Source organism: Muntiacus reevesi, chromosome 4 (genome assembly GCF_963930625.1).
Source record: "Muntiacus reevesi chromosome 4, mMunRee1.1, whole genome shotgun sequence".
In the NCBI taxonomy this organism is placed as follows: Eukaryota; Metazoa; Chordata; class Mammalia; order Artiodactyla; family Cervidae; genus Muntiacus; species Muntiacus reevesi.
In genome coordinates, this window is record NC_089252.1 from 122712069 (window position 1) to 122770997 (window position 58929).

Genomic DNA, 58929 nt, shown 5'->3' on the forward strand with positions numbered 1-58929 from the left:
CCGTTATAACGAAACAAATTTCAGAGTAAATTCTGCCACATGTACAGACGCTTATTAATGAACACATCTTGGCAAGGAGGCACAGATAGATTGCACAGCCTCTTCTGTCAGCTCAGTGGAATTCCAGCAGCCTGCCCCTCTGGGAACCCCAGTCAATGCTACACCCGAAAGGCTCGCCAGAGGAAGCTGCAGCCACACTCCAGGGAAGGGATCTGGTGGCTGGATCTGTAACAACCGGTCAGTCCAAAGTCGTCGTGATCCCCAGGTGGACACAGGACCATTTAGGACTCTCACAAGACTGCAGTCATCATCCGCAGTGAATTTGGAGCCCAAGAAAATAAAGTCTTTCGAGGTTTCCATCGTTTCCCCATCTATTCCCCCATTAACAGCTGCTGTTACTAAATCTCACAAGTATCCTGTCAAGAGATTTTGATTTAACACCTACCACAGGTCAGACACTGTGCTAGACACCAGGGTCATAATGCGATCTTACAAACTAGTGGGAGAGACACAAGCAAAGTTATCACTATAGTATAAAGTGATAAATGCCGGATTAAAGGCACACCCAGGGGGCCAACGGGATCCCAGAGAAGAGCAGCCGCATCAGACTCAAAAGTTTGGCTGTGTAGCTTCTACAAGAGACGGTTCTTGAGGTAATATTAGAACACAACTGTGAGCTGATTTAGATGCACCGAGTGGAAGGAATAATTTTGGACAAGAGTATTATAGCAGAGCAGGAAAGAAGAGAAGTTTGAAATCTCACAGCCCATTTTAAAACTGTACGTAGCTCAGAATGGCTGGAGGGTCATGGAGAGTGAGCAGAGCGGAAAGAGAGGCGCTCAGGGGACAAGGTCGGTGAGGTTTACATGTCAAGGTAAGGAGCCTGAACTTTCCTGAAAGATACGGAGTCAGGGGAGGATTTTAGTCATGTATATTTTGGAAAGATCATTCCAATAGTAATGCGTAGGATGGATGGAAGTAGGATTGGGAAGGGACAGTTGATGAGGGGGCTTGTGGTAAAAGTTTGAGCAAAGGCATAAGCCACTGAGAATAGTGAAAGGGGCAGATTCAAAAGAAGGAAACCAGAGGACTTGAGACTGAGTGGATATAAAGTGTGAGAAAAACTTAGACTATCTCTGCCTCGGGCAATTGTATGGATGGTGTTACACAGCAGGTGTTAAATGACTGAATGACGAAATGATTAGATGAACAGTGACTCCAATAGGAAGCATTTATTCTTTACTTTAGGACGACATCCAGGGCTTCCCACATGGCACCAGTGGTAAAGAACCCGCCTGCCAATGCAGGAGACATAAGAGATGTGGGTTCAATCCCTCGGTCAGGAAGATCCCCTGGAGGAGGGCATGGCAACCCACTCCAGTATTCTTGCCTGGAGAATCCCATGGACAGAGGAGCCTGGTGGGCTACAGTCCATGGGGCCTCAAAGATTCGGACACAACTGAAGCAACTTGGCATGGTGAATGAAGACACCCAATAAATAAGTTGTCCTTAGGAGTTCTAGAAACATCAAAGTGGGAGGCAATGACGAGAGCTTTCTGTCTTATCAGTTACTAATACAATCCACTGGATTCTCCTTCTCTTGCATGGCTTCTGGTTTTATAGGCTCAGGTCCTTCTACTTCTTTAAGCACTTTCACTGTCGATGTTTATTCTTGCTGGTCAGCCTAGTAATGATTATAACTTATCACAGTATATATTTTATTTTGCAAGCACTGTAATCTCATAAATACATGTTAAATAATCTGTAGTTAGCATAGCTTACTTTACACAGTTCTCTCTTGAAGTAATGGACAGCTTAGATTTAGAAATTGAAAGTAATTAATAAACTAAGATGTGTTTTACAGTTGCATCAATATTATGAATTATTCTAAGTGACTCTCCCTGGGCAGAATCACTGGTCCATTAAGCACATATATTCATATATTTAAAATAGGAGCATATACTTTCATCGATAGTATACTATACTATATAGCATATACTTTCATCAAATACTCGAGTTGCTCTATCATACAAATGCATATTCTTTCCTAACTAAATAGAGCTAAAATTCCTAAATAATACCTCTTCTTTAATAAAATGTAAATTTTCCCTGAAAATTCTATAAAACTTTAAGAATAGAAACAGTAAGACCAAGATATAGAATTCAATAAATAGTATGGTTAACTGGAAAAGCAATTCTATACCATAAACAAGTAACTAACCTTTTAAAGATCTTGAGAACAGTGAAATACATTTAACTATAAACTTCATGTAAAATCATTACAACATATAACAATATTTTAAAGCTTATCAAGACATTTTTTAGAATATGAAGCTTATATTTTTAAATATAATGTCAGAAGTCAGTTATTATGCTATGGATGTTTGAAAATGTAATTTCTATTAAATGCTTTTCTATGAAATTGAATACTGAATAATAGATTTTACTATACCAAAGCCAAAGAAGAATATAGACAATGGGACAAAAGCAGAATGATTTATTGTGCCACCAATTATAATATAACAAAATATGCCAAATAACATATTGAATATGTATTTTATAGCTTTATATGGAAATAACAGTGTAAAATAATAAGAAATTAACTATAAAAAAGTTGCATCCATTAAATATAGAGAATCACAAATATTCAGAGAATCACATGCATATTTATATTAAGAGGTTGGAGGTTTATTTAAGAATAGGCTGTTTTATTAATATGTTAAACTCTAGAAGAATCCCAAATTATAGGGTTTTAAATGACTACAGTTGGAGAAATTTTTCCAAGATAAAGCATGTGACTCAGAAATAGTGTTACAGACTTATTTCTGTCAAAACATCTTCCAGCATATTGTTTTAATTGAAATAATCTAATTGAAAAAAATTCCAAGGAATAAAGAATTTAGCTAGTGAAAATAGCACTGAAATACTTATGCATACTTTGTTTCTGATTATTCAGTAGAAAGTTTTAGTACCTCCTCGAATCTTGAAAAAGTACTACTTTAAATTTATGGTGTTCACACACATCACACTTCTGATAATGTTGCCAAGGGTATAGATGAATGTAGTTATTTGCCAAAGTTTATTTTTTATAAAGCATGTATTTTCATTTTGAACCACTTATTTTGCTTGACACTGTTTTTTTTTCCTAATCTGTTATCTTAATATATAAAATTTTAAATTATTAACTTGAAAACAACTCTATAAAGTTATTCTTCTCTCTGTATATCCAAGAAGTAACAAACATAGAAGAATTTAGAAAAAATGATTGCATCTAACTTTTAAATATTTATTTAGGGAAAAAAAAAGTTTTGGTTGTTTAGTATACCAAAAAGAGGTACTATTTAGAATAGCATACATACATTTTAGGACACAAATGAACTTTTTACAATTTGGTTAAGGATTATTAAATTATCCTTCAGTCCATATAAGTGATAATACACTTTTTAAAATCTTTATTTGATATTCTAAGAAAGTATTTCTCTTCCCACTTTGTATTGCTTCTAGTTAAATAACAACTGTATGCCGATAATAAGAATTGCACAGATTAAAAACTGCACAGTTAAAAAAGAATAAAAGAACAGATAGAACTGGTCACTAGAATAATTACATTGTGCTCTATTGAACAAACAGTAGCACATGATTTGGAAGACAAGAAATCATAAGACAAGTCAGTGCTTAAATAAGCATTTTTTGAGGTAAACCTCCATCATTCTAAATATTCATGTTACAGAAAATATCTATAATCACACTGCATGGAAAATTTCTTTTGCATATCCTTTAATTCATTTAACATTTTCAGATGTTTGAAGCAAGCAGAACTATTTCAGTCTCATAGGCTTTGGGCCCAAGTCCAGTTCATCAAATTGAGAATGGTGTCAATTACATTTTGGGGCATAGGTAGCAAAAAAATCAACAGGCAAGAAACTTGGTTTCACATAGCTGCTCTCCTGTTGTTTGATACAGATGTTACTTTCCTAAGAAAGCTAATAAAAATGACCTCTAAAATATATTCAAGATAAGTAATAAATCAAAAAGACAGATCGTTATAAACTTATAAACAGGTGAGCACAGGCGTGCATGTGTGTGACTATACATATACCCTTCCATCTATCTTTCTGAATGCTTCTCTTTCCAGGCTCAGCTTTTTTAAGAGCACAAAAAACAAACAGAATGAAGAGAATCATAGAGATATACATTCTGGTTTTGATACTTCACATTCATCTCTCCACACTTAGTGCTGGTGACATGTTCATTAAAAAAAAAAAAGAAGAAAAACTAAATCCCCCATGGAGTACATATGATATTAACAAAGTCTTCATCATTTACTATCCCTATACTTAGACCTTCATAGTAATCTTCAAATTCACCATATGACACCTCATCAGACTTGCTACAGGCATCTTTCAATGTCTCTAGAAAAGATGATTTGATTTCTTCCTCTGTGGAGTGTCCTGTAAAAGAGTACTGACTATGAAACCATGTCCTTAAAAGTCCAGTAAAATGGCTGACAGTAAAGAAATACAATGTATGGCAAAAACCACTACAATATTGTAAAGTAATTAGCCTCCAACTAATAAAAATAAATGGGGAAAAAAAAGAAAAAAAAAAGAAATACTTAAGTCACCTGATGAAATCTTTTCAGCAATTTGAAATCTTATGTCAAACTACCCATCAATTTATTTAAACATTTACTTGCATGAACTAGAATTTAATGATGGGGACTTAACTATACATTTGAGGCATCTTTTAAAAAAGTCTGACAGGGTGTATCCTATATATGTATGGGCAAAATAACAGCTACTACTGTAGATATTTTTGTATTTGTTAATGTTTTAGAGAACTCAGTTTCACTCCCATTAGAAGTGAGGAAAGAAGAAAACAATTTCACTGATATATAGGCTGTTAACACAGTAATGCAATGTGTGAAAGGCATTAGTTACTTTATGAAGCAGTTACTCATAACTGCAACTAGAAAATATTACTAAGATTCAGGATTCAGAGGCCTATGAAAATCTTTGCTGGATGAACTTCCAGTTGATTAAATCATTCTAATTTAATCTCTGACATTAAGTAGGCTATTTCTACTGGTGGGTTATATTGAAAATGTTTAATTTTAAACTATAGGAAGATGCTATTGAGAATTACATCTGTAAAAAAATTGTAATTCTTTAGTTTGCTATTTAAAGTGAGAACATAAAACACCTAAGTCATCCTTTTTAAAAATTAATTTGATTTTTTAGCTTAGAACAATAAGCTATTGAAATAAGTATCTCTGATTGTATTATGACTGGTTAAAGAGGAGTGATTTCAGCTTAAATACCTTTTTCTTTAAGTAATTTTTGTATTTTTAACTTTTGATAGACATATATATGTTTATTCCCTTATTCTGTCTTAAATCTTCAAGCATAAGCAGACAATAAAACTCAGAGGACTTGCTCCTCAATTATAAACGTAAATGAAAAAAATAAGTACAAATAATAGACTTATGAATTTTTAAATGAAGAAGCTCTCACATCTCTGGTTTAAAAAATTAACTATTTCCTCTCTTAATGGCCTCAAGTCCATGCTATAAATTATATATAAATTATAGATACTATAATTATACCATGCTATATAAATATAGATACACCATTAACTATATATATGGTATATATATATATACCATGCTATATAAATTATAGATACACTATTAACTCACATTTTTGAAATCTAATGCATTTTTTTTCTTTTTTTAAACTTATTTATTTTAATTGGAGGCTAATTACATTAAAATATTATGGTGGTTTTTGTCATAAATTGACATGAATTAGTCACAGGTGTACATGCGTCCCCCATGCTGAACGCCCCTCCCACTCCCTCCCATCCCATCCCTCTGGGTCATCCCAGTGCCCCAGCTTTGAGTACCCTGTTTCATGCATCGAACTTAGACTGGTGATCTGTTTCACATATGACAATATACATGTTTCAAAGCTATTCTCTCAAATCATCCCACCCTCGCCTTCTCCCAGAGTCCAAAATTCTATCCTTTATATCTGTTTAGTGCATTTTGACTTGTAGTAGTTACCTGAAATTACTTGAGGATGCTTCTTTGCACAATAACATTTTCTTATGTCTATAATAGACACACTGCCCATTTTGTTAAAATCCAGTTTCATAAAGGCCTAAATAAAGAGAAAAATGTTATTTTTTTCCTATGAAATCATTAGAACCTAATTTTCCATTCTGTAGTAGGCTATTTTTGAGCTCCAAACAAAGCAGTTTAAAGTACTAAACTGGAATATGCAGGGAGCATCATTAATACAGGGGGAAAGATACTGGAGCAAGATATTAGGTGACCTGCACTTAAGCGTTAGTTCTACCACTTTCTAGCACCCTGACCTTGAGAAAGTAACTTAACCTCTGTTACCCTGGCTTTCCTCTTTTTAACACTGAGGAGTTGAGTAAAAACCTCACAGTAAAGAATCTGCCTGCAGTGCAGGAGATGAGGGTTTGATCCCTGGGTCCAGAATATCTCCTAGAGAAGGGAAGGCCAACCCATTCCAGTATTCTTGCCTGGAGAATCCCTTAGACAGAGGAGACTGGCGGGCTACAGTCCATGAAGATGCAGAGTCCATGCTAGTGACTTAAGCATGCCCACATGCTAGGAGACACATGAAGTTGATAAATGGCTGGGACTATTTTGATTCAAAAAGTAAACTTGAAACATTCTATCACTAAAATCAATGAGAAAATGAAATGATTTTTAAATGGATTTTGTTACTCTATTTCCTGAAACTTAACACTACCTTTTGAAATGCTAGTTGCTTTACTGCTCCTTTAACTCAATGCAATCCTGTGAATCATAAAATGTATTTTATTGAGAAAAGGAGTGGATCCATAGAAACACACAACAGACCCAAAGCAACATCCCACATTTGCAGATGAGTCAAAACTAGAATGAAGTTTGTTTATTTACAATAATGTCACATATATATGGTACCTCTTGCAGGCTGAATTGCATCCTCTCCAAAATTCATTTGCTGAAGCCCTAACTCCAAGTACTTCAGAGTGTGACTGTAGAAGATAGAGTCTTTAAATAGGTGACTAAGTGAAAAAGAAATCATTAGAGTGGACCCTAATCCAGTATTACTGGCATCCTCGTAAGAAGAGGAGTTAGGACACAGACAGCACAGACTGTGGGACCGACCCCGAGAACACACAGTGAGAAGACAGCCAATTGGTTACAAGCCTCGGAAGAGAACAACTGCTGACACCTCCATCTTGGACTTCTAGTCTCCAGAACTGTGAGACAATAATTTTCTGCTATATAAGTCATCCAGTGTATGGTATTTGTTGTGGTACCCCTAGCAAACTAAGGCTTTTGCTTATTCCCTGAATTTAGAAAAGGCAGAAAACCACTGATCAAACTGCCAGCATCACTGGATCACTGACAAAGCAAGAGAGTTCCAGGAAAACGTCTGCCTTTGCTTTATTGACTACAACAAAGCCTTTGACTGTGTGGATCACAACAAACTGTTGAAAATTCTTCAAGAGATGGGAATACCAGACCACTTGACCTGCCTCCTGAGAAGTCTGTATGCAGGTCAAGAAGCAACAGTTAGAACTGAACATGGAAGAACAGGCAGGTCCCAAATTGGGAAAGGAGTACATCAAGGCTGTATATTGTCACCCTGCTTATTTAACTTATATGCAGAGTACATCATGAGAAATGCAGGCTGAATGAAGCAAGCTAGAATCAAGATTGCCAGGAGAAGTATCAATAACTTCAGATATGCAGACGACACCACCCTTATGGCAGAAAGTGAGGAAGAACTAAAGAGCCTCTTGATGAAAGTGAAAGAGCAGAGTGAAAAAGTTGGCTTAAAACTCACCATTCAGAAAACTAAGATTGTGGCATCTGGTCCCATCACTTCATGGCAAATAGATGGGAAAACAATGGAAACAGTGAGAGACCTCATTTTGGGGGGCTCTAAAATCACTGCAGATGGTGACTGCAGCCATGAAATTAAAAGATGCTTACTCCTTGGAAGGAAAGTTATGACCAACCTAGACAGCATATTAAAAAGCAGAGACATTACTTTGCCAACAAAGGTCCATCTAGTCAAGGCTATGGTTTTTCCAGTGGTCATGTACAGATGTGAGAGTTGGAATATAAAGAAAGCTGAGCGCTGAAGAATTGATGATTTTGAACTGTGGTGTTGGAGAAGACTCTTGAGAGTCCCTTGGACTGCAAGGAGATCCAACCAGTCCATCCTAAAGGCGATCAGTCCTGGGTGTTCATTGGAAGGACTGATGTTGAAGCTGAAACTCCAATACTTTGGCCACCTGATGTGAAGAACTGACTGCTTAGAAAAGGCCCTGATGCTGGTAAAGATTGAAGGCAGGAGGAGAAGAGGACAACAGAGGATGAGATGGTTGGATGGCATCACCGACTCAATGGACATGGGTTTGAGTAGGCTCTGGGATTTGGTGATGGACAGGGAAGTCTGGCGTGCTGCAGTTCATGGGGTCACAAAGAATCGGACACGACTGAGTGACTGAACTGAACTGATTCCCGGGACCGAGACTTGCGAAGGAGACAGCCCTTCAGTTTCTGTTCTAGACACTCACACCCATCACCAGGACATGTAAAGTAAAAATGAATGCAAATTTATAAGCATTATGTGGTGAATTTAACATAAGGTTTTGATCTTGCCTTTTGACCAATAAAGATAAAGATTTTTATAGTTTCCATTTGTGCCCAATGTAATTGTTCAGACTACTCTATACACAATATCTCTGTTCCAATATGGGATATATATACATTTCATATTAGATACACATACAAAAGAAAAACTTCATTTTCAACAGTATGCTTTAAATATGGCTACTAGAACCAAAGTTATATGCTTTCTCCTACAAAACTCAGGGCTCTTTTTTTAAATTATTGTTTAACATGGTCATTTTAATCTTCATTTTAACATTTAGCAAGCATATTTTAAAAGTAGAGAAACATCTTTAACTCATCATCCTAAGATAATATGCATTGAGCTTGGACACTTGGACAGCTATGATGCTAATAATTTTACATGTATTATCTTAGACCAGTGCTGTGAGATAAGAAACTGAGGCTTGGGGAAATATTTAATAATTGATATAGACATATAGCTTATATGGAGCCAGCAATTTATGGAATTAACAATTTGAAAACTGAAATTTAATTTCAGATTTTATTTTCTTTTTACGGTATTTTCCTTAAACATAGGTTATTTTGCGGTAGAATGGGTAGATTTGTACACGTATGTGTGTTTTTGTGCTTTACTAAACCCACAGTACACTGCAGGGAAAGGGATTTAAAACTTTTCCCATGGTAATTCATTGACGATTTAAGAATGAACCTAACCATCTAGTAAAAGTAACTGTTTGAAAGGTTACTTTACAAAGTTACCTTTCGAACAAATGATTTCCTGTATTCATTCATTTCCCCGATTATGGCACGTTTGAATTCTCCGTAATCAGCCCTGCCATTGCCGCTGCTATTTAGAATTAGCCACAAAGACTCAAAATCCTAGAAATAATCACAGAGAGACTATTGTTACAACTTTAAGTTACATATGGCTATGACTATAATCATCATAGTATTTTGTTATATCTTTTGTTTAGGGCTATACCTAGCCCTAGACAAGGTAGTAGATTTAAGGACATTCCAAAAAGTTGCACATAAATCCAATCAAAAGTACTAAGAAAACTTATTTAGAGGAACTCTGCAATGGAGATAGTTCCATAAAGCAGAAACATTTAAGAGTGGTAATAAATCAAGTATATCATTTTAAATTCATTCCTTTCAATAAATATGCTGCCATTTACTTGAATTTGACCATTTAATTATTTGTAATGTATTATATCTGTGACAATTAAGAAGTCACTTCACTTACTGGAATGACTCCAATAGGATGAGGACCACTAATAATAAGAGAATCTATATGAAGTGGCATAAAGAAAACATTCACACTTCGGGTAAATGGTATAGAAAGGATCAGGGTTGGGACGGGATGCGCCTTTAGGTGGAGGTGTCAGTGAAGTGCTCTGAGTAGAGAAAACCTGAGTGATGAGAAAATCCAGCCCGCAGACGCAGAGGTCTGCTGGACCTCCACTCACAGTGGAGGGAACCGTGGGTGTAAAGGCTTTGGGGCGATTCCTGGAATGGTCACACCGCCTCTCCTCTTGAAGCCTTCCCATATGCTTCTCCCTCTCCTCAAGTAGCCACTGTCCATGCTCCTCCTCCCCTCTTGTTTGCCTAATTCCTCCTCATCCTTCAAAACTCAGTTCTGATACATGCCCACTCCAGAAATCCCATGCACTTCCTTCTCCTTCTCCATAACCTGGCTTGCAATTTATCTCACATGTTCCAAAAGCATTCTCTCTTTAACACTTCGCATGCTTTTTCTGTTATCATTTATATATTTCTTTCTTTTGATTATAAAGACCTTAAGAGTACAAAGTATGTCTTCTCAGTGTTAGAACAATGCCTGCTTATTAGGTTCTTAATAAGCATATGAAGGAGGGATGAAGGTTGACATTTAAAAAATCAACAGGATTTTTCTGACAGCTTAATACTGATAATGAGGCATAAAGGAGACAAATGAACTACAAAAACTTCAGTAAAAAAGAGAATAAGGCCACTTAAGAATAATAGTCACTCACTGCGGAGAATTATCTGTGGTACCTACATTTTCAGACACTTCTAAGCGAAATAATTTTAGAGCTTGCTTAAAATCTGCCTTATCTAAAAGTCCACTTCCTTCTTTGTCCAGTTGTTGAAGGTATTTTCCCAATCCAGTCAAAATACGAACACCTCTTTTATGTAGTTGTTCTCTCAGCATGTCTGTTTAGGAAGAAGAGTGATGGAAACTAATTATCCCTATGCATAAATGAATCAAATTGCAATTGTCTCTCTGGTAAGAAAAAAAGTCGATATATCTGATAAAAGGGATGTGAATATGCAACCAGATCATATGTATGACTGTCAAAAGGCTTTGAAAAATAGAATGCTTTTAGTCAAGTGGGTTATACACAAAATCACACGTGAAATATATCAGAGCTATAGCACCACTGTGTGGTGAGAGTGTTATATTTTAAATATAGGAAAATAATGGTTCACTTTATCAGCATGAAAATAACCTCAGCATCACAAATAAAATCTTCATTTAAAAAAAATTTTCCAGGCTTCCACTTCACCTGATGAGTCTATATTTTTAGTATTTTTCCTCTTTCTTTGTAATTACCAACTGAATTACAAATTTTTGAGTGAAGTACCTGACAGTTTATCAGTTCAAAATTTCTAAAATCATTTGAAATCTTCAAATTGTAGCATATATTTAATAACATCAAGGTTTTAGAATGCTATCCTATACTTTTACACTTACAGTAACCCTTTTTGCTAGGAATTTATAAGAAGTTATATCCCTAGGCCCATTCTCTTTGTGGGACAGATTTCATTTGATGCAGTTTGTACCATCTTCACTTAAGAAAATACAGGTAACTTTACCAAAGCAGTTATTAAATATACTGCTTAGAGGGACAAAAAAATGTCACTAGATACAAGGGTGACAAATCATACTGATCATGATAGAATAAACTCTATTAACAATAGCATCAAGAATATTTCAGAGATCAAATACCAATCCTAGACAACTTTAAAAACTGCTTTTAGCCTTGTTCCTCCCATATCATCTTTATATGATAAATCAGGACTTATCAAAATTTATAAATTATTGTTGACTTCTGTGATTACTGGTTTAATGTCTTCCTGCCTTCTTGATTTTGAGAGTCAACAAAGGACTTGTCTATTTGAACCTCATAAACTGTACTAATTACAAGAGTAGACTCTAGAAACAAATCTTTAAAATATTTTAGTGTACAAACCTACATATATTTCACATATTATCTACAACAACTCTGAAAGTTAATGAGGTTATTATACCCATTTTAGACATAAAGAAAGAGGTACAAGAGATACACACAAAGTCACACGTCTACTGAATGGAGAGTCCAAACAGGGCTTCCAGTCTAGTATTTTTTTTCTACACTAGGCCACCACAAATCTTTTTATGATACCACAATATAAAATAAGTACTATATTGTAAAAATCACATATCCATTTCATAGATAAAAACCACACTATCTAGTGCTTTCTAAAATTTTTAAGTTCATAAATGATATAATACTAGTTATTCAGTTAGACTCATTGAAGTAGGAGAAATCCTAAAAATATTTTTAAACATGTATTCGTGTCTAAAATAAAAAGATAGGAAGCAAATAGGCAATATAAATGAAGTGTCATAAAACTAAGTAATATCTGGAAAATACTGCTTTACTCCTTACAAAGAAAATGGTTGAAAATTAAAACTATTTGAGAGTATAGTAGTGATTAATGATACACACCTTGAATGGCCTTGAAAATCATCCTATCATTAGCTTCTTCATTGGTTACATCATCATGTTCCACAGAATCAGTTCTGCAATTGACATGTTCGCCATAATACACTGTTTTGCAGTCTTAGTATAGGAACTCTAAGATTTTCCTGCTTCAGACTCAAAAAATTCTCAGAGAAAGATAGAAGAGTACTTAGAGATTAATCAAGTCTCCCACCTTTGCTTGCTGCTTTAATGCTTGCTGACTTAATCCTGAATATGCTAAATCAAGACTAAAATCCTTACATCTCCCAAGAACTACCTTAAAGCATTATATTCAGTTTTATAATTATTTCAATCTTCTTTTTAAAAACTTAATTAAAATTATTATTTAAAAGCAGTTTTACCTTTAAATGTAAATACACTATTTTAAAAAGCAAAAAAAAAAAAAAAAAAATGCAATCATATTGAACAATACAGTAAAAGATAAGCACAGACTTCCTTATAGCCAGTTTATGGCTATAAGGCCATAATGACCTCTAATGCACTGATGGTACACCAATTACTGTAATCTTGACCAAAAAAGCACTCCACAAGAATAGCATAAATATTTTCAGCAATTTAAAAAAAAAACAAAAAAAACTCAAATTCATTTAAAGCTTTTGACTCATAGCATTATTTTTTCACTATGTATATTATCAATCAATGAATACCATAAGCATGTGGGACCCAAGATTTTTTTAGTGCTTAGAAGAAGAAGCACTCTTAAAAACATGGGAAAAGTTATTATAATATACTGTATCTCATTTTTTAAAATGTATTACTTTGTAGCATTTACTAAAATTAAAATGTTATAGTATAGGCAGATTAATAAAGTACTTTAACTAACTTAAAATGGGACATCTTAAATCTCCATTTGATTGTAACTGTTCCCACACATGGAGTGTATTTGAGTATAAGATATAGCACATAAAATAGACATGTATAGTTATGTATTATTTTTTTAAATGTAAATCTTAACTAAAATAAAAACACTTTGATATAGAATCTAATCTTAATATAATAAAAAATAAAATACCTCTAAAATCACAAATGCATGTGTGACTTACTTGAGAGAATCCAAAGCTCTCCAGTCAATATCTGTGATTCGAAGTGTAAGCACTGTGTTTTCTTTTACACTTTCTGGAAGTCTGGGATGATCAGAGCTCAAAAACGTCAAGTTTGCGCCCTAAGGAAGTTAACATAAGAATTATTTCAACTATGAAGTATATAAGAAGTAAAATACAACTAATTTTAAATATTCAATTTTGATTACATCTAATGTAGTATACTTTTTTTTATACTAATAAATAAGTATACTGAGAGAATATTTAGAAACCACACAGGCTTCAGCTAATAATATAGGAAAATAGAACTAATTTCACAATCTCCCAATTTGAACAATCTTAGATGTAACAATTGACATGAAAAAAAATAAGAAGAATTTCAGTTTTTTGTTTTCTTTTTTAAGAATCAGAGGAAAAAAGAACAAATAATCTCCGTGGAAATTATGACACTCCAAAATATAGAAATAGAGCTAATGATCTACGGAAAGATGTGCCGCCCACTGCTGAACTATGACAGATGCATTAGCCTCTTTCACCCGGTATTTTGAACACAATCGTATGTATGAGTTTACTGGTGCGGGGCCTCCGTTGCTTTGTGCAGGCCTTCTCCAGCTGCAGAGAGTGGGGCCTCCTCTGCTGCAGTGTGAGGCTCCTCTCTGCGGAGCGCAGACTCTATCACGCGGGCTTCAGCAGCTGTGGCCTGCGGGCCCTACAGTGCAGGCTCAGGAGCTGTGGTGCAAGGGCTTAGGTGCTCCATGGCGTGTGGCATCTTCCCAGATCAGGGATCCAACCCATGGCCCCTACACTGGCAGCTGGATTCTTATCCACTGCTCCACCAGGGAAGTCCTCTTTCACCTGGTATTTTGATAACAAATATTACATAAATGTAAAACTAAGCTTTGAAAAGACCCTGATGCTGGGAAAGATTGAGGGCAGGAGGAGTAGGGGACGACAGAGGATGAGATGGCTGGATGGCATCACCAACTTGATGGACATGGGTTTGGGTGGACTCCAGGAGCTGGTGATGGACAGGGACGCCTGGCGTGCTGCGGTTCATGGGGTCGCAAAGAGTTGCACACGACTGAGCGGTTGAACTGAACTGAACTGAAAACTAAGCTTAACCTGTTTAGAGAATCAAGGTTTGGTGAAAAACTTCCCCTCGAAAATCCTTCATTCAAACTTAGAGAATTGTTGTTATTTTAATTTCTGAGTTTCTCAAATATCAGTCAGTTCAGTTCAGTTTAATTGCTCAGTTGTGTCCGACTCCTTGCAACCCCATGAATCACAGCACATCAGGCCTCCCTGTCCATCACAAACTCCTGAAGTTTACTCAAACACACCTCCATCGAGTCGGTGATGCCATCCAGCCATCTCATCCTCTGTCGTCCCCTTCTCCTCCTGCCCCCAATCCCTCTCAGCATCACGGTCTTTTCCAGTGAGTCAACACTTGGCATGAGGTGGCCAAAGTATTGGAGTTTCAGCTTCAGCATCAGTCCTTCCAATGAACACCCAGGACTGATCGCCTTTAGGATGGACTGATTGGATCTCCTTGCAGTCCAAGGGACTCTCAAGAGTCTTCAACACCACAGTTCAAAAGCATCAATTCTTTGACGCTCAGCTCTCTTCAGAGTCCAACTCTCACATCCATACATGACCACTGGAAAAACCATAGCCTTGACTAGATGGACCTTTGTTGGCAAAGTAATGTCTCTGCTTTTTAATATGCTGTCTAGGTTGGTCATAGCTTTCCTTCCAAGGAGTAAGCGTCTTAATTTCATGGCTGCAGTCACCATCTGCAGTGATTTTGGAGCCCCCAAAAATAAAGTCTGACACTGTTTCCACTGTCTCCCCATCTATTTGCCATGAAGTGATGGGACCAGATGCCATGATCTTAGTTTTCTGAATGTTGAGCTTTAAGCCAATTTTTTCACTTTGCTCTTTCACTTTCATCAAGAGGCTTTTTAGTTCCTCTTCACTTTCTGCCATAAGGGTGGTGTCATCTGCATATCTGAGATTATTGATATTTCTCCCGGCAATATAGTCAAATATAAATAAACACAAATTTAAAATAATATGCTTAACTATGTCTTTTGAAAATAAGGGAAGAGATTTCTTTCCTTTTTCCTAGAGCATTTACTTTAGAAAACTATAAGTACTTTCTCCATTCTTTGAAATGTATATAAGTTCTCTTGAAATTATTAGACAATAGAGACTACTTGATATGTATAATGTAATTTAATGCAATCTGGTCCTTTGTACTAGTTTTCAATCCATTCCCCAGACTGCAACCAGAGAAATCTGTCTAAATCACAAACCTATTGATGTTACCTCCTTTCATTCCATCCACCTTCTTACCTTTCAGTGACTCCCCAAGACATTTTAGATAAGTCTTTAACAAAAGGCCACTCTTAGTAAGTTCTCATTTGCCTCTTTCTGATCCCCACCTTGAAGTCGAGTTCAGTAGGACTGAACTCCTTTCAGTTCTCAAAAAAAGCCATGTCTTTCGAGCTTTTGTTCTTTGTATAACCTGTCTTCTCACCTGAAAGCCTTGCCTCCCCTCTTCCATCTACATATCCTGGCCTGCGTACGTCCAGGTTGGATGGCACTCCCTGAAGAAGCCTCCTTTGACTCTGCAAAATTGAGTCACTTCCCTGCCTATCTGGCCCTTTGGTCTCTTTCCCGTTAGAATATAATTCCCACAAAAGCAAGGATTCTTTCCAAGTTATTTACAGTTCTATTTCCAATGCTTAGCCTATGAGTATATGTTTTATATGAATGATCTTTGTGGGTAGTGAGATAACATGAATGTGATCATTTCAATTTCAGAGCAGTGTACAACTTCCAACATTACCTATGATCAATTCACACTGAGGAATCCTTGTGACATGCCACACACCAGGACTTGTGCCAAGCAGGCAAATCGCAAGGAAGGTGAGCTAACCAGGAGATCTATGACAGCTCCAGAAGCCAAGCACCCCTCTGTGCGGAGAAAAATGTACGTCCCCAGAAGATAAGCCTACATTAGGCGGAGAATCACTCCTGGTACTACTGAAGTAACCACTGACCCAGTGGTACAACCTTTAAAAGCAGCAAAATACCAGCTCACTGGGCTTCCATTGCAGGGTAGGTTGTGGGGAGCGGGTTGCTGAGTAGGGTCACAAGGAATAAACGCTATGCTCAACCATTGGCCAACATAAATGCCCCTGCCCAGGAAAGAGGGAAAAGAATAAACTGGGAACGAGAAACCCTGCTCCCCGAGCCCCACAGGATCCCTCAAAATCCAACATCAGGTAGTAAAACACTGAACTTACAATATAAAGATCACCAAGTCGGTACTGCTTTCCTTTTCTTCGTCCACGCTGATGACAATAAATGTTTTTTTCAATAAAAGGAAGCACATTTGTTCTAGAAGTTAAATGACAAAAATGTGAAATTATTCAGCTTCTCTGGGAAATAGTCATCTTGAGAGCTGTAACGATGTTTAACGGCATACCTGTTTTTCCCAAATTGCCGATACTCATAAATTGTAAGGGACTGGTCATGAGTGAAAAAGAATCCGACCAGCTCTCTGCAAGCATCACGTCCATTTCTAGAAAAAGAAAATGGTATCAAAGATTTTCAAGTGGGATACTTTTCATATTTAATGATAGATGGATTCTATGTGTCAAACAGAGATAGCAGGATTTGCTCAAATGCATGGTTATGGGAAACCACAAGGAAAAAATGACAGAGCTTGCCAAAGTGTCAACTTAATTCTGATTTGGATGGAGAAAAAAGCTTTATCTTATACTATTATGAAGATGAATATATTACAATGTAGATTACTAATTTGGCTTAGACTTTTAAGATAGTGAAAGACCTTAAAAAAATGTTGAGCTTGTAAGAAGCCACAAGATAGATATACATTTATTACCTTTTGTCATGGAAATTTTAAAATCACTGAACAAATATGCTTATTTCTAAAAAGCCACCTTACCTTTAATATTCATGAAGAACATCAAGTAGCATTATGTGTTACTGGCAGTTTGCAAGACTAGATAACAGATTTAAGAACCACCTTCCTTGTCACTTTACTACATCTACCAATGTCACTTTACTACATCTACTGTTACTTTAAGCCATTAAAGTGAAGTTAAATAAATTACATAAAGGTTAATATTTAAGTAGTTTAGAATCTTCTAGTAGTAACATGTATCTTTAAAAATTCACTTTTGCTTCTTTTTGAGAGACATTTTAAAATCACATTTTAAATAATTTCTAATTAAAATGTTTTTCTTTTAGACTCATATTCCTCATAATTGTTGTAAGAGATTAAATATATATTACCTAAAAATGGTTGTGGTAAATTCACTTAAATGTAAAAAATTTAACTAATTTCATTATTGCTATCACTATTTGAAAAGAAAATACCTTTTAATAATCATAGGATTAAAAAATGTAATAAAGTCACAATTACCTTGACAAGATCCTACCATCAAACTGCACTTTATGAGAAAGGATATTTTCAGTTAATGTAGACTGGGTTCTTATCCTGGTAAGAAATACAATTGTTAATCACTATTTTTAAAATATCTACATTAGATAAGAAAAGTACCCAAGAGTTATGTAGGTATTTTCAAATGCACATTTTGGATAAAGATGAGGTGTAAACCTCTTTTTATTCCAGACTGCTATTGCTATGGCAGACACAGAAGAAAGAACCCTGAGCTGTGGTATATAATGGGCTTCCCTGGTGGCTCAGTGGTAGAGAATCCACCTGCCAATGCAGAAGACGTAGGTTTGATTCCCGGATCAGGCAGATACCCTGGAGCAGGAAATGGCAACCCGCTCCAGTATCCTTCAGCGGAACATTCCATGAACAGAGGAGCCTGGTGGGCTACAGTCCATGAGGTCGCAAAAGAGCCGGACATGACTTAGCAACTAAGCAAAAACAACAAGTTGTATATAATACATGAATAACTTCTCTGCCGGAACGTATCATATCAAAGTGCTAGGACAGCCAGTGTGAAGCAGAGGTCGCATGTTTGTGCCTGGCATTGTGGCGAAGCTAACCAGCAGCCATGTCTAGGCCTCTTCTTTGCCTCTCTCCCATCACAGGATTTGCATTCTCAGCCTCTTACGACTAGAAGTGACTAAGGGACCCAGCTCTTCCAGTAGACTTCCAGGAAAGACTTTCTTTTGTCCTTTGGAGAGACCGGCCCGGAAAGAGTCCCTGCCTGTGAACACGGCAGGGATACGATGCTGGCAGCCACAGTAGCCATCGGGCAACCGGAAAGATCTCAGGGAAGCCAGCCCAGAGCTGTGCCTCACTGAGCCACTGAACTAAAGCCAATAGCTGGCCACCTCCAAGCAGCCGGTTGTATAAGGAAAATAAATCCTGATTCGTTTAGGCCACAGTCAGTCAGGTCTTCAGTTATGGTAGCTGAAAATATCCCTTGCCAAAACAGGGTAGAGACAAAGAGTGCTGGATGAGGCCATAGTTCTAGCTGTGAGACCTCAAATCAGTTATTTAGTCTTTATGGCTTTTAGATGGCACTGAATGATCTCACAAAGACTGCCAGTCCTAAAATTCTGTTTAATAATATGAAGCAAAACCCAAAGACACACACTTTGACACCTTACTACCAATATTCTCCTCTGAAGATTCAGTGATGTCTCTTTACGTCCCTTCCTAAGTAGTTTTATGATATTCCCATAAAACTGCAGCTATAATGAAATTGCAATACTGTAAACAGTAAGTGTGTAGCTCAGTGAGATCTTGAAATGTCATACCTCTATAAAAATCTAGGTCTCAATGAAAGGTAAGCAACATACAGCAAATAAGAACCTGTAAATCAAATGAGAGTTCTGAACACAGAGTGGAGCCATGAAAGTTTGGCCATCTCAATTCACTTTAATCCATTAGTAATAACATGTTCATTGAACACCCACTATGTGCCTGAAACTATTCTAAATGCTGAGAAAATAAAAGCAATAACAATAATAGCTACTATTTATTAAGAACTTCCCAGACACTAGTCTGTGTTAAAATCTTTTTAATGTGTATTGGTTCATTTAATGCTTGTAGTAACTCAATGAATTAAGTGTTATTATCCCCATTCTAAAAATAACGTTTATACAGTTAAACAGTTAGCATTTGGCATAGCCAAAAAAAAAAAAATTGTTCATAACCATTACATTATATTGCTTCTCAAAGGTAAACAGAACTCAGTTTAACAGTGATAGATTGAAATAACAGCTTCAAGGATTCTAGAGTCTTCTTGAAAAGACAAAAAAAAAAAAGGCATTTATACTATAAAATGGGAAGTTCCATGTTGGAGATTTTGGTATCCAATACATAGCACCAATACTTCTCCAAGTTCTTAACCGATGGAGAAATAAGAATCAGGTAGATGAAGGCTCACATATAAATTTTCTTATTGCTAAAGCAGTTGGAAATCATGGTTTAGAAATGGAGCAACAACAAGCTAAGTCCTTAACAGTAGACTTAGACAGACTAGACCACTCATTCCCACTGGGGAGGCGACCTGTAAAGCTCGGTGCACGGGACAGAGTGTGTACTTCTGCAGACAGCTGGGTCAAGGAACAAGAGCAGAGGAAGGCCTGCACTACACGTGCCTACGCCTGCTTCCTGCTCTATGGAGCAGGATCTTCTCCTCCTCTTCCTCTGGGAATAATGACTAAGGGCAGTGAAGTCCATCAATTCAAAAATTCTAAGCAAACTCCCACAGGATTTTTTGTATTACTAGACTAGCTAAATTTAAAACTTATATCGAAGAGGAAGGAGCCAAAGTGTGCCAAGATAATACTAAAGCTAAACAAGCTTTAAGTATTTAATATATAACAGTACTAATTAAGACAGGATAATTCTGGTGCAGGGAGGCATAACAGGTAGATGAGACTGGAAAAAAAAAAAAATAACAACAACCGCCACCTAGAAACCAACCATACATTTATAACAACTTCATTTATGACATAAGTGGCATTACAAGTCAGAGAGAGAACGAGTTAGTGGTAAGGAGAGATTTTGTAAAGATACAAAGGACACTAACAATAAATGGATAGATTGGTAAACTGGTCTACAATAAATTTAGCAACTCTTGTTCATCAAAAGACATGATCAAGAGAATGAAAACGGGACCAGAGGATAGGAAAATACACTTCCAACAAATATAGCTGAAAAAGGACTTATAACTAGAATATAAGAGTAAGTTCCACAAATCAATATAGAAAAGATAACCCAATAGACTTGGAGGGACTATATAGGATATCCTATAAGAGGATACCCAGATGACTGACAAACATATGCAGAAGTGCTCAACATCATTAGTCTTCAGTGAAATGTAAGTGAAAATCACCAATATATACCCATAAAATCACCAATATATACCTATGTTCAAACTACCACACAACTGCACTCATCTCACAAGCTAGCAAAGTAATGCTCAAAATTCTCCAAGCCAGGCTTCAATGGTACATGAACCATGGGCTTCCAGATGTTCAAGCTAAATTTAGACAAGACAGAAGATTCAGAGATCAAATTGCCAACATCCATTGGATCATCAAAAAAGCAAGAGAATGCCATAAAAACATCTACTTCTGCTATATTGACTATGCCAAACCCTTTGACTGTGTGGATCACAACAAAGTGTGGAAAATTCTTAAAGAGATGGGGATACCAGACCACCTGACCTGCCTCCTGAGAAATCTGTACACAGGTCAAGAAGCAGTTAGAACCGGACATGGAACAACAGACTGGTTCCAAACTGGAAAAGGAGTATGTCAAGTCTTAACTTATATGCAGAGTACATCATGACAAATGCTGGGCTGGATGAAGTATAAGCAGGAATCAAAATTGCCAGGAGCAATATCAACAACTTCAGATACACAGATGACACCACCTTTTGGCAGAAAGTGAAGAACTAGATTCTCTTGATGAAAGTGAAAGAGGAGAGTGAAAAAACTGGCTTAAAACCCAACATTCAAAACATGAAGATTATGGCATATGGCGCCATCACTTCATAGCAAACAGATGGGGAAACAATGGAAACTAACAGAATTTACTTTGGGGGCTCCAAAATCACTGCAGATGGTGACCACAGCCATGAAATTAAAAGAAGCTTGCTCTTTGGAAGAAAAGTTATGACCAACCTAGTCAGCATATTAAAAAACAGAGACATTCCTTTGCCAACAAAGGTCCATCTAGTCAAAGCTGTGGTTTTTCCAGTAGTCACGTATGGATGTGAGAGTTGGACTGTAAAAAAAGCTGAGTGCCAAATAATTGACGCTTTTGAACTGTGGTGTTGAAGACTCTTGAGAGTCCCTTGGACTGCAAAGAGATCCAACCAGTTAATCCTAAAGGAAATCAGTCCTGAATATTCACTGAAAGGACTGATGCTGAAACTGAAACTCTGATCCTTTGGCCACCTGATGTGAAGAACTGACAGTTTAGGAAAGATACTGATGCTGGTAAAGATCGAAGGCAGGAGGAGAAGGGGACGACGAAGGATGAGATGGTTGGATGGCATCACCAATCTGATAAGCATGAGTTTGAGCAAGCTCCACGAGTTGGTGATAGACAGGGAAGCCTGATGTGCTGCAGTCCATGGGGTCACAAAGAGTCAGACAGGACTGAGTGACTGAACTGACTGATACACATGTGAGGAACTAAAATGAAAAATATAGATAATTACCAGTACTTGTAAAGATACGGTGCCACTAGCACCTTCTTACTGCTACCAGTGGAAATTTTAATTGCAGCAACCACTTTGGAAGACTATTTGGCAGTATTCTTTAAAGCTGAACATATGCATAGTAAACGGGCCAGCAATTCCACTTCTAAGTGAGTACTGAGCAGAGATGAGTACATATGTTCACCAAAAGGCATACACTAAAGTTCATGGCAGCAGTATTCATAAACTGCCAAATGTCCACCAACAGCTGTGAATAAACAAACTGTGGTATATTCATACAAGAAAATACTGTACAGTAATGAGGATAGAGGACAACTACAAATGACACAGATTAAACTCACAAACATAACATTAAGCAAAAGAATTCAGACTCACAGTCCAAGCTTTGTGAGTTCATGTAAATTTATAAGCAGACAGTAACAATCTACAATGTTAGGATGGAGACGTTACCCTGGGGTGGCAGAGGAGCTGTGGAGTAAGTGAGGGGCAGCATGTGGATGGTTTCTGGGGTGCTGATCTATTTCCTGGTCTAGGAATAACACATACGTTTTGTGCAGTTTGTGAAAATTCCTATGCTGTACACATTTGAAATGTGTTCACTTTGTGAATGAATGTTTTATTTCTATAAAAGTTTACTTTAAGAAAGAGAAGTTTAGACATGTGGCAGCTGAGTGATGGCCCCTGAAAGATACTCATATCCTAACCTTCAGGACACATAATTAATTTACACATGATAACAGGGACTTTGCAAACGTGATTAAGTTAAAGATCTGGAGATGAGATTAACCAGGATTATACAGGTAGGGTCAGTGCAATCACAAGTGTTTTATAAAAGGAAAGCAGAAGGACATGTGATACCTACAGAAGAGGAACAGCAGAGGAATAACACTCCTCTGCTTTGAAGAAGGAAGAAGGGACCACAAACCAAGGAATAAAGGCAGCCCCTTAGACACTGAAAAAGGCAAAGAAGTGATTCTTCCCTGAAGCCTCCAGAAGGAATGCAGTCCTGTCAGCACCTTGATTGTAGGTTTCTGAACTCCAGAAGTGGAAGAGAATAAATTTGTGTTGTTTTAAAAATACTGTTTGTGTCGGGCCTGGTGCACTGGGAAGACCCAGAGGAATCGGGTAGAGAGGGAGGCGGGAGGGGGGATCAGGATGAGAAATACGTGTAACTCTATGGCTGATTCACATCAATGTATGACAAAACCCACTGAAAAAATTAAAAATATTAAAAATAAATAAATAAATAAATAAAAAATAAAAATACTGTTTGTGGTAATCTGTTACAGCAGAAGTAGGAAATTAATACATGATAACTTCAAATATTTAAAGGTATGGAAACTTCTAGAAAATAAGATAAGGCTTCTAGAAATAAGATAAGAATGAGACAAAAGACCAAAGTTATAAAAGTACTGACAATTATAACAATCTGAAAATATTAAAAAACTGTTCTAAGAACTGGTGGGTTTTCTATTCTATTAAATCTGAGGCTCAATGTCAATTATCAGTGAAGTTGGTGAGAACTTCCAGAGGACTGCACCAGTGAACCATAAAAGTTCACTCCAAACCAAGTACATTTTGTTTCACAAAGGACTTGGTACTTTGTACTTTGTAAAAGGCAAAAAGTAATATTTTTTAAAAAATACTAATTTTGAATATATTATGTCATCGAAATTCAGCCAACATACATTATGCACATACAAATGTCTCGGTTACTACACTGTGTCTTTACACATGTATTATTGCCTAAATTTCTGGCTGTCATTCCTAAATTATAAATAGAACATCTGGAGGGCAAAGTTTACCCCAATATCTTAAAGTGACAGAACTGGGATCTGAACTCCAAAAATTCCACTTTCCTTTATACAGAAAAACTAAAAACACAAAGGAAAAAATTTCCATTAGATACAAAAGTACATTTGAAAAATATATTTATAGCATACTACATCCTTATTTTATATAAAGACCTTCTTACTTCGTTTCATGTAGTGTTCTTTTCCTAAATCGAATAGGTGCCAGCTTTGAATCTGGAAGGATAGGAGCAATTTCTTGCTTCTCAGAGGCTAAATTTTGCTCTGGATCACTGATTACAGCCCTATACAGGAAAATACAACAGTCTGACAATTAAATATTATAATGAAATGCTCTAATATTCACATATTTATAAGCAATTGGAAAAACCCATATACAAATGCCAATTTATACTACTGGCAGAATGATTTGTCAGATATTAAATGAATAAATTTAATAATTAAAAACATCATAAAAGTGAATATTCTTATCTATCTCTTTTTCCATAAGTATTATCTAAAAATAAATTGAAATTTCTAGGAGAATTTGGAGCTTCAGGTCTTTCTCTTACTATTCTTTAAACAAAGACACTGTGCTGATGACTTCTGAATAAAAGACAGGAAGTAAAATATGTAAGCAACCATATGGATTCCTGGGGTGGGGAGGAAGCATTCCAAGCAGAAGGAAAAATAAATGCAAAATACCTGAGACATCAGTGAATCTGGTATGTTTCAGAAGGGATGAAGCCAGATGGCAAAGCAGAGTAAACAAGAGAGAAGTAGGAAAAGGAGTCTAGGGTCTAACGGTGGGCAAAACTTGCAGGGACTGGGGAGAATGTGTTACTGACCCCAGATTTGTAGCACTCCTTATTCATGCCCTCATTATAAAGGCAGTGTACTTTCTTTGGCTTTAAGTTTAGCCATTGGAAATGCTTTGGCAGCCAGATGGCTCTGCTGATCTGACCTGAACTAATTTGTGCAAGTGTGGGTTGTCTGGGAATCTGTTCATCTAGGATAATCTTGGCTAAGTGGTCCAGCTGCATGTAGAGAAAGACTTTCTTTTTGAGAACAAGTGGGTTAACCAAGCTAACAAAGATGGCAGAAGCACAAAAAAGCAAATGGAAACATGAGCTTTTTTAAGGATTAAACTCAGAATTAAGCCCACTGCTTTTGGTCATATATAATGGGCCAAAGTAAGTGAAAAGTAATAGCTACTCAGCCATGTCTAGCCTGGACAGCTGACCTGAAGACACATGAGCTATAATTCATGACTACTGTTCTAAGCTACTAGGTTTTATAGCGATATGTAACCAATACATGTGCATGCTCAGTCACTTCAGTCATGTCTGATTCTGCAATCCCATGGACTGTAGCCCGCAAGGCTCCTCTGTGCATAGGAGTCTCCTGGCAAGAATACTGGCATGGGTTGCCATTTCCTCTTCCAGAGGATCTTCCCGACCCAGGGACTAAACCCTTGTGTCCTCCATCTGCTACATGGCAGCAGATTCTTTACCCACTGAGCCACCTGGGAAGCAACCAATACGTAGGTCTTACAGATTTTACTCTGATTGAGATGGGAAGTTACTGGAAGGTTTGATGTGGCTTATGGTTTTAATGGACTCACTCTGGCTGCTAGGTTGAGAACAGACCAACTAGGGGCAAATGCAGGTACAATGAGTCCAATTAGAAACTGTCTGAAATAATCCAGGAGATAGGAGGTGACAGGGTGAACATGGAGGGGGGTAGCATGGAGGGGGGATAAATTTATTTGATGGGAGACCTGAGTTTGCCAATGAACTGCATGTAGGATTTGAGAGAAAGAGAAGGATTAAAGGCATTAACAAGATTTTAGGCCTAAATAACTTGAAGAATTATTACAAATAGCTGAGAAAAGAAAAGATGCAAAAGGCAATGGAGAAAAGGAAAGACATACCCATTTGAATGCAGAGTTCCAAGGAATAGCAAGGAGAGATAAGAAAGCCTTCCTCAGTGATCAGTGCAAAGAAATAGAGGAAAACAATAGAATGGGAAAGACTAGAGATCTCTTCAAGAAAATTAGAGATACCAAGGGAACTTCTCATGCAAAGATGGGCACAAAAAAGGACAGAAATGCATATGGACCTAACAGAAGCAGAAGACATTAAGAAGATGTGGCAAGAATACACAGAAGAACTATACAAAAAAGATCTTCATGACCCAGATAATGACGATGGTGTGATCACTCACCTAGAACCAGATATCCTGGAATGTGAAGGCAAGTGGGCCTTAGGAAGCATCACTACAAACAAAGCTAGTGGAGCTCATGGAATTCCAGTTGCGCTATTTCAAATCCTAAGAGACAATGCAGTGAAAGTGCTGCACTCAATATGCCAGCAAATTTGGAAAACGCAGTAGTGGCCACAGGACTGAAAAATGTCAGTTTTCACCAATTCCAAAGAAAGGCAATGCCAAAGAATGCTCAAACTACCACACAAGTGCACTCAGCTTACATGCTAGTAAAATAATGCTCAAAATTCTCCAAGTCAGGCTTCAACAGTACGTGAAACATGATCTTCCAGATGTTCAAGCTGGATTTAGAAAAGGCAGAGGAACCAGATATCAAACTGCCAACATTTCATAGATCATCAAAAAAGCAAGAGAATTCCAGAAAAACATCTACTTCTGCGTTATTGACTACACCCAAGCCCTTGACTGGGTGGATCATAATAAACTGTGGAAAACACTTCAAGAGATGGGAATACCAGACCACTTGACCTGCCTCCTGAGAAATGTGTATGCAGGTCAAGAAGAAACAGTTAGAACTGGACACGGAACAACAGACTTTCAAATAAGAAAAGGAGTATGTCAAGGCTGTATACTGTCACCCTGCTTATTTAACTTATATGCTGAGTACATCATGAGAAGCGCTGGGCTACATGAAGCACAAGATGGAATCAAAATTGCCGGAAGAAATATCAATAACCTCAGATATGCAGATGATACCACCCTTATGGCAGAAAGTGAAGAACTGAAGAGCCTCTTCATGAAAGTGAAAGCAGAGAGTGAAAAAGTTGGTTTAAACTCAACATTCAGAAAACTAAGATCATGGAATCCAGTCCCATCACTTATGGCAAATAGATGGGGAAACATGGAAACAGTGATAGACTTTATTTTGGGGGGCTCCAAAATCACTGCAGATGGTGACCACAGCCATGAAATTAAAAGATGCTTGCTCCTTGGAAGGAAAGTTATGACCAATCTAGTCAGCATACTAAAAAGCAGAGACATTACTTTGCCAACAAACATCTGTCTAATCAAAGCTATGGTTTTTCCAGTTGTCATGTATGGATGTGAGTTTTGGACTATAAAGAAAGTTGAGCACTGAAGAATTGATGATTTTGAACTATGGTGTTGGAGAAGACTCTTGAGAGTTGCTTGGACTGCCAGGAAATCAAACCAGCCAATCCTAAATGAAAACAGTTCTGAATATTTACTGGAAGGACTAATCCTGAAGCTGAAACTCTGATATTTTGGCGCCCTGATATGAAGAACTGCCTGCTTAGAAAAGACCCTGATGCTGGTAAAGATCAAAGGCAGGAGGAGAAAGGGACAACAGAGGATGAGAATGTTGCATGGCATCACTGACTCGATGGACATGAGTTTGAGTAAGCTCTGGGAGTTGGTGATGGACAGGGAAGTCTGGAGGTGCTGCAGTCCATGGGGTTGCAGAGTCGGACACGACTGAGACACTGAACTTAGGGACTGAACTTGAAGAATACTGTTGCCATGGAAGAAAACTAAAGAGGATTTCATAATGAGGGAAGGAAAGAGAACAACTTTCAGAAACCAAAGTAACATCTTCCAGCGTTACTTTGGGATTTGGATTAGCGCAGGATCAGCATATAGATGGTTACTGAAGACCCGATACTGGATCAAATCACCTAGAAAGTCAAAGGAGAAGTCCAAGAAGTAGAAGTCCTTGTGTGTGTATTCCTGTGTATAAAGATAGGAGAGGTGAAGAGGAACTAAGAAAGGAGGCTGAGGATTGGAAAGTAGGAGGATAAACCAGCCACGTGCGGTATGCCAGAAGCCAAAGAAGGAAAAAGAGTGCTTCAAAGACAAGAAAGTTCTCAGCCCAGCAGATGGCACTGATGGGGTGAGTAACTGAGAATTAGGAAATTGTCATTAACCAGCAGTATGGATGTCACTAGTTGTCTTAAGAAGAGACACTGCGGTGGCATTTTGGGAGTGAAAATGTAAAGTCGGTTCATGACGTAATAAAAGGAGAAATACTGAAGATTGTAAGCAAAACTGTGTCAAAAAATTAACTAAGAAACATGCAGATAGACTATTATTCTCTCTGCCAACCAACTAAGTAGTTATCTTTTTCAAAGCTGACCTTGAGTCTTACCTCTGCTGTGAAGGCTTCCTAGACTATTCCAGCCTATTCTGAAATCCTGCATTACTTACATATTCATGCAATTTAGCACAGCGGGTATTGAAACTTTATCTAGTTTTCTAAGGGTTGTGAAATTTTACATTAGACTTTAAAACTCCTGACAATCCCACAGTTCCCAAACTTGCACTGAATCACACTCGGGTGTCACAGGGAAGGCAAAGGAACACCGCTGGATATTTTTAGGTTTTGAGGGAAATAGTGATACTTCATAATTGTGGCATACCACAAAATCTACTAGCTCCAAGTAATTCACAGCTTCAGCAACATACCACATGACACTCCGTCAATGAATGATAGCACATCTTTGCAAAACTGGCTTTTCTACAGTTGCTGTGATAAAAAGCAGGTGCCACGTGGACTAGAAAGTGAGAGTGGCAGCATTCTATACAATTCTGAGATCTGAGAGATTATTTGTCATCCAAGGAATGCATATGTCCCATTGGTGAGTAACTGCCTATTTATTAAAGAAGTAAAACTTTTTTTTCAATTTGTATTATTTTTTCAGATGATATTAGGAAGAAAATACTAACTTACTAAGCTATTTAGACAAAAAATACTTAGTAAATAGAACTGTTAAGTATTTCTGTTGGATAAGGGAGTCTGGTAGAAAAAATAATCACTGAAACCCTACAAATGCAGTAAACAGAGCAAGTATGGAAACCTCTGAGTTGACCATTCCAATGCAGATATCATGTATACAAAGGAAATGTAATGAATGCTTTCTGAATGGATCTCTATGAATGCTTACCTGGATAAGTGGTCTATCATCACTTGCTCTGCAACCATCTGTTTCTTCTTCTCTGCAGCCACAAATTCCTGAGAAGAGAAAATAAAGAAAACGCCATTGTCCATAAAACAGAACAACACTATTGTTAACACAAGAGTCCTAAAACATAAATTAAACATTTCCAATTTCTTTCTTAAAGAGAGATTACTATATCATCACTCCCCAATGGCTTCCCCAGAGGCTCAGCAGGGAAAGAATCTGCCTCCAACACAGTTGACACAGGAGATGCGGGTTTCATCCCTGGGTCAGGAAGATCCCCAGGAGAAGGAAATGGCAACCTGCTCCAGTATTCTTGCCTGAGAAATCCCATGACAGAGGAGCCTGGCAGGCTAGTCTATGGGGTTGCAAAGAGTTGGACATGACTGAGAGAATAAGCACATTCATATCATCATTAATAAATTTAAAGTCCAATTGTTTAATCTAAAAATACATTTATTTGCTAAAATAGAAAGCCTCCTGATGAAAGTGAAAGAGGAGAGTGAAAAAGTTGGCTTAAAGCTTAACATTCAGAAAACTAAGATCATGCATCTGGTCCCATCACTTCATGGGAAATAGATGGGGAAACAGTGGAAACAGTGTCAGACTTTATTTTTGGGAGCTCCAAAATCACTGCAGATGGTGATTGCAGCCATGAAATTAAAAGATGCTTACTCCATGGAAGAAAGTTATGACCAACCTAGACAGCATATTAAGAAGCAGAGACATTACTTTGCCAACAAAGGTCCCTCTAGTCAAGGCTATGGTTTTTCCAGTGGTCATGTATGGATGTGAGAGTTGGACCATAAAGAAAGCTGAGAGATGAAAAACTGATGCTTTTGAACTGTGGTGTTGGAGAAGACTCTTGAGAGTCCCTTGAACTGCAAGGAGATCTAACCAGTCCATCCTAAAGGAGATCAGTCCTGGGTGTTCATTGGAAAGATTGATGCTGAAGCTGAAACTCCAGTACTTTGGCCACCTTATGCAAAGAGCTGACTTGTTGGAAAAGACCTGGATGCTGGGAGGGGTTGGGGGCAGGAGGAGAAGGGGACGACAGAGGATGAGATGGCTAGATGACATCACCAACTCGATGGACATGAGTTTGGGTAAACTCTGGGAGTTGGTGATGGACAGGGAGGCCTGGCGTGCTGCGATTCATGGGGTCACAAAGAGTCGGACACGACTGAGCGACTGAACTGAACTGAACTGAATACCATTAAATTTTGGTAGAAATCATCAGTGATTTCCATATCAGTCAGACAATGGACGTAAAACCCAGAAGCAAGTGAGAGAGGTGACATTGATGAGTGTAGAGTCCATGGAGAACATGCACCGTGGGTGTTGACATTTATGGTGGCTTATACTTTGGAGAAAAGGTTAGAACCACCCTCAGGCACATTGATTTAGAGAGCTGTATAAACAGAAGGCAGATTAGAAGCAGAAATCACACAAATGCAACTGAAAAATGACAAAGTGGAAGAGATGGATACAAAAACCATAGGTTCACTGCTTCTGTTGTTCATTTAGTTAAAAACTAAGTTGAAAAGTTTCCACCTACATTTAAAAAGTAAATTGGTACTAATTTCAGATGCATTCAAGATTTACTCATGTAAAACATCTGTTTAAAATAGTGATACAGGGGTGTACCACAATAGAGTAAAATGTGCTTGATGGTGAATTTAGATGTGATGCCACTAAGAAAGTAATTGAATGGGAAAAGAAATCCACAAAAACCTAGATGGCTCTGGATTATACTAAGAGCAGTAGCCAAAAGGCCTTAGGTATTTAATAACATCCATTCAAGTATAACTTTAGTGAAAAATGAAAGCTGCTCAGTCATGTCTGACTCTGTGACACCGTGAACTGTAGACTGCCAGTCTCCTCCATCCATGCAATTCTCCAGGCAAGAATACTGGAGTAGGTTGCCATTACCTTTTTAGGGGATCTTCCCCACCCAGGGATCAAACCAGAGACTCCTGCATTGCAGGTAGATTCTGTACTGTCTGAGCCACCAGGAAAGCCCCAAAAGAGTATACTTTAGAAATATACCAAAATAAGCCTTATCTGGGACACAACTTCGCCCTATAAGGAACATTTTTAAATTTTTTTACAATCCTGGTAATACTCCTGTTCTATTAGGTATAAACATGTATATAGTAATAGGAATATAAAATAATATACATGTGATTTTTAATAAACAAACAAATTACCAATTTGGGACATCTGCAGAAAATCAGTCCACCTGACCCAGAGATTGATTACATCTTGCTGTCAGTTCAGAATGCATTAATTCAGGATGATTGCTATCCAAATAAAATCTATTTTGAATATTCACTCAATGATAATGTATGTAGCTAAATCCACGTTGCTTTATTATTATTTAGGCCATCTAAAGCAGAATTTTCTCAATTTTAAGCCAACACACAATGATAGCCCATCAATCAATTACAGGTGTACCTGATGTACCTGATGTACTAATCAGCTGGAGGTGTCTAGGGAGCCAGTGGCCTCCAACTCCAAGCAGCTTGGTTTGCATATGTCCGGACACTATAGAAATGCTATAATTATCTATTTGTACAGTAACCAGTCTAAGTAATACTCATTAAGAAATCTCATTGTTTTTGTAAAAGATATAATTTAAAGTTAATATTGAGCCTAGAGCTTTGTTTCCCTTTTCCTAAAGAAAAATTACTTTACCCCTGCCCTTCAGTTTTATTAGCTTATGATTTTCAAAACAAGAAGATTATCTAGCTACTTCTTTGTGGGGAAAGGGGTGATACCAGATTAGCCCATTGTTATCATGGTCAGTTAACATTCTGAGCAGTGTAAACTAAATTTTGACAAACTTCCAAGGATTCAAGATGACTTTTCCTCAGTAAACATACCAAATGTCAATCCATGGTAAGAGTGAGGACTGAACCTGGCATATTAATGACTATTCACCTCAGTTCAACTTCAACTGTTGGAATCATTTATTCAAATTTAAGGCTGTAAAATTACAGAGGGCAAATTATCTTCATGGTTTATCAAATCAGTAAAAGTACCAATAACTTACAGCATCAGATTTTCCTGTACTTCGTTGGAGGATGTGAGGGTTTTCTGCATAACCCCGCTGTAGGAGGGCTTTCCTGTCCAGAGTTGTCAGATCATCTGCGATGCCTTCTGCACCTTGTACACACTAGATGTGAAGCAATAAGTGAACCCTCATATGCATGTTTAGAATATTTGTTTTTAACAACATAAAGACTAAAACAATGACTGGATACATCAGATTAAGAGTATAGGCTCTGATAATCAGACCGCCTATTGAATCCAGCTCTCCCACTTTCTAGCTACATGACATCTCTGTGCCTCAGTTTACTCATAAATAAAATGGCAATTAATATTAGCAACTGTTTTGTACTCCAAAAAAATGATTAAATGAGGTGATACCTGGCCAACACATTTCAGAAGTACCTGACATATAATAAGCATTACATAAAAAATAGCAACTATTATAACTATAGTTGTCCAATTGAGTCTTTGTAAAGTTAATAAATATGGGCATATCATTCCTTTACAAAGCTAAGTTCACAAGTAAAGTGATACTAATATATGGGTGTATCCTTTGCGACTGTTAAAATCAAGCACAAACAGAAACCAGCCTTCAAAATTCGCTGAGCAGACAGGACCAGTTTAGTCACACAAGCAAAGCTTAATTTAGCTTATTTTACAAGACATGTGAGATTAACTTGACCAGGGTTACTTCCTGCTTATGTGTCTAGAAATCATAAGTGAAACTTAAACTGTTCCCCCAAACTGATGTGAAGTAACCACTAACTAATCCCTTATCATTTAAGAAAATTCTTGTATTATAACCAATCACTGTGGAGCATAAACAGTCACTGCCTCCTCACTATGTAAACTGCTTTACAACAATAGCTCCCTGGGTCTCTTTCCATGTTCAATTTGAGTACTTCCACTTCACGAACTGACCTTTTGGTGTGTACACAAAACTTTTACTAATGACTGCTTTGGTGATTCATTGGTTTTGCGTCTGCTATTTCTGAACTTTTAACAAGGATTCTAACGAGATAAATGCTAAATTTTTCTCTGAATATTAGATGTGTTTATATGAGCGTAACAAAACATAATGCTCCAATAGGATGGCAACTTATCAAAAATGTAACAGATTACAAGTATATCTCCCCAGGGCTTGTTCTTACTTTAGATTTTCCTTGAAAGGTTACATTTCATCTTCATAATGTTCGCTGTCTCCATGACCTTTGATTGCTACATGAAACTTTATTACACATTTGCTTATGATTTGTTGCCTGCCTCTCCTGTTGTAAGTTCCATAAGGGCAGGAACCTTGCCTGTCTTTTCATTGCAGGATCCCTGGTGCCAGAGCATGACCACATGTAGTGAGCACTGTATATGTATCCAATGAATGAATAATAAATCTTAAGTGTGTACTATTGGGAAATAAATTTATGAGGATACTTTATAATTTTATTTGTTTACCCACTAATATCTGTTTTTCCTAAATAGTGATTTGACAGTCACCAGAAAGATGTTTAACATTATATAAGGTAAATTTAAGAAAGATTAAATTAATAGACATGTTTCAGTATAAGCCAGGTTCTGCATTACATATAGGTTGGAGGAAACTTTCAAAGGCATCTTATTTTATTTCAACTTGTTTTCAGTCTTTTACCTAAGGGAAACAGTGGTGTTTCCACTTGGCATCCCAGATTTAACCTCCCCAAATCAGACTTCACTGTGATATCCCCCACTCCAGTTAATGAAAAATACACCCTTTGAACTGCTTGGCTCAAAAAGCCTTAGAGCCATCTTTCATCTTTCTTTTCTCTCAAGCCTAAAACCAATCCATCATCAAATATTCTGAGCCTTACCTTCAGAAACTGTCTAGAATTGAACTCACAACTTCTAGAAGTTGTGACCACATCTTATCCAAATCTGCTACAACCACCTGGGTCCAAGCAGGCATCCTTATCTCTTGCCTGGATTATTGGGATAGCCTCCGCAGCAAAACCCATTCTCAACAAAATGGAATAGAAGGCAAAGTCTTGAAGTGGTCTACGAGACCTCTCTGATCTGCCTCCCTACCCTTTAACTCACTGAAAAAATCTCCTCCCACCTCTTCCTTGCTCTTCTCCCTCATCACACTGCTCTTAATATTTCTTAAATACTCCAGGCCCACTCCTACGTCATGACACTGAGAGTTTCTTCTAACTGGCTTGCCTCGTACCCCTTTTGAATGTGCCCTAAAATGCTACCTAATGGTAAAGATCTTCTCTGATGATCCCGTGCAAACTACAACCCCAACCTTGGCTTTCCAAGTTTCCTTCTACTCATAGCATTTATCATCATCTGTCATATTAGAGGACTTCCTGGTGGCTCAGATGATAAAGAATCTGCCTGCAATGCAGGAAATTCGGGTTCCATCTCTGGGTCAGGAAGATCCTCTGCAGAAGGGAATGGCTACCCAACTGATTCACTCATTCGTTCATTCTTTTTTTTTTTTTTTTTTTTTTTGGTCTGCAAGAGAAGGAATATTTGTCTGTTCTAGTCACTGACTTATCACCGGTGCCTGGAAAGGTACCTTGCATGTCATGAAACATTAGATAACTATTTTTGAAAGAATAAACAATGAATGAGTTGGTAGGTTTTTTGTCTTTTTATAGAGTTCGTGAAAAAAGTTATATTTGGGATGATCATACACTAGTAAAGTAATGCTCAAAATTCTCCAAGCCAGGCTCAGCAATTCGTGAACCATGAACTTCCAGATGTTCAAGCTGGTTTTAGAAAAGGCAGAGGAACCAGAGATCAAATTGCCAAAATCCACTGGATCATTGAAAAAACAAGAGAGTTTCAGAAAAATATCTATTTATGCTTTATTGACTATGCCAAAGCCTTTGACTGTGTGGATCACAATAAACTGTGGAAAATTCTGAAAGAGATAGGAATACCAGACCACCTGATCTGCCTCTTGAGAAACCTGTATGCAGGTCAGGAAGCAACAGTTAGAACTGGACATGGAACAACAGACTGGTTCCAAATAGGAAAAGGAGTACGTCAAGGCTGTATATTGTCACCCGGCTTATTTAACTTATATGCAGAGTACATCATGAGAAATGCTGGGCTGGAAGAAGCACAAGCTAGAATCAAGATTGCCAGGAGAAATATCTATAACCTCAGATATGCAGATGACACCACTCTTATGGCAGAAAGTGAAGAACTAAAGAGCCTCTTGATGAAAGTCAAAGAGGAGAGTGAAAAAGTTGGCTTAAAGGTCAACATTCAGAAAACAAAGATCATGGCATCCAGTCCCATCACTTCATGGGATATAGATAGGGAAACAGTGGAAAAAGTGGCTGACTTTATTTGGGGGGGGGGGGCTCCCAAATCACTGCAAGTGGTGACTGCAGCCATGAAATTAAAAGATGCTAACTTCTTGGAAGGAAAGTTATGACCAATCTAGACAGCATACTAAAAAGCAGAAACATTACTTTGTCAACAAAGGTCTGTCTCGTCAAGGCTATGGTTTTTCTAGTGGTCATGTATGGATGTGAGAGTTGGACTATAAAGAAAGCTAAGTGCAGCAGAATTGATGCTTTTGAACTGTGGTGTTGGAGAAGACTCTTGAGAGTCCCTTGGATTGCAAGGAGATCCAACCAGTCCATCCTAGAGGAGATCAGTCCTGGCTGTTCATTGGAAGGACTGATGTTGAAGCTGAAACTCCAGTCTTTTGGCCACCTTATGCAAAGAGCTGACTTATTTGAAAAGACCTTGATGCTGGGAATGATTGAGAGCAGGAGGAGAAGGAGATGACAGAGGATGAGATGGTTGGATGGCATCACCGACTCAATGGACATGAGTTTGTGTAGACTCTGGGAGTTGGTGATGGACAGGGAGGCCTGGTGTGCTGTGGTTCTTGGCGTCACAAAGAGTTGGACACGACTGAGTGACTGAACTGAACAGAACTGAACATAAGTACAATTAATTAATATTAATTTGGTAATTAATATTATTTCCTATAAAATTGAAGTTTGATTTTCAGTGTTTAATTTAAAGGTATTTCATTACTTTAAAAATATATATACCCACCCACACAAATATAGATAAACTTACATTTTACATGATAAAACAATTTGACAGTGAGATTCATCACCTTTTATACTAAATGGAAGGAAAGCTCAAAACAGGAAATTTGCCTTTAGAATCAAGCAGAGTGGACCTGTTATACTGTTTGATATTATCAATTGATTGATGTATCAGCCTATTTAGTTAGTAGCTATAGCCTCTAGTTATTGTCTTGGATTCTGAATACATCTAACTTTAGCTTTTCTTTATCAGTAAAGAGAATCAATTTGCATTAGACTCCCTGCTTTAAAAAGGGGCTACGTTTCAGATATCAGGGATCTTTTTGTTTCTAGAGATTACTATTCCAGTGGTAATTCATGTAATTATAATAGGATTTACTAACAGCAAATTTATACAGCAGTTTTGGTTCTAATAAGAGTGTACTTTTAAAATGACATCAGATAAGTTGTTCAAACTCCATAAGTACAAGATTATTATATACAGAATATATAGAAACCAGGGATTTTTTGGTAAGACTACCAAAAACATATTAAACTTCTAATATGTAGGTTAAAAAAAGTAAAACAAGATATTCTCCAAAAGAAAATATGGAAATGCTGGCTGCTATTTATAAAACCCTTACTCATTCATATGGTAAGATTTGCAAACAATATTTATCTTCTCTTAAACCAAAAGTAAACAAGCATCCTCATTTGAATTTGTGTTCAAGGGTATCAAGGTTTTACTTTAAAACTATTTGAATTGTTTTGCTATGAAAAGGAAAGCATGCACTTATAGAAACTTTCATTCTGTTTTCCCAAGATTATTACAATGATCTAAATATCACATGGTAGATCTTACAAATACTACACACCCAGGTGCTAAACAGTTATGAAATTATCCTATCTGCTATTACAGACACTAGAATACTGTATTTATGTACATCTGTTTGAATCTGGAAAATTAGTTTTAAAATAAAAATGACCAAATAATCCCATAACTTTTGTTACTCTTTTAGCTATATACCATGGATTTTAGTGAGTTCCAGATAGTCTCTACATGGATTAGAAAAAATAAAGCTGATATGCCACATTTACTTACAACTTATTTAGGTATAAACTCACCATTCATGAATACAAGAGCAAAGTAAACATAATAAATTTAATGGCTTTTCACAAGCATACCAGAAAGGTTAAACTTGAATTTTAGAAAGATTTTACAACTTAATCTTTTTACTCAACAGTAAATGCTAAGTAAATACGACTATCAAACTTCCCTGAAAACACATTATTCTTATTAAAAGTTAACTGAATGAAGAATTGTATCTAAGTGCTCTTTCTTTATGATCAGTAGTGTCATAAACTATGTTTTCAAACCTTTCTAAAATTCAAGGTTCATCTTTTTTATATGCTTGTGAAACACCATTGAATTTATTATGTTTAATTTACTCTTATATTCATGAATGGTGTTTATATCTAATTAAGATTAAATTAAAATATAACAGCTTCAGCAATTCATGATGTTAAAAGTATCTCCCAAACTCAACTAGGAAACAATCACGGAGTGATGACAGTTTTAAAATAAAACAGGGTCACTTTAAAGTCTGAAACTACTTTTCAACTTTAAAGTTTACTCTTTAAAGTGAGAACTATGGAGTTCAAGACAGCTTCGTCAGAAACAGATATGTAATACTGCCTTATTTCCAACCCAAGGCAAGTGAAAAACTACAGAGAAAAGACGATTAGGTCATATGACTAAATTTTTCCCATCTGAAAATGGTGATAATAACCCATTGAAGTTGTTGTGAAGAATAGTTAATGTACGTAAAATAGTTAAAGAGAGTCCCTGGTACGCAGAAGTAAGTGTCAGCTAATACACTTTATTGTGACTAACAACAGGATATATCAGGCAGAAAGATGCTTCTATCATACATATACTGTCTTCTTTAAATTCCGTTACGTTTTGTAAGCCTCGTACATTACCTTGTCGTCTGTCTTGTTTCCTGGAGTCTGTTGCTGTGTGAATCTTGGCCTTGCCTTCCCCACATTGCTCTGACTGTGTTGTTTGTATCCCCCTTTCATTTCAGTTTTGCATTGCTGACGTTTTACTTTGTATTTCTCTGTTGGTGTTGGCAAATTTTCAGGTATTATGTCCTGCTCCAAGAAGTAAAAAGAAAAAGTATGCTATCCATCATAAAAAATTCAAAATTACTATTAATTTTCCTCATTAACATTAAACAAGTTTACCATTTACTTTAGCATTTCTGCTTGGGGAAACATCACTATGATCTATTTTCTAAAGAGAGGTCATATTTAAAACATTTAGCTGGTGCAGCATGCCTGAGGGGGCACTGGCCTCAAATACCATTAAGCCTGTATCTTGTTTCACAGCTGGAGATCAGTCCTGGTTCTAAAACAGAGAGAAGAAAGAACAACTTTTCCTTCTTAGGAGTTTTAGATAGTTTATTTTACTCCTGCCTCGGGAAACCTCCGTTGCCAAAAATTTGCCAGAATAGTCTTTGGAATTGGAGGTCACTAATATTCAGAAGCTCTGGTTGCCATTTCTAGAATACTGAAATATTCTATCTTATGCTGTTATCTGGCTCCCTTCCACATGTCCATGGAATGACAGGTAACACAGCCAGGCGATAAGAGAAACCTACAAAGAATAGTCAGAAAATACATACTGTCCCAGAGAGGGACAGCAACTCCAACTGGAGGATAAAGTCAGTACAACATTTGAAACATTTTGTATCCAAGTCTATACCCACAGGAGAAGAATGAGAAAAGGCTTTGGGTGAAAACTGTAACATGATACCGATTAAGGTACTATTCATGTAGTCTAACCAAAACAAGATGGAGGAGATCACGAATGGAAAAAGATGGACAAATACAGAAAAGTAAGCCCAACTGGTTCTGACTACTAGTCAGAACTTGTGCTCATGACATGAAAAAAATCACTTAGTATTGTTTGAAGTATAAATATGTCCCAAGGAGACAGTTTGCAATAAGTAGTTACTTACTTACTTCATAGTATCCTCATAGCCTAAAGTATGTCAAGAGACATACAAGTTTCAAGGGATGAGTTTTATATTTTTAACCTAGCCACATCTGATATAATTTTCTGCCATTAGTATAAACCTATAGTTTACCAATTTTCTAAGACATTTTAAAATTGCCATTCTTATGTGAGGCAAAAATGTAAAATTCACCAACAGTACTGTCTGAGATACTAACATACACTCTGTGTGTGTGTTAGTCACTCAGTGGTGTCCGACTCCTTGGACCCCGTGGACTGTAGACTGACAGGCTCCTCTGTCCATGGAATCCTCCAGGCAAGAATATTGGAATGGGTAGCCATTCCCTTCCCCATGGGATCTTCCCCACCCAGGGATCGAACACAGGTCTCCTGCATTGCAGGCAGATTCGCTACCATCTGAGCCACCAGGGAAATCCTCATATACACTAACTATATTTAAAATAGCGCTAGTCCACGTTCAAGGTCAGGAGGGGCGGCCGTGAGAAGACAACCCTCGTCCAAGGTAAGGAGCAGCGGCTGCGCTTTGCTGGAGGAGCCGTGAAGAGATACCCCACGCCCAAGGGAAGAGAAACCCAAGTGAGACGGTAGTGTTGTGAGAGGGCAACAGAAGGCAGACACACTAAAACCACAATCACAGGAAACTAGCCAATCTGATCACACGGACCACAGATTGTCTAACTCAATGAAACTAAGCCAATCTGTGTGGGGCCACCCAAGACGGTCGGGTCATGGTGGAGAGGTCTGACAGAATGTGGTCCACTGGAGAAGGGAATGGCAAACCACTTCAGTATTCTTGCCCTGAGAACCCCATGAACAGTATGAGGAGGCAAAATGATAGGATACTGAAAGAGGAATTCCCCAGGTTGGTAGGTGCCCAATATGCTACTGGAGATCAGTGGAGAAATAACTCCATAAAGAATAAAGGGATAGAGCCAAAGCAAAAACAATACCCAGCTGTGGATGTGTCTGGTGATAGAAGCAAGGTCCGATGCTGTAAAGAGCAATATTGCATAGGAACCTGGAATGTTAGGTCCATGAATCAAGGCAAATTGGAAGTGGTCAAACAGGAGATGGCAAGAGTGAATGTCAACATTCTAGGAACCAAGGAACTAAAATGGACTTGAATGGGTGAATTTAACTCAGATGGCCATTATATCTACTACTTTGGGCAGGAATCCCTTAGAAGAAATGGAGTAGCCATCATGGTCAACAAAATAGTCTAAATGCAGTACTTGGATGCAATCTCAAAAATGACAGAATGATCTCTGTTCATTTCCAAGACAAATCATTCAATATCAAAGTAATCTAAGCCTATGCCCCAACCAGTAACACTGAAGAAGCTGAAGTTGAATGGTTCTATGAAGACCTACAAGACCTTTTAGAACTAACACCCCAAAAGGATGTCCTTTTCATTATAGGGGACTGGAATGCAAAAGTAGGAAGTCAAGAAACACCTGGAGTAACAGGCAAATTTGGCCTTGGAGTACGGAATGAAGCAGGGCAAAGGCTAATAGAGTTTTGCCAAGAGAACGCACTGGTCATAGCAAACACCCTCTTCCAACAACACAAGAGAAGACTCTACACATGGACATCAAAAGATGGTCAACACCGAAATCAGATTGATTATATTCTTTGCAGCCAAAGATGGAGTAGCTCTATACAGTCAGCAAAAACAAGACCAGGAGCAGACTGTGGCTCAGATCATGAACTCCTTATTGCCAAATTCAGACTTAAACTGAAGAAAATAGGGAAAACCACTAAACCATTCAGGTATGACCTAAATCAAATCCCTTATGACTATACAGTGGAAGTGAGAAATAGATTTAAGGGACTAGATCTGATAAACAGACAGCCTGATGAACTATGGATTGAAGTTTGTGACATTGTACAGGAGACAGAGATCAAGGCCATCCCCATGGAAAAGAAATGCAAAAAGGCAAAATGGTTATCTGAGGAGGCCTTACAAATAGCTGTGAAAAGAAGAGAAGCAAAAAGCAAAGGAGAAAAGGAAAGATATTCCCATTTGAATGTAGAGTTCCAAAGAATAGCAAGGAGAGATAATGAAGCCTTCCTCAGGGATCAATGCAAAGAAATAGAGGAAAACAACAGAATGGGAAAGACTAGAGATCTCTTCAAGAAAATTAGAGCTACCAAGGGAACATTTCATGCAAAGATGGGTTCGATAAAGGACAGAAAAATGTATGGACCTAACAGAAGCAGAAGATATTAAGAAGAGGTGGCAAGAATACAGAGAAGAATTGTACCAAAAAGATCTTCATGACCCAGATAATGACGATGGTGTGATCACTCACCTATAGCCAGACATCCTGGAATGTGAAGTCAAGTGGGCCTTAGAAAGCATCACTACCAACAAAGCTACTGGAGGTGATGGAATTCCAGTTGAGCTATTTCAAATCCTGAAAGGTGATGCTGTGAAAGTGCTGCACTCAATTTGCCAGCAAATTTGGAAAACTCAGCAGTGCCACAGGACTGGAAAAGGTCAATTTTCATTCCAATTCCTAAGAAAGGTAATCCCAAAAAATGCTCAAACTACCACACAATTGCACTCATCTTACAGGCTAGGAAAGCAATGCTCAAAATTCTTCAAACCAGGCTTCAGAAATATGTGAACTGTGAACTTCCAGATGTTCAAGCTGGATTTACAAAAGGCAGAGGAACCAGAGATCAAATTGCCAATATCCGCTGGATCATCAAACAAGCAGGAGAGTTCCAGAAAAACATCTGTTTTTGCTTTATTGACTATGCCAAAGCCTTTGACTGTGTGGATCACAATAAACTGTGGGAAATTCTTACAGAGACGGGAATACCAGACCACCTGACCTGTCTCTTGAGAAACCTGTATGCAGGTCAGGCACAGAAGTGAGAACTGGACATGGAACAACAGATTGGTTCCAAATAGGAAAAGGAGTACGTCAAGGCTGTATATTGTCACCTTGCTTATTTAACTTATATGCAGAGTACATCATGAGAAACGCTGGGCTGGAAGAAGTACAAACTGGCATCAAGATTGCCTGGAGAAATATCAATATCCTCAGATATGCCATTGACACCACCCTTATGGCAGAAAGTGAAGAAGAACTAAAGAGCCTCTTGATGAAAGTGAAAGAAGAGAGTAAAAAAAGTTGGCTTAAAGCTTAACATTCAGAAAACTAAGATCATCGCATCTGGTCCCATCACCTCATGGAAAATAGATGGGAAGACAGTGGAAACAATGTCAGACTTTATTTTTGGGGGCTCCAAAATCACTGCAGATGGTGACTGCAGCCATAAATTTAAAGACAGTTACTCCTTGGAAAGAAAGTTATGACCAACCTTGACAGGATATTAAAAAGCAGAAACATTAGTTTGCCAACAAAGGTCCATCTGATCAAGGCTATGGTTTTTCCGGTGGTCATGTGTGGATGTGAGAGTTGGACTATAAAGAAAGCTGAGTGCCAAAGAACTGATGCTTTGAACTGTGGTGTTGGAGAAGACTCTTGAGAGTCCCTTGGACTGCAAGGAGATCCAACCAGTATATCCTAAAGAAGATCAATCCTCGGTGTTCATTGGAAGGACAGACGCTGAAGCTGAAATTCCAATATTTTGGCCACCTCATGTGAAGAATTGACTCATTGGAAAAGGCGATGATGCCGGGAGGGGCTGGGGGTAGGAGGAGAAGGGGACGACAGAGGATGAGATGGTTGGATGGCATCACAGATTCGATGGGCATGGGTTTGGGTGGACTCCGGAAGTTGGTGATGGACAGGGAGGCCTGGCGTGCTGCGATTCATGGGGTCGCAAAGAGTCAGACACGACTGAGCGACTGTACTGAACTGATATTTAAACTAAATTAAATATAGACTGAACATAATGAAATTTATGGATTAAATAGAGTGACAGTGCCCGCTGTAGTTCTGAAAGCTGGGAGTAAGAAGTGAACACTAGCCTGGTCATATAGATGATGCTGGTGTACAGTGTGTGACATGGTGTTACCCAAGCAAAAGCAAAAGAGGCATTTGTTGGGTTAAAATGAATATGTGCTGTACTAAGTGACCTATATGGTAAATCATCCTAAAAACTGAGATTAAATGACACTAGTGATATGCTACCTATAACACTCTGTTCAAATGTTTATAATATGAAATACCAAGTAAAAATTACCTCATCGTCAGAGTCAACAAGGCTTCCCAGATCAAGTGGTGGGACCCTGAAAGAAATAGTTATGTATCCCATAATTTTTTTAAAATGAGTCTTTAATAGTTGCAAGTCATATATGCTGTATCTTACTATATAAACGGGTAAACTGAAGACAATGGTGTGCTGGCTCTTACCAGCTGTGAGAGGCTTTTGTTAAATGTTCAGGAATATTTTGCACAGGTTGTTAACACAAAATTATTAAGGATAAAATTATGTTAACTTATAATTGCATCAATTATATGAAAAACAAAGGTAATAAATATTCAAAACCCATCACTTCTTAATAGCTTTACCATACTTCACTATTTCTTGCTTTATAGAGGTTATTTATAGCTATCATATCTGAATGGCAATACATGGGTGGCATCTCTTTCCAACTCTGTGTTCAATGATAGACTGAAATTAGCCACAGTGGGATTATTTACACAGAAATGGGCAGATGTTATGAAGCAGGCCTTGGTATATTATTTTGTTGATTTCTAAGGCTGATAAACGTGGTGGAAAGAATGTTAGTAGTGCATATTAAACTTAAAGTATTACCTGTAACTGTCACATGTGAATAACAAAAAACTGAGGAAGTATTATTCTAGTATTCAAAACTATTACTTGATTCAGCAAAGAAATCACTCATGTCACTCTAAAATAGATGAAAATATCAACTAATATTCACCCTGATTTATATTGTCACATAAAATATATAATCAACTTAAAATATACTTAATTTTATTTAAAATTAGCAAATAAGATATATGATGAACTTATAGTACATGTCTAGAAAACCAGCTGTTAGACATTTTCCAGCAAACAACTGACTGTCATCACACACTCAATATTGTATCTAGCATCTATACCTAGCTCTGTTCTTTGTCTGGATGAGCAAACAGGTATCTATTTTGTGGGCCATGTGAAATTGCTGATATTTGCCCATTGTTAATCTATAAAAATGTCATTTTTATATAGTTCAAATTAATATGTTACTTTTTAATTTCTATTTTCCAAGAAGCCCTGTAGTCTAATATATTGGATTGACCAAAAAGTTCACTTGGATTTTTTCATAAGATGTTGCAGAAAAACCCAGATGAACATTCTGGCCAACCCAATATTTGAAAGAATATAAAAATCATATCCTTCCAAATTTTGAAAAGCAAAAATTTAAAATATATAACAATTAATGTATTCCAGTCCAAAATTAAATCACTTTAATAAGACTGATAAAATTATCATATTCCTCAAGATAAGATTAAAGAACAGATAACCTCCCATTAAATCATTTTGACTATCCCAATAAAAGTGCAATATTTTATATGAATTTTTTAATAAATACTCTTAGCTGAATTTTCTAAAATAAAACAATATTTTAACTTTTTCAGGAAAATATAAAAATAATACTATAGAAAATTAAACAACAAGAGAAGTATTAGCCTTAGTCCTACCATCCTATCACAAGAAATACTTTAGTTTGGACATAATAATTTTCAGGGCATCAACATGTATATAAACTTTTCTGTAGTTCATAATCATAGCTATATATATAATTTTTCTTTCTTTATTTGCTTGTTAATTTACACTTACATATTTACCCATTAAACAGCTCAAATGTGAAGAAATGTAACTTACACAGGTAGGCAAGGATCCTCCATAGCACGTGATTTCGAGGTCCATCTTTGCTTTAATTAAAAAAATTAGAATCACTATGCATGTGTCATTTATTTATACTTTAAAAGATAACCAATGTGCCAATGCAACAAGACTAATTATAATTTTTCTCAATAAGCTTACATAAGAAATATTTAGGAAGCCCCATCCCACTGTGCTTGATGTGCAGAGATAGGATAATAACCAGCATCGGACTCTGCTCGGGAAGACATTCACTCAGACAATGTGGAAAATACATGCTAAGACAGAGCAACTGCACAGAGCATGTATACCCAACCCAGTCTAGGGAATTGAGGTAGTTTTTTCGAAAATAAAAAAGGAAACTTTAAATGGAACTCTGAAGGTTGGTAGGAGTTAGGTAGCCCGATGCAGAGAGAAGGGACAAAACTGCTCCAGCCAGGAGGAGCAACTTGTACTGCACAGACCCACAGTCCAGAGCTGACGGGAAAGACTGAAATCCAGAGTGTGAGGGGGTAGTGGACAGAGCTGTTAAACTGTAATGCAAGCTAAGGAACCTGGACTTTATCCCAAAGGAAATGGGAAGACAGGATAGGAGTTAAGCAAGAAATGACAAATATATGCAGGCATATGTTTGTAAATATTTGATTTTATTGCTAAAAAAAACAGGTTCAAAGGGAGTGGATATATGGATACCTATGGCTGATTCATGTTAAAGTTTGACAGAAAACAACGAAATTCTGTAAAGTAATTATCCTTCAATTAAAAATAAATAAATAAATTTTAAAAAACTAAAATGTCTCATCATTGACAATAAAATGTCATCTTTATGTGCCTGTGGTGGAGGGGGGGTGGGGGGGGAGAAATAGGCAAAGACTGAAAATTACAGTGAGCTTAGTCACCATGGAATAAGAACTATGTAGGAATCTTAGGGAAAGCTAAAGTTAATAAAAGCAGGAAATTATTTATTTATAAGCACTTACAGCTTACTTGTGAAATACTATCTAATGGGTCATTTTTATATTGACACCAAGTACAGAAATTATATTCAAGACTGGGCTTCATCACTCAGACTATGAGAGAAATCCAGAGAAAAATTCAGCTCAGTATCAACCTTAATATGGCATTGTTTTAAGTACTGTCCCAATAAATAGTTAAAATGCAGGAACATAAAGTCACAAGATGATCATCTAAATGGATGTATATATATATAATATATAATGATAAAATAAAAACAAATGTATATATTGATTCTGTTTAACTAATAATAAATTTAAAATACAATTTCATATATATTAAAGAGTGAAAAGTGAGTGTTAGTTGTTCAGTTGTTTCTGCGTCTTTGCAACACTATGGACTGTAGCCTGCCAGACTCCTCTGTCCATGGGATTCTCTATGGACAGAGGATCTAAATAGAATACAGATGTGGTTTTCATCATCATCATGATCATTATTATTCCCCAGAAAATGTTATAACAGACTTATTAAAATCTGCTAAATAGGTCTATCTAATAATGAGGCCAAAGGGATAAATATTTCAGAATGGCAGTTATCTTTCCTGTCTAGTTATAATAAAATTGTGCTAGGCAATCCAGAATAAAGATAAATTATAGTTTAAAAATCCCTAGGCAAGAGATCAGCAATCTAGACTCAGCTTTGTTTTTATGCTAAAGGTTTCACTGGCACATAGCCATGTTCATTTATTTACAAATTACCTATGTGTTCTCAAAAAAACTGCAAAGTTGAGAGATTGTACAGCCCATAAAGTCAAAAATACTTATTCCCTGGCTCTTTATTTTAAAAGTTGGATATTTTTGTATCTGACATTTTTTTATGGAACTCATTTTTTAATGCATTTTATTTTTTAGAAGAGTTTTAGGTTCACAGCAAAACTGTATAAAGTGTACAGAGATTTGCCATATCTTCTCTGAACTTACACCTGTATAGCCTCTCCCAAGAAGGGCTGCTTTGATTAAAATTATCAAATAGTTAAAAAAAAAAATCAGATTTAGCCCATAATATTGTGAACCATAAAACCCCAAAGCTGTCACTCATGTATATAACGGAGATGGCTGAACACAGAGGAAAGAGCACAGATACTGAAGTCAGAACTGAAGTTCAAAATCCTGACGAGTCACTTAATCTCTAGGAGCCTCAGTTCTTCCATATCTAAAAGCAGGTGAGGCCTGTCCCCTTGGGAGATGGTCCACACTCTGTGGAATGTGCTTCTCCCAAGGCCACCTTTACCATTTGGGATGGACCACATTCTGTCTATGGAATGTGTACCTCTAAATAAATCCACTTCTTACCTATCACTCTGTCTCCCTAAACTCTTTCTGCAACCAGATATAAAGAACCTGAGCTTTAGTGAGTCCTGACACCAGTCTCCAATTAACTCTGGATGCTTGGAAGGAACCCTGGAACATCTCAGAGAGGAATGTTAAACTAATTAGGTTTATTTGAAACTAAGGCCTCCACCGAGGTGGAGGATGGAATGATGCTGTTGACCCTTCTGACTTCATTCAAGTAAAGCCTGGCCTCTGTCAACCTTTGCCCCGATTCTATGCTCAATTTTCCTCTGCTCAAGCCCCATCATGAACATGCATGGACCCTTAGCTTAAAACTTCCCCAGTTTTGCAGTTCAGGGAGACTCTGCTTTGGGAAAACGTCCCTACTATTCTCCTTACTTGCTGCAAGTAATAAATCCCTATTTCTCCCAAGTAAATAGATAGATAAAAATAAATAAGAGAAGTTAATAATAATACCTACCTCAAAGGTTTGTTGTAAGAATAAAACAAACAAAATGAAACATTTATTGTGTTTGCTGATAAACAGTAGGCATTCACTATTTGAAACAGTAAGAATAGCAAGGAAATATATATCAATGTTATGCATTTCTAAACTAAATTTTATGTTTGCTCAATTCTGTGGTGATTATAGGGACAAAGTAGCTTTAAACTTATACCTAATCAATAATATACAGTAGTGATATAATGAAGGTTGAAAAGAATGAACGTCCTAACAGTAGAAGTCCAGATTCTTTTCCTACCTAGCTAACACAAAATATATATTGATTATTTTCTTCTTCTTTCTACTTTTTAAACTTTTTGTATTTTATATGTATGCAGACATACATAGACAATTTTTAAATAATAAGAAGAAAACAATGATATTAAGCTTAATTAAAAATAAAACATTCAAGTAATGATCAATTTTCAAGTAATGATTATCTTCAATTTTTTCAGTTATTCAAATCTAAGAATTAATTCCAAATATTTGGGAGTAAGAATTGTCATAAAACACGAAGAAAGGAGTCAGAAAATTATTTAATGAATCATCCTACAAGAGGAAAATTATATAGCATACATACTTGTAGTGGCTTCCTTCTTCCAGAGAATGGCTGAGTTTGAGTTGTAGGAGAAGCAGCAACTCCTTTACCCTCCAAGTCCATTGCAGTTCATGTATTTACCAAGCAGTATACTTTGAAAAAGGTAAAGCAATATAAAATGATCATTCTTATTCTAATTTTAAATAAGTCATACAAATTACATAATAATATTACATGGAAAGAAATCAGGTGGTTAATCAGTTTTCCGTCTTTCACCAAAAATCAACTTTCTGTCAAGAACTACATTATGTGGGGCAACATTTATGGGATAAATATTAGTCTGAGCAATGGCCCCCCTGAAGACGTTCATGTCCTAATCATCAGACTCTGTGAATGTTACCTTAAATGGCAAAAAGCTTTCCAGATATGATTAAGTTAGGATTTCAAAATATGGAGATTCTTCTGAATTATCTGGGGGACACAATTAATCCCCTTTTAAAAGGAAGGCAGGATGATCAGAGTGAGAAAGATCTGAAGACGGAAGCGCAGGTCAGACAGGAGCTAAGACTTTAAGCAGCACTGACTCCAGCCTTCAATGGTTAAGCTCCCGTTCCAGGTGATACTGACTCTGTACACGTCTTTTTGAAATCCTGAAGGAATGTACTCCTGTTATGATGTTCTTTGGTATGACAAGATATAAAACTGTGTTGAAAACCAGTCTGCTCCAGAGCATTTCCTCAGAGGTATCTGAGAGGATGTTTTCCAGGCTACAGTCCTCCTGCGTGCATGCTAGTCACTTCATCGTGTTTGACTGTTTGTGACCCTATGGACTATAGCCGGCCAGGCTGCTCTGTCCATGGGATTCTCCAGATAAGAAACTGGAGGCCATGCTCTCCTCCAGGGAATCTTCCTGGCCCAGGGATTGAACTCATGCCTCTTAGGTGTCCTACATTGGCAGGTAGGTTCTTTACCACTAGAGCCACCCAGAAAGCCCTGCTGACTATAGTCCTCAGTTGTGACTCAAATAAAACTCTTTTCTATTCATCTTGCTCTTGTTGTTGTTGATAAGTCACATCCGACTTTTGGCTGTTGATCTTCCCCATTGAAACCCATTTCCATAGCCCTCTCTCCAAAAAAATCCCTTGCCCTAAGCCTGGGGTTCTACTGCATGAGCGAAATCAGGAAGATTTAAAATCAGCAGCAGAGTGATTCTGAAAGCATCCCAGATCATTAGATTTGAGAACACCCTGACGGCACTAGCAAATGGCTTTCTTTTCAGAGACAGCTTTCAGAAGGAAGAAACGTTGTGGCTTTTCTGGTGACTCAGTGGTGAAGGGCCTGCCTGACAATGCAGGAGACTCAGGTTGGATTCCGGATCCAGGAAGATCCCAAATACCATGGAGCAACGAAGCCCAGGCCATAGACACTGAGCCTGTGCTTAGGGCACAGGAGCCACAACTGCTGAGTCCACGTGCCAGTCGTTGAAGCCAGATGCCCGAGGGCCCCTGCTCCACAGAGGAGAAGCCGCCACAGTGAGAAGCCCGAGCATCTCCACTAGACAGCAGCCCCCACTCACCAGAACCAGAGGAAAGCCTGAGCAGCAAAGAAGACCCTGCACTTGGTCACTTCACAAGCGCTATTGTGCTTGCCGGGATGATTAGCGGCCAACAAACCCGAGTTGAAACAGAGGTGCTGCCGGGAGCCAGCACACGCGATCCCACCCATGACAAGGTCGTGGGGAGAAGACCTGACAAGCAAGGCAGATCAGGACTTCAGGGATTTCGAAAAGCTGCCCCGGCGCTCACCTTAAACATGATCTCTGTCTTTCTGATGCTTGCTATATTAGACTACTCCCTAATTTCTGTGACACGGGTAGAAGGCCTTCCCCAATCTCTTTCCAAACAGAATCAACTTAGAATTTTAATTAATATGTCCGCCGGACGGTGGTATCCTACCAGATTATCCAGGATGAAAGGAGTGTTTCAATTTAGACCCCTTTGCTGGCATTCTAGCCTGCTTGGCAAATGCGTACTAATGCACATGACTGCTCACAACACCTTAATCATAAACAGTATAAAGAACCCGATCACGCAAAGGCCCTAATAGGCACAGAGCCCTTCGGGGGTGAGGAAGCCCTATTAGAGAACATAAAATATTATTCTAAACGTGGTTATAGTTAAAGATTTAGAAAAATAAGGGTTTAGAATTGTTAATTTTAACCAGGAATGCTAAACAGGGACTGCCTCACTGGAGCTGCAGAGTCTTTGTGTGGTAAACCTTTTAGATAAATTTAACCGATAACTTCTGCAAAAGGACTGACCTTTGTGTTCATTAAAGAATAGATTACGGAAAACAGGTTTACATTCACCTGACCTGCATAAAATGTTAATAGGCCCCAAGGCCAGAAGATAATGTACAAGACCCTCATAAACAAAAAAGTATGCAGAAAACACCCTGGTTTCCTGAAGGACAAGCTGACGTAATGTTAAACTATCTTCCCCTTAGAAATGTACTAACTTAGGGTATAAAAGCTATGGTAAAAAATAAAGCATTGCCAGACTCTGCCAGACTCTGCTGCACCCCCCATCTGGTCACTCTCTCTCTCTCTCACTCTCTCTCTCTCTCTCTCTCCCTCACAGACTTGGCCCCATCAAGGCTGGTCTCACTTGCCTTCTCTCACCGATGCCGTTCATCCTGAGGGTACCCCCTGGATCCTGCCAAGGCTGGACCCCGGCAAGGTGCTAAAAAATCAGCTACATGACTGACTCCATACATCAGCCTCACATTATTTATACCTTAGTAACATTATCGTCTGGCTTCCCACATGGCACTAGTGGTAAAGAACACCCCTGCCAATGAAAGAGACGCAAGAGACACAGGTTCTATTCCTAGATGGGGAAGATCCCCTGACAATCCACTCCAGTATTCTTGTCTGGAGAAATGCATGGACAGAGGAGCCTGGCAGTTCATAGGGTTGCACAGAGTTGGACACGACTGAAGCACAGCACATTACAGCCATTTCAAATCACTACAGGCCACTTTAAATCACCGTACCTTACGTAAAAATAATAAAAACAACAAAATTTATTCCCTTAAATGTCCATGGTCTCCTTGTTCCTTTCCCCAGGCATGACAGTCATCATTCTTCACTGTAATTAGCTCTTCTTATCTCCCTAATAAACAATCAAGGCCATGAAGGTTAGTATCTCACGCCTTTAATATAGCAGATGCTTACTAAAGTCAATAAATAAACTAATGCACAATCAAATACCAGGATACATTTGAAACATATCCTTAGTTTCACACCTCTGCACTTCATTATGACATGATCATAATATGCCTCTATAAATTCTGTCTTCAAAAAATTAGATGAGGTGTTTAAAGCATATTAAGCATAAAGAAGAGTAGCTATTATTCTTCACCACTTTAACTATAATCCTCAAAAAGGCAAAGATTACTTCTGGTTTTCCTCACCCTATAGCTCAGCACTTAACAGGAGAATAGTAGGAGCTTAAATATTTGTTAAAGTGAATTCAGTCAATTCAGATATGTGTTATTTCAGAATAACAATTACTAGCATTGATAAAACAGCTCAACCTTCTGGCTTTCAGACCCAGAAAACTGAATTTTACTTTGCCAAGTTATTTGCTAACTATTGCAGAGTTTGAAGTCATACAGGTTTTTCAGACCTCTTTTCAGTGCTACACCATTTCCGGTACACGCAATAGGGAAGGGGAGGGGAATTAGCTGCAGAGACTACGGAACACCAGAAACCTAAAGTGAAGTGAAGTGGCTCAGTCGTGTCCGACTCTTGGTGACCCCATGGACTGTAGCCTACCAGGCTGCTCAGTGCGTGGAATTTTTCAGGCAAGAGTACTGGAGTAGGTTGCCATTTCCTTCTACAGGAGATCTTCCAAACCCAGGGATCGAACCCCAGTCTCCAGCATTGCAGGCAGATGCTTTACCATCTGAGCCACCAGGGAAGCCCAGAAACCTAAACTTGCTGGTAAAAGGATCAGTATTTCAAACAAATGGCTTGGAGCTAATCCTGGATTGCAGACCAAGGGCTGGCTTTGCCCTAAAGCACTGAATATGTAGTTGGGGTATGGTGGGGATAGGGTAGCCAGAGGAGAGAAGACCAAGGTCCGATGGCTTCTGTCTCTGCAAACAGCGGCCAAGTCATGAGATGTTATTTCTAGCATGTAATGAATGCTGGGATGTTAACTAACAGAACCACGCCTTTCCACGTTAGCTTTTGTGCCACCAAAACGAACTGAATCACCTCCCACTTCCCTCATTTTTAAAGATGATTTTGTCCAGCTCCAATTATTATCACATCTCTTTTGGTATTAGGGGCTATTATGCCGCTTATATCAAATCAGAACATAGTGAAAAACATAGAGGAAAAGAGATGTGTAAATACAATTTCGTATTTAAACTCCACGCAGGGGAGGATCAAGACCACCTCGGAGCCCCGGGGATAAAGATCCAGGTGTCCGATGGAACCTAGGATCATTCCTATTTTCAAACACAGCAGAGTAACTGCCTCACATCACTCCCCCAAAAGCTGAGATTATACTTAAGAGCACCTGCAACGCCCTAGCACCCTCTTCCTACTGAGATGCATGGACTAGGGAAGGAACCAAGCGGCAACCAACCTGAAGTGACCCAACCAATCCAGGGAAAGATAAATCCACGATGGGAGAGCTGGAAAAGGTATAAACTGAAGCAATTCCACCGAGAGAACTCCCTTGAGGCCTTTTCAGAGTGGAGGAGCCACAAAAGAGACAGCTCTCAGCAAAGGCTCTGGCCAACTCAGACCTGCGTCTGTAGGTTGCCTTGACAACAGGCCGCTGCGCGCCGGCCGGGGACCCCTCTCACTTCCGGGGAAAAGGAGATAGATCTTTGGCCGAGGCTCCGGCTCAGCTGGCCCCACCTACCTGCCCCCTGCTGTTTCTGCCATGCTTCCTCTGCCCGGCAGGCGCCACAGGAGCTCGGACCCCTAGCGGGACTCACGGAAAAGCCGCAGAGCTGCTCTGCGTCCCTGCATCCTAGGAGACCGGTTCCGGCGTGTTTGTAGCCTTGGCAGAGAGCTGGGCGGACGCACTTCTCTGCGCTGGTACTGAGCCAGAAGAGAGCCAAAGTCGGCCCCGCGGCGGTTGGGTTGTTGTGCAATTCTTCGTTAAAGTGAATTTTATTTAATATATTTTATAGGGCACAGACCGAGAGTTCAGCTCCCCGGTTGATGTTTTGAGAAGGAAAGAAATTTAAGCGTATTCTGGAATGTCTGCTTTCCAGGAGCTTGCAATTTAAAAAGGCAAGACTGCAGTATAGTGTTAGAGAGAGACAAAGATATTACTTTCAATATGTGGACATTTACACATATACATATATGATCACTATATAATTTATAATTACAAATTAAAATACTGATGAAAAGCCTAGGAATCAGGAAGCTTTCTTTTTATTTTTTGCTCTGCACGCAGTGTCTTTAGGCATCAGCTCCTCATCGGTGAAACGAAAGGTCTGGTTTGAGATATGTGTAAGGTTTCATTCTACTCTAACATGCTGTAATTCTCCTGAGTTACACTTCTGAATGTCAGATACCCAAATCAGAACTAAAATCTTTTTAAAACTAATCCAGTTCTTTTTCCCACAAAGTGTAGTTGTTTTTCTAATCTGCTATCTTTTCAAAATAAGCTCCCCTGCAAATGCATGTGTCTAACGTTGCAAGTTAGAACTATTTTGTAAGTGAAAATACAAATGCATTTTTAAAGCATAAAATGAGTGAAGTCAATAGGTATAAGGTAATCACTCCTATTTCTTCCCTATCTATAAAAATTCATCCACCTATTACCCCCAAGGGGGAAAAAAAGCAAAAATAAATTAGGAGAAAAAAAAAGAACAAAAAACTTTTAAAAAGTTATCAAAGACCAAAATTTCTGGTGCCTAACTGCCTATTCCACAAGTAGATAATCAGCAAAATAACATTAAGATGTCTCTTACCTAGCTCTGAACAATTAGGTTTAGTACAGCTAAACTGCTTCAGTATTTTTGACACAGAAAACATCTAGTATAGAAGCAAGAACTTTGGACGATGAGTTGATCATATAAATTGTACTGCTTGCCAGTTTTCAAAACAATTCATCACTAAAGCTCTTTCGTTATTACTGCCAATTAATTTCTCTTAACAGAAAATAAAATTAGTCACATGTTAACCTCAACAGTTTGCAGATCCAAAGTAGATTGTATTTGAAACTCAGAAAGCATCCATTGAACTACAATCTGCAAATATACCCAACGTTAGAAAAAGTACTGTATATATGCATATCCAAGATTGCCTTTTAAATCATTTATTGAGTCTAAAATATTTAGTGAGCCCCTAATATATTTTTGACAAATAAGATATGGTTTCTAAAGAAGCTAACAATTATATACAACATTTTTAGTAAGCTAAAGAGTGATCATTTCTGCTTTAATTCATTAAACAATATTTACTGAGGGCATAAAGGTTCAGTACCTATTCTAGGTGCTATATATATATATATATATAGCAGTGAAGCAAAAAAGCCATTCTTTTAGTGAGGGTTACAATCTAACAGAGCCTACAAAATTAAATAAAGAATGTCAGATAACAACTAATACAATGAAGAAAAATCTAAGAGGTCAATGGGCTAGACATCAAGAGTAGGAGATGTTGTACAATCAGGTATGGTTTCACTGAGGGGAATTCACAGGCAGGGGGAGCAGTCAGTGCAAAGGGCCTGAGGAGAGGGCATCCTTTCATGCTGATGGATGGAGCGGAGGCAGAGTGAGCCAGGGGAGAATGGAGGTTGGGGGCCAGAAAACAGCCCTGGTTAGATTCAGCCTAGCCTTGTGAGTCACATCTAGATTTTGAATTTGATTTGTGTGACAGGAAGTCATTAGAGGGTTTTGAAAGGGGGGTGCTTATGTTTGGGTTTTCTTGGTGGCTCAGACAGTAAAGAATCTGCCTGCGATTCTGGAGACCCAGGTTCAATCCCTGGGTAAGGGAGATGCCCTGGAGAAGGGAATGGCAACCGACTCCCGTATTCTTGCCTGGAGAATCTCATGGACAGAGAAGCCTGTACAATCCATGGGGTCACAGAGTGGACATGACTGAGCAACTAACACTTACTTCGTTACTTATGTTTTAAAAGGAGTAATCTGGTTTTTCTATGGAAAATAAATTTTAATGAAGCAAGAATGAATAAAGAGAAGCTGAGAAAAAGGATACTACTGCCTTTGTTCCAGTAAGAGATGATTGTGGTTCTAACCAAGGTGTTGGGTGTCCATAGCATGGGAAGAAGTGTTTGGATTATTTTAAACGTAGAGCCAACAGGATTTGTAAATTGATTGAATACAGTATGTGAGGAAGAAAGAAGAATAAAGTGGTAAGATAGGCACATGAAGTGTTTAGAAGAATAAGAAAGTATGATGGTTGATTTTATGTGTCAACCTGGCTAGACAGTGGTGACCAGTTGTTTGGTCAAACATGAATATAGATGTTTCATGAGGATAGCTTTTAGATGTGATTAACATTTAATAGACTCAGTACAGTAGATTACTCTTCATCCAAACTGTTGAAGACCTTAAAAGCAAACACCAAGTTTCCCAAAGACAACTGGATTTTGCCTCCAGAGTTCAATATGAAAATTCAGCCTGAGTTTCTAGCAGACTGAAGACTGCAACATCAACTCTTACTGAATCTTAAGCCTGTCAGCTTGGCCTACAGATTTGGGTCTTGCCAGCCTCAATAATTGTGTAAGCCAGTTCTTTAAAATCTCTGTGTATATCTGTGTGTGTGTGTGTAAGGAGAGGTTGGGGAAATACATCCTATAGGTTCTGTTTTTTCTGGACAACTCTGACTAATGCAGAGGGGAAAACAGAAATAAAGCAATAAGATACAAGAAGCTTACCTGTTTTAATGACAGGAGATTCCTTATAACTAGAGGACTTCATAAAAGTAACTAACATTTAATTTGAGTCTTAAAGGGTCTATTTATTAATTTTCACATCAAATATTGAACTCCTCTGTTGAAATGCTGGGCATATAGTAGTTACAAAATAATAATAACAAGCAACCCCTACCCATTCAATTGAGGGGGAACATGATAATAATACTTTGGCCACCTGATGCGAAAAACTGACTCTGGAAAATACCCTGATGCTGAGAAAGATTGAAGCCAGGCAGAGAAGGGGATGACAGAGGATAAGATGGTTGGATGGCATCATCTGGGAGTTGGTGATGGACAGGGAAGCCTGTCATGCTGCAGTCCATGGGGTCGCAAAGTTTTGGACACAACTGAGTAACTCAACTGAACTGATGATAATAAGATATTGATAAATAAATTACATCATAAAATGTGAGGATAAGGATTATGAAGAAATAAATATAAAGGAGAGAAAAAAGACCAACGGAAGCGACAGGTATAGAATGGGTAATGCAAAACTACCCTCTCAAGTATATTTGATAAGATATAATTTGGGGCTTCCCTGGTGGTTCAGACGACAAAGCCTTTGCCCGCAATGCGGGAGACCTGGGTTCAATCCCTGGGTTGGGAAGATCCCCTGGAGAAGGAAATGTCAACCCACTCCAGGAGTCTTGCCTGGAAAATTCCATGAACTGAGGAGTCTGGTAGGCTACAGCCTAATGGGTCGCAAAGAGTCAGACACGACTGAACAACTTCACTTTTACTTTCTTTGAGCGAATATTTAATAGAGGTTGTAAACAAGTCATGTAACTTTCTGGGGAAAGAATTTAGGCAAAAAAACAAGAGCAAATGCTCCGGTAGAGGAGCATCTTAGTTTTTTCCAGGAACAACAAAGGAGCCAAACTTTGTGAAATAGAGAGAGCGAAGGGGAGAGAAGTAGGAGATGAGATCAGAGTTGGGGTGCATTCTTCAGGATCTTGGTGGTTAATGTAAGGACTTGGGATTTTGCTTTGAATACCATGGGAGTCTTAAGTTGGAAGATTTTGAGCAGTGGGGTGACATAATCTGATTTACAGTTAACAGAATCACTCTGGATACTGTGTTAAGAATATTATTTAAATGCTTTAATATGAAGATAAATATACACAGAGGCATGATATAAGATTCTAGAAATATTCAGAAATACTCTCTTATTTTCCTGTACAGGTTTTTCCTCACATTTAAGTCTTAATATGGAATTTATTTTTGTGTAATTAAGAGATTAAGTCTTACATTTTTCAATATACACACACTGCATAACAAGTCACTTCAGTCAACTCTCTGTGACCCTATAGCCTACCAGGCTCCCCTGTCCATGGGATTCTCCAGGCAAGAACACTGGAGTAGGTTACCATTTCCTCCTCCAGGGGATCTTCCTGACCTAGGGATTGAACCTGTGTCTCTTATGTCTCCTGCATTGGCAGGCAGTTTCTTTTCCACTGGTACCACCTGGGATGAGTAATTATATGAGAATTTTTTAAGTCCTTATCACCAAACTCACCAGAAATACCATCTCTGTTATACATAAGTTCTGGGATGTATTTGTCGATATTTCTTGACTCTTTATTCTTTTTATCTATTTTTCCATCTGTGTTCCAACAGCAAATGCTTTATATCACAAAGTTCATATTCTCTGACCACAAATATAATCAATAACCAAAAAAAAAAAGCTTAGAAAATTTTCTTTCTTTATCCTTTATTTTCCCCTATTTTATAATTTAATTTCCTGCTCTCTATTTTAACAAATAACTAGTTGTATCAATTTTTTTCTTTCAGTGGCAACATTAAATGACTAGAATATCAGTAGCTGTAAATATATGTGTTCACTTGAATTAAATGGCATTATAAACAACCTCAAATAATCAAATAAAGACATTTGTTTGAAACACAGAAATACTGGAAAATATCATCTAAGGTCACAGTGTGAAATGCTGGTTTCTTATTGAATAATAGTATGACATATAATTGGTTTAAAACATTATGCCATCCACGACTGATTCATGTCAATGTATGACAAAACCCACTGAAATGTTGTGAAGTAATTAGCCTCCAACTAAAAAAAAAAAAAAAAAAAACATTATGCCAAATGAAGTTGATTTGTATTACAACGTAGGTAAAACAAGCAATCAGTTGTACTCTGTCCTAGTCTTCAGCATCCCAACCAAAGCAGTCCTTTAACTGAAGTTTGCTAGTCTATAAACGATACCTATGTTCCACATTTAAGTGTAAAGAAGGAAAGATTTTGTCCGCTGCTCCACATGTCTATGTTCATCGTTTGAGGCAGTCAGTCTCTTCAGTTGAGAAAACAGAAGCAAATTATTAAATAATTAAGTGTTTGACACGGTAATAAGGATCTGTATATCATCAAGTATTTAAAATGCCTATTCGAGTTTTGTTGCCAGTCTCTGAGGAAACACACAATATGACGCTGAAGTTTATTCCAAACAATAAGCTTTTTAAAAGCCATACCCGAAGCTGAATCTATGAATGG

The 58929-nt window shown here is 37.8% G+C and overlaps 1 protein-coding gene across 1 annotated transcript; it reads right to left on the minus strand.

Moving 5' to 3' along the window:
• Nucleotides 1-4275: 4275 nt before the first annotated feature.
• On the minus strand, nucleotides 4276-53415 carry CAPS2 (calcyphosine 2). The gene is made up of 18 exons (XM_065934103.1): nucleotides 53388-53415; nucleotides 48490-48599; nucleotides 45123-45172; nucleotides 43470-43515; nucleotides 41633-41635; nucleotides 38252-38425; nucleotides 32239-32361; nucleotides 29169-29236; nucleotides 24168-24287; nucleotides 17956-18030; nucleotides 16993-17088; nucleotides 16811-16904; nucleotides 13503-13621; nucleotides 12424-12497; nucleotides 10710-10864; nucleotides 9428-9547; nucleotides 6065-6161; nucleotides 4276-4451 (listed from the first exon to the last, which is right to left on the minus strand). The coding sequence occupies exons 2-18, from the start codon at nucleotides 48568-48570 to the stop codon at nucleotides 4276-4278; spliced, it is 1671 nt and encodes a 556-aa protein (XP_065790175.1). The 5' UTR covers nucleotides 48571-48599; nucleotides 53388-53415.
• Nucleotides 53416-58929: the final 5514 nt, after the last annotated feature.

Excerpts from the sequence above, each read along its gene's own strand:
- CAPS2 (XM_065934103.1), bottom strand. The coding sequence starts at position 48,570 with ATGGACTTGGAGGGTAAAGGAGTTGCTGCTTCTCCTACAACTCAAACT. Across the intron at positions 24,288-29,168 it reads ATGATAGACCACTTATCCAG|GGCTGTAATCAGTGATCCAG; the intron begins GTAAGCATTCAT and ends TTTCCTGTATAG. Across the intron at positions 9,548-10,709 it reads GCTTAGAAGTGTCTGAAAAT|GATTTTGAGTCTTTGTGGCT; the intron begins GTAGGTACCACA and ends GATTATTTCTAG.